Below are 72,089 nucleotides of genomic sequence, written 5' to 3' on the forward strand. Positions count from 1 at the left end.
CGACGGGGCGCCCGGCTTGGGAAGGCGGCGAGGTATCCCTTGGTTAAACTCCTAGGTGGGGCTTTAAGACTCCTAGGAAGGCAGGACAGGGTGTGTGTGTGCGTGTGTAAGTGTGTGTTCACTCTGATTTCACGCAGGATCTTGGGGGAACGGGCGAGCCACCGGTCCTTGGGGGTGAGCTCCCCGGACGCATTCCGACACCCCGGTCCCTGGCTAGCAGGAATTCCACCCGGGGCGCAGTGGCAGCTCTGAACCCCAAGCCGCCCAGCCTGGTTCCTTCCGGGACCCTAAACTTGGGCTTTGATGCCCCACTCGTCCCGCGATCGGAGCCACCCTGCGCGCCGGCCAAGTGCGTGCCAAGGCGCGGTGGTCGCTTTCCCAGCGGGGCAGGGTCGGGCGCAGCCGCCGCGGGCAGGCACGAGGCCGCCCGGCCTGGCGCAGGGATCCCGGGCCGGGCGCCCGGGTCTCGCGGAGTCGGGAGCAGGGCCGTGGGTCTGACAGCTGCTCCCGCTCGCGCGGACGCGCGCCTCCCTTTCGCCCGCCCTCCCCACGCCTGACTTATTACCCTCTGCTCCTCCTCCCCCTGCTGTTCCAAAACACCCGTCGACGCGAGCAAAATACAATGCCGCCTCGCCCGCCGTCAGCAGCCCGGCGAGGGAGCTCCCACTCGCCGCGGCGCGATCGCCGACTCGGCGCCCAGCCCCTCCGCGTTCCTAGAAAAATGCCATAAAAGCGGGCAGGGCTCGGCGGGAGGCTGCGCGCCGGGCCCCGCGCCTCCCTTCCCGCGCCGCTTCCCCGCGCCTCCCCGCCTGCCCCGCGCGCCCGCTCTCCCCCCCCCCCTCGCAAACTTGCCCCGCCGCCCCGGCCCGGGGTCGGGGACTCACCTCGCCAGAGAACTTTGCGTCCTTCTGCACCTCCACTTCCCCGCGTCTTCCCAGCCCGCAGACCCCTCCCGGCAGCCGGCGCGGTGGGCGGTTCGGGGGTCACCGAAAGCTCGCGGAGAAGACGCGCATCACATGGCAGCTAGTTCCCAGCCCCCCGAGTGTGCCGGGAAGGGGGAGGGGACGGGTCGAGGGGAGGCCGGGGAGAAAGCCCGAGCCCGGCCGCAGCGGGACTGGGCAGGCGGGGTGGCGAGGGCGGCGGCGGGCGCTCGCGTTAGCGCTACTGAGCCCGCAGCCCGGGCGTGCACGGGCCGTGCTGCTGCTGCTGCTGCTGCTGCTCCTGCTGCTGCTGCTGCTGCGGCTCCTGCGGCTCCTGCTGCTGCTGCTGCTGCTGCTAAGGCGGCGGCGGCTCGGCGCTGTTTGCTCCGCGCCGCGCGGCTTGCGCTCTCCCCGGAACGCCCACACTCTCAATCGCTACATTGTTGACATTCGGCGCTGACGTCACCCGCTCCCCATTCACAATAACTTTACGGGAGCCGGGCAGCGCACCTCCCCGGCCGCTGGGCGCCGTACGCCCGGCGACTAGCGTAAGCCGCTCCGCGAATGGCGCTCCGGGGGCTGGGGCGCGGGCGGGGGCGAGCGCGCGCGCTCCGCCGGCTCGCGGGAGGGGGCGCGCCTCTCGCCGCCGCCGCCGCTGCTCTGCCCGCTTTGTGCGGCCTCGCGGCCCGGAGAGCCCCCGCTCCGCGCCCCGCCGACCGCCTGGCTCGGTCCGGCCGTGCCTGGGATTCGAGGGATCTGGAAGGACAAGGACGGGGGGCTAGTGGGGTACGGGGAGTGGTGGGAGCTGGGGTGGCACGTGGGGGAGGAGGCTGAGCCCAGGGCACTGCACCCGGGAAGGGGAGCCAGACCTCAGACCTGCGGATTCCTCGTTGTGTTTGTTTCCCAGGAGCGGCTGGAAAAGGCTCTCGACGGGCCTCCACAAAGCAGACCCGGCCCCCTCTTGGGTAGGGAAAGAGTAGTAGCTCCTGACCTAACAGCGAGGTTGAGGTTTGAATCCTTCCCTGGAGGCGCTGGCCCGTCCCACTGCGCGAGCCCTTAGCCCCCACGCCGGGGTTTTAGAAGGGGCGAGAGAAATTGCCAAGCATAACTGAAAAGCCAAGCTTCCCAGCCTCAGCCCCAACACCTCCTGGGTTCCAGCCTGGAGGCTGCCAGTGGTGCTGCTGCGCGTTGAGGCCACTGCTCCCTGTCCGAAGAAAACTTGATAGTGTTTAGAATTTTAAAGAAAGTAATTAGGACTTAGACTGAAGGAACATTTGCAATAAAAGGAGATTGTGTTGGTGTACTGCTGGTGCCTGCAACTTTACCCCTGCCAAGGCCAGGAAATTCTGCCACGTTTCCCTAAACACCTATAACTCGGACCCCTTGTGTACAGGCAGTATTCCATATTATTACATGTGGTGCTGATTTTTAATGAATATTATAAAACTTTGGCTCGCTCTACTGAGGGAAGGATCATAAATCCCCCCTGTAAAATGGGCACTGGCATATGCTGAGGAAGCAGTGAAGCGTTGCCCTGGGAGTCTTGTGATATCAGCCAAAGTGTTGGCAGATATCACCTTCATTTGAGGGCAGAGTTTTAAAAGGCCCCATTTTGAATGTCTGTACAGAAAGCTGAAATGGCTAAAGGGACCAAGCTAATTTTTCTAACAACATTGCAGAACCTTCTTGTGTGGGTCCAGATTTTCTCTGTGAACCTTTTTGGGTTTTAGATGAGAACTCTCATCGGAAAGCAAGGAGCAGTCGTTTGTCTCCTGACTTTCCGATGTGGCACCCCTTTTGACATAACACTCTGCTTTTGAAGTTCCTGCCTACCCACCGCCTCCACCTCCAGGACAGAATATGATCCCTGATCTGCCCTGCCAGAGCCATTTCTTACAGCGCTGTGTGGTGATACTCTACATTCCTCTTTCTTGTAAGAGTGTTGAGTTAGCTTTATGCATTTTAATAGCACTGATAGTTTTCTCACAAGAACCAGGCTTGAGAAAATCCCTATGAGGGTCATGTAAATTCATTTCTATTCAAGCAGACCATGGCCTCCTAGCTGTGAATGGAGTTAGGCACTTCTTGGGGTTGGGGGGAGGCAGGGGGTTGCTGCTGCAAGCTGACCTTGCTACCTTGCTTCCGGTCCTGTTTGGCTACAACAAAAGCTATTCCATCATTTCAGTTAAACCTACTTGCCAAAGATTCAGGCTGGAGTTTAAGTTTGAAATTCTCAAGTGTGAGATGGGATTGTAATTACAAATGAAAAACCCTAATGCAACTGTGATAGGTTGTATTATCTAGTTATTTAAGGTGGCTAAATTAGAAGTAGTTGACCTCTAAGGTCACAGCCAGTATTGCAATTTTATGTTTCTGTGGCTGTGAATAAGACAAACTCTTTGCCTCTAAGGAGCTTGAAGTCTAATAGGAAATTAGTTATTTCATTTTATTTTCAATAGCTAGAAGTGGGTTATTTGAATTAAACTGCAAAACATATTCAGAATTATGTGAAATATGAATGGTAAGTTAAACACCAAGCACTAATCACTCTTTTAACAGTACTATTGCACAAGTGACCATGGACTGCCTCAGCACCCTCAACTCAATGCTTACTGGCCATTCCCTGGCTTTGCCGTGCTCCTCTGGGCACCTCAAGCATTTACAATGTGAAACAGATGCAGGTCCTTCTCTCTGTGTAGCCATGGCAGTAATTTGAGTAGAGGTCAATTTATTTCCCATGCCTGCAACATTCAATCTTTTCTGATACACTCTTTGCCCCTACATAATTACATGTGAGGACTGGTCCTGAGTATAGGCTTCATTGTGGTACATGTGGTACATTGTGGTACAAGCAGGATATGATTTTCAGAGACAATAACTTTGTACAATAGTATTGAAGTTAGTAAACTTTATTTCTATAAATCTTCTTGATTTTATAAAATAGGAAACATTTAAATATCGGGGGGGAGGGGAATATGAGCAAAGAAAGAAGCAAACCATTCTTGAGTCTTTGATTTTCTTGCTCCCAGCAACCTGTTATAGGATATGATGCCGTTGTTCAGAAGATATAATAATGGCTTTTCTTAGGCAGACCAGTGAACAGAATTTCAAGTGTGATGATGCCCTGACTAAGACATAGCAGGGCAAAGTTAACATCCAGTGAGAGAGAGCAGAGTGGGGTGTTAAGAGGGAGACTGTCAAAGCCAAAGCTGTGAGACCCAGTAGACTGAAGGAAGTTCTGTTAAGAAGCAACTGACTTTTACTCACTGGGGCAAATTCCTCTGAGTTATGACTAAGGTTTATTATTTCAAAGCCAGATGTTTTGAAGTATATCTAACGCATAAACCTCGGTTCCATATTGCTCAGGTAACCCTTGGGAGAATCGATGAAACTAGAAGAGCTTTGGGTGGTGATCTGCCCAATAATTGTTTAAATACCTATTATGTGAATGGTGTGTGACAGTGAACAAAACAAAGCTGCTCTCATAGAATTCTCATTTTAGTCAGGATATTGGGATGGGAGGGAGACAATGAGCCCAAAATTATTTTTCAAATATTTCATATATGCATATATATAAATTTAAGTTGTATGTTATAACATCTGAAGGCACAGAGTACTGCCAAAAAAGTAGGTAAAAGCCCAGGAGGGATGGGGTGGGGCTATTCTTAGAGAGGGTAGTGATTGGTTGGATCAGGGAAGACTTCTCCAATGAGGAGACATTTGGACAGAAGTATAAATAACACGAAGGGGCAAATTCTGCAGTTATCTTGGGGAAACATTCTTCCAATATAAAGAAGAGCAAGTGCAAAGGCCCTGGGGTAGAGTGGGCTTGGAATGCAGAAAGAACAACAAGGAGGTCACTGTGACAGATGCAGAAGAGTAGGAAGGAGAGTAGCAAGTGATAATACCAGAAGGATAGCCAGAAAGTTTTTAGTTCAGATGATATGGAAGGACATTTATAGGGTTTGTTCGGAGAAAGAACATGACCTGACCTTGACTCTTAAAAGATCACTCTGCTTGCTGGAGGGGAGCAAACACAGAGACCATGTAGAAGGCTATTGAGATAGGCTAAGAGAGAGGTAAAGACAACTTGGACTACAATGATAGGTGTATATGGAATCTAGATTCACAGTCAAGGCAAACCAGACAAAACATTGATGATTTAATTATGGGATGTGAGAGAGGCATCAAAGGAAATTCTGGATTTAGGCCTGAATAGCTGAACAGAGATTCTATTTAGTGAGATGGGGAAGGTTACAGGAGGAACAGGTATGGGGTAAGGACAGCTCAAGTGTTTGGGTTTGGATATCAGATATCTGAATGGAAAAATTAAGTAGGCAATTAGACATGGGAATCTAGAGTTCAGGAGAGAGGTCCAGACTAGTGTTAGAAATTTGTGTGTCATTGCATAAAGTATTTGAGAATATGGGTAGAGGAGAGAAAATAATAGAAGAGGTCTAAGGATTGCAATCTGGCAATAGGAAGATAAGGAAAACGAAGACAATCTGGTCAAAGTGGTGAAGCAGCAGAGCCAGTGGGGAAAGAGGAGTATCCTGGAAACCAAATGACATATTTGAGAAGTAGGGAGTAATCAGCTGCTGGGTCAGATAAAATGAGAGTACATTATTGATTTTAAATTTGATGACCTGGAGGGCCAGGTGTCCTTTTAGACACAGCATAGTCCAGGGGCAGTCCAGGCTGGAGTGGATTGGAGAAGGAAAGGAAGTAAAGGAGGTCCATGTAGACCACTCTTCCCAGGAGTTTTGCTGTGAAAGCAAAAATGGGAAAATGAGTAAAGAGATAGAACCTATTCGTGGAAATAAACCTGTCAAGAAAGGAAAGTGTCAATGCAAAGAGAAAGGAGATAACTTCTGGAATGATGTTCTTTAGTTAGACAGTGGACTTTATGAAAGAGGTAGGGCCAGTTCATTCCTGGCAACAGGTAGGAAAGCAGTCTAGCTGGGGCCACACTGGAAGGCTGGATTGTGGTGGTAAGAAATGCAGAGACCTTGTCTGAGTGATTCTATTTGTGAACTAAGAAGCAAGGTCATCAGCTGATCATGGAGGAGGCAAGAATGTGGGAGCTGGAGGAGAGAGAAGAGGTGAAGACTAAGTGCAGGGACACGTAGTAGGACTGTAGGGCAGCACAGAGAACATTTGAAGGTTGCTACTGGAGTAGTGGACTCGCCACTGCCAAGAAGCGTTATTTCTCACTGGTAGAAAATCTCACACAAGTTTTGAAAAACAACCAGTGGTTTTCAAACTATAGAGCACTGTCATTTTTAAGAGTAACTAGAACCTTGCAGAATTTTTATTTCTGGCTATTAATAAACTTGGGTGGAATACTTTTTCTTTTAGCTATCATCTCCTATTTGCTTCATCCTTATGTTCCCCAAAGATCACTTCAGTTCCTAAGAAGGACTTTGGAAATAGTCCTGAAGAGAAAAGGATACTCTACTATCATTACCTATAGTGGCATAGCCCAAGACTTGCTTCTATAATAAAGATCTGATGCAACTATTACTTAAAATTTTAAGTGAAAAAAATGCATGAATTTTTCAATATGCACAACTGAATATCTGTTGTTCTGATGATGACAAAAGAAACTAGAAAACAAGTATCATTAAGAACTTAAAAAAATCTAGATGGTAGTTAATATAAGTAGCACAATTGACAGATGCAAAGATTTTATATTTAACTACTTATATTAATTATTTAATGTATTACAGGTCATTTAAAATATGTAGAAATTTTATTTCTTTGAATTAAACTAATGAAAAATTTAAGAAAATACAGAAAGATAATGTATAATAGCAAAAAGAAAAGAGAGCAATCTAAATGCCTTGTTATAGTAGAGGATAAGCTAAATAGGTAGTGATACATGTATAAAATTAGATAGTATGGACTCATCAAAAGTGATGTTGAGGAAGTATATTGGCTTGTTAATGTTTTACCAATGCATTTTAAAAAAACAATTTGCAAAACAGTATGATCTCATTAGTGAAAAAATTGTTTAAACATGCATTTAAAAAGTCTGGAAGTATAAATACATACAGTGTTAAAAGTGATTCTCTCTAGATGAAGCACTTATAAATGGTTTTCTTTTTGCTAACTGGTTTTTAAATTTTTTTTCTCTAATATAAATGTATTACTTCTATAGTAAAGAAAGCCAATAAAAATTATAAAATTCAAGATGTGTGTAATTAAATCCCAATAAGAACTAAAGTACTGTAGGTGTTAAGAGGGGGGAAAAATTTATGAGGACTGAACAGTCAGCTAAGGTTCACTAAAATCTGACTTGAACATCAAGGCTGGGAAGGATTCAGAGGGTAAGAAAGGGGGCTGGATTTTGAATGCAAAAGGATCCCTGCAGGCTGGACTTTGGTCTGATCAAAGCAGCCAAATATTGGAGTATTGAGAAAGATGTTATGAGGTCAAGAAAAATGGCAGAAGTGGAAGGTAAGGGAGCCCCTGTGGTTATGAGGGCACAAGGAACCCTGAAATACCGCAATGAGGAGGGATGTCATCACGGTGACTCATTTTTTCAAAATAATAGATTTTTCCTTCCATTTTCCTCTCACTTTTTTTTAGGAATTCCTGAAAAGACTATGCACAAGCACTCTTTTAGCCTCTGCAGATAGAAAGATGCATAATTAGGACCTCTGCACTCCAGGAGCTTGTGCCTAATGGGGAAGATGACCAGATAAACTAGCCATCACAGCATACCATGCTAGAGCCCAATTAGGACAACAAAGGGCATCTAGGAACTAGACAGTTTAGGAGAGTTTCGGATGACTTCCTGGAGAAGGTGACAGCTAAACTGGATTCTGCAGAATGAGGAGATTTTGTCATAAGTAGAGACTAGAAGGTCATTCCACGCAGGAAAATTGGAGTAGAGAAAATGCAGGAATTGTAGATGGTTAGGAGCAACAGCCAGTAGCAAAATATGGGACTAGGAATATAGGACAAGAAATAGCAGAATATGGAACTTCTAGAATCAGAAGCATGAAGTTTAATGTTGTCCACAGGGTATAATGCCCTTGAACTTTTTCATGGAGGTATTTGTAATGGCACAAGAGGTGGTAACAGACTAGGGGTCCTGGAACATGGCCTCAAATGACTTTCTATAAGCAAAATGTCTTTGAAGTCTCCTGTTCTATGTTAAAAGTTAAACAGAACTACTGTTGTCCTCTATCATGTTATGTAGGTTAATTTTACTATGAAAAGTTTTAAACAATTTAAATGGCCATCAGATCTAAAAATTACACTCCCACAAAGTTTTTATTAGAATTGACATACTATAGGAGAGTGGCCTGAGTTCATATATATCGTGTATCTTCAAAGTTCCCCAGGAAAGCCTAGCTGGATGGCTTTCAATGGCAATTTCCAGTTGTCAAAGATACATAATCAGATTGGGCTTTGGAAAGATGCAATATGATGGCATGAAGGGCTTAAAGAGTGAGAGACAATATCAGAAATCTTAGGACAAAATGACAGGAGTCTGCACCAAGGCAGTGAGTGGGGCTGAGGACTGAGAGGAGGAGGGTGAATAGAGAGAGTTTCCAGATTTAGGAGTCATTTGCTTGTGTGAGGTGAGGGGGAGGGAGGAACACCCAAATAAGAAGTCCATCCTGGAACAAAGGAGGAAGGTAAAATGGCTCTGGTAAGGGGTGGAGTGAAAAGGTAGGAGGGCCAAGACTGGAACTCTGAGGACAGCTGTGTGGGGCATGGGTGTGGGCAAAGGGAGACGGGAATGAAGCAATCAGGAAGGGAGAAGGTGGGAGACTAGCAAGTCAAGAAAAGCAAGGGAGAGAACTTTGCATGGAGTAGCCTGAGCACAGTGTCCCACAACAAGGAAAGATCTGGAGCCAAGAGGCCGGAGGAAGGGGGTTGGCAGAGAGGTTTTAAACCCATGGAGAGAGAGGAAATGAGTGGGAGAAGTGGAACACTAGAGGGGTGGAGAGAGGTAGGGCGGTAGGAACCTGAGTGAGGAAAAGATTGGAGAGGAGGGAATGGAGGAGATAGGATGGATGAAGAAACAGGGTGAGAATACAGGGGTTAGCCACTGATGGGTGGGAGAAAAACAGATGTTTCTTGTGCTCGTTTTGAGCATTAAACATAATTTGGGGAAGAGGGGAGGGTCATACAGGTCTCTACTCTGAAAGGTGAAACTTGAAGACTGTTGACTACAGGAAAATCAAAGGATGATACCAAGGTTTTAAAGCTTGCGGATGAGTGCGAGGGATGAGAGGCAAGGAATTGGGGGTGATATGTTTTTTTTTTTCCCTCCCCTGGGAAATAGGGCAAGACTCAAGTAGGCAAGTTATAATAATAACAATATTAATTTTCTTTTCCTTTTTAAAAATAGTTCTAAAAATATCCCTCTTTCCGGCTCAGAACTTGTGATTGCCAAACTTTTCTAAAATAAATACAAAGTGAATAGATAAGTAGAATTCAAATATCTGTCTCTTCATCTGCCCACCTCAAAAAAGTTATTTTTGGTCAATAGACTGATCATTTTCAGCCACTAACACAGCTGGAAAAGTTTAGCTGTAGACAGAACTTATCTGACATTTTTCAAATTACTATGAAAACCTTGATGATTTTATTCTAATAAAAATGTATTTGAAAATAAATTATTTTCCTCAACTCAGCATATGATCTTTTTGAGGAGCTTGGAGTTGAGTTTACTAACCCTATCACAATTTACCCAAAGGATAAAAAAGAGTATACCTACAGTTTCTGATCTATTAAAATCTAGGCTGTTTGTGTGATATAATTACATGAGGGCATCCAAGCTGAACGCTGCTAACAGCTAAGTGTTGGTCATGCAGCTGTCCTGTCCCCACGTGTGCCCCAGAGGTAGCGCCTGTGTGGATGAGAGTGATTTGGGCTAGTCTGTCTCTCCATTTTCCCAAGATGCGTCCCACCTCTATTTTCCACAGCACCACCCACTGAGGAGCTCACTGCGCTGCGCTTCAGGTGGTTGGTGCCTGTGGTAACCCAGGGACACATGCCTGGACTTGAATTGGGCCTCTGGTGATTTTGCAGAGGGAAGAAACATCGAGGTGCACTGGGTTTGTTCCAGTTTCACTTCAGCAGCCTCTGGATTTACAGCTCTGCCCAGGTCTGTCGTCATTGCAGGCAAGATCCTGCTGGGAGGTTTCCTCCAACCTTCATTTTCTGAAGCTGGAAAGGCTGGGTGTCGTTAGTATTCGATGTGTCCCAGGATTGGTGCTGGGCCATAATCCCAGAAAAGGGACCTGTATTCCCAGATTCATAGACCAATGCATGTTAACCAAAGCAGATGCACAATCAGAATACTTATTTTTTAATTTATTATAACCATAAGCGCGTTATTTTCAGGATAGGCTACTTTACTCTGGAGAGAACTAAATGAATAGTAAAAATTATTTTCTACCTAACTTTCCTTTTTCAAATTAAGTGATAGAGAAAATGTTTATCTTCATTTCTGGTCCACATCTCTTATCTACTGCCTCACCTGTGGATTAATTTTAATCACTGACAATGTTTTTGAAAAATAGCTTATCTTTGAAATAATTCCAAACTTTTGGGCAAGTTGCAATAACAACAGCAGAGATTCCATATCACCTTCACCCAGATAGCTCGATTATTTGTTAATACCTAAAAATATTTGTGATTTCTTTCTCCTCCTTCCCTCCATCCTTCCATCCACTCTAAATATACATATATACACATATCTGTATATATATATATATGTGTATCCACATATACACTCATTATTATGTTTTCTGAATATTTGAAAGCAAGTTGACAACATGATGCATATTAACCCCTAAATGCAACAGAGCATATTTTCAAAAGGCACCGAGGCTGTGCTATACAACCACAATACAACATCCAAATCAGGAAGTTAGCTTTGATATGAAGCTGCCATCCTATCCAGAGACCCTATTTTAATTTAACCAACTGTCCTAACAATTTCTCTTTTTCCTATCTGATCTAAGATGGAATTCAGGATGACAGGTTACATTAAGTGGTCCTATCTCCTTAGTCCCCTTCAATCTGGGTCAGCTCCCTGCTTACATCTCGTTAGCCCCCATCCCCACATCTGCCTCCAAGGAAAAGGAAAGAAAGGGAAAAAGGAAGCATGACAATACTGCTTTAACTATTCCTTGAGTCAAAGTGTTGCTATTAATTTTTATCAAGCTATTCATTTAAGATTTGTGCAACCTTTAAAGGAAAAAAAAAAGATAGATGTGAACAGGAGAAAATAAGTGTTGGTACTTTGTTGATACCTAATAAAGCATCCAAGTATATGAGAAATCCCTCACCTCCCAAGGTCTCTGCATATTTTTTACTCCTTGTCCTTTTCACCTCCCAGCAAACTCCTGCTCATCCTGTGCTCCAAGTAGAGTTTCCCTCACCACGCCCAGGTCAGATCCCCTTTATATGTGGGCCATCATCCTTTGCAGCATTCATTACAATTTTCTTTTAAAAGTTTTAAAAATGGTAATAAAATACACATAGCATAAAATGGTCATCTTAACCATTTTTAAATGTACAGTTCAGTAGCTCTAAGTGCATTGGTATTGTTGTGCAATCAGAACTCTCCAGAACTCTTTTCATCTTGCAAAATAGAAACTCTACACTCATAAAACAACAACTCCCCATTCTCCTCTCCTCTTAGCCCCTGGCAACCACTCTTCTACTTGCTGTCTCTAAGAATTTGACTACTCTAGGTACCAGTTTTTCCACATCCTTGCCAACACTTGTTATTTTTGTTTTTGTTTTTTTGATAGTAGCCTTCCTAATGAGTATGAGGTGGTATCTCATTATGGCTTTGATTTGCATGTCCCTAATGATTAGTGATGTTAAGCTTTTTTTCCCTGTGCTTGTTGGCCATTTGCATATCTTTAGAGAAGTGTTTTGTCCATTTTGTTTTTTGATTGAGTCTTTGGGTTTTTTGGTTGGGTTGTAGTAGTTCTTTATATATTTTGGATATTAATCACTTATCAGATAGGTGATTAGCAAATAGTTGCTCCCATTTTGTACATTGCCTTTTCACTCTCTTAATCTTGTCCTTCCATGCACAGAAATTTTTAATTCTGATGAAATCCCATTTATCTTTTTTTGTTTGGGCCCGTGCTTCTGGTGTCATATCCAAGAAATCATCACCAAGTCTAATGTCAGTGAGCTTCCTCCCTTGTTTTCTTCTAAATTTTTCATAGTTTTAGTGCTCATGTGTATGTCTTTGATCCATTTTGCTTTTTGTGTATGAGATAAGGTAAGGACTCAACCTACTTCTTTTGCATGAACTGTGGATATCTAGTTTTCCCAATATATTTATTGGAAAGTGTGTTCTTGGCGCACTTGCCAAAAATCATTCCACCATATATGCAGGGGTGTATGTCTGGGCTCTCTACTTAATTAATTCCATTGGTCTATGTATCTGTTTTTTTTTTATGACAGTACAACTCTGTTTCAATCACTGTAGCTTTGGAATAAGTTTTGAAATCAGGAAATGTGGTAATTCCAATTTTGTTCATCATTTCCAAAATTATTCTGGGGGCTCTTTAGATTTCCTTGAGATTCCATATAAACTTTAGGATGGATTTTTCTATTTCTGCAAAAAACACTATGCAGATTTTGATAGAAATTACATTGTCTGATTTCTTTGGGTAGTATTAACTATTTAACAACATCTAGTCTTCCAATTCATTAACATGCAATGTTTTTCTATTTATTTGAGTTTTCTTTAATGTCTGCCAGCAGTGTTCTGTACTTTTCCATTGCACATGACTTTGTGTCCTCAGTCAAGTTTATTCCTTAATTATTTTATTCCTTTGATGCCATTGTAAATAGAATTATTTTATATTTCCTTTTGGGATTACATTCCATTTATTTCCCTTTTTTAAGTGGAATGGTACATTCAGTTTTTATCTCTTACCCTGGACTGTAAGATTCAGGAATATAGAAAGTGTCTACTCTTGTTCATGTTCTACACCAAGTTCTTTGTATAGCTATAATCATTGAGTATGTACTCAATAAATACCTGTTAAGTTTTTCTAACAGTATTAAGCTGATTTAGTCATCTGTTTTTTATATGAGAATAAAGAGTATAGTGATAAACCATTTACCTTGACTAATTTTCAGCCCTCCTCCCTTTAAAAAAGCTAATTTTCCAGGCCTCCCTGGTGGCGCATCGGTTGAGCGCTGGGTTGCAAAGCCTCTGCAGCGCCGGTTCGATCCCTGGCCACCGCGAGGGTCCCACATGGCGTGCAGACCTCTCCTGCTGCCCGCTGCTCCCCTCAGCAGTGTCTGCCTGTTCTGTTCTCCGCTCTGGCACTGGTGAATTCTCTCACTCTCCCGTGCTTTTGACTGAACCCAGTAAATCTTTAAAAAAATAAATAAAAAACCTAATTTTTCTTTAATATCTACTATATGCTAAGTGCCTTTGTATGTGTTACTTTATTTCTCAACCCCTTGGTTGGGCATAATCAGAACATACCTCATTGAAAATTTGAGTTCTGGAACTAGCCTTCCTAAGTTGAATCTGGTTCTGCTGTTTGTAAGCTGTGTGACCTTGGACCAATTATTTCATTTCTCTGTTTAATATGGGATTCCTAAAATACATACCCCTTTGGTTTATCCTGATGATTAATTAAGATAGTGTATGTCAATGCTTAGCACATAGTGAGTGCTTAGTAAATCACAGCAATTATTTCCTCAAATTTACAAATGTGGGAGCTGAGGCTTAAGGAGGATAAGTTGCCTATGATCAAATTAAGCAGTCTAGAATAGAATTCTTCAATATGTAAGTCCTGTACTTAAGTGTCTCTTATGTATACCAGTCTCCCTTGTATCTGAGACCTGGGAGTGAGGAAACTCACCAGGCCTTCAGGAATAAAAATTTTTTGAAGAATTTGTTAAGGGAGGGACCATCCAAGGGCACCAGATCAGAAGATGAAGGGATGACCCTTCACTCTTCAGAATTCAATTGAAATTCCCGGAGCAGTCAGGCCGTCCAGAGTAGAAATCTGACTCCAAAACCAGAAATCTTCACTCAAATCAAGCTGTCTATAGATCTCTCTGCAGACTGGTTAGATGGTCTGCATGGCTCACATGAACTCATTCTAGCATGGGGGGTGAGGGGAGGCATTAGGGAAGAGAGAGTAGACACCTGGTGCTATTCTAAGCCTTAAGAGAAGACTGGAGTCTGGCTCACCTTCCCTTTACTTACAGATTTCACTGTCAGAACAGGCACACAGTGCTCATCTTTGTGCTGTTCCTAGTGGTGTGGAGAAATGAAATTGGGCTTGTCCTTTACAAAAGACCATCATGCGAGTCCCAGGAAAACACTATTATAATGGTCAAGTTAGCAAATTAGCAACAGGTTCACATACTACCAATAATTAACATTTGCTGAGCACTCACTGTTCTCAGTGCTTTAGCTGCAATATTTTATTTCATCCTTGGGTGACCAACTCATCCTATATTGCCTGGGACTTACTCAGTTTTAGCACTGGAAGTCCAGCATCCTGCAAGTTCTTTAGTCCCAGAGAGACCAAGAGGGTTGGTCACCCTGTTTTACCTTCACAATGACCCTGGGAAACAGGAAACTTTGCAGAGAAGAGTGGAGTGCTTTCCTAAAGACATATCCTAACTAAGTATTAGAGGCAGGATTTGAACTTAGCAAGTGTGACTCCAGGGCCTGTTCTCCTAACCAACATGCAATGCTGCCCAAACCAGTAAAAGCAGCATCTGCCAGTAAATGCTTGGGTTTGGTCCAGATACCAAACGGATGGCAAATAGCATTGGCGGCTGTGGGAGAAATAGTAAATTGTGCAATATGAAATTTCCCAAAATTAAAAACGGAAACTTATACTTTACCGCTGACAAAATGCCAAAGATTGCTTTCGAGACTCAACTGGTTCTTAGATGCGATGCTTCATTTTTTCCTAATTTTGGTTGTGCACTTCATTTTGTTGAAAGTGAGAAATAGGGACCAGATTGGCATTGTTGGTGGGTAGCTTTAAGTGGGGAGGTGATGGAAGATTTTTATTCTCTTTGAAGTGTTTTCATCTCCTCCACTCTGTCATTTCTATGTATCATTGCCTACTTAGTTACCACCTTGTCTGCTCATCTTCTTTTGCTTCGTTGCTTCTCTTTTTTTTTTCTTCATCCTGTGTGGTTCTCGTCAACTGCATTCCCACCACCTTTTCTCCTGCTCTCTCCCATACTCTGCCCCATCCCAGGGGCACTATTTTATCAGTGAAATTTACAATCCACAGCAGGTAGGAATAAGTGCTTCATGATCAACCTCTATCCCTTAACTCACAAAGGTGTGGGCAGCCAGGTCCACACTTAGCATAAGACCTGTGTTCTCATCTTTGCTCTCCAGCTTTTCATATACATCATTTAACTTGGATGGACCTCAGTTTCCTCACTGACAAAACTATTATTATCACTCTATAAGGGGAGTCATGAAAGATATAGTGAGACAAGTGTGACAGCAACTAGCAAAGCATCTTGAGTGTGGTAGGTGCTTGAGTAAATATCCTTTATTAATAAAGTACAGTTGAACAACTATGAGAATAAGGGGTGACCTGACCTCTGCCCAGTTGAAAATTCCACATATAATTTTTGGCTCCCTAAAACTTAGCTACGGTAATCCTTGGTATCCTTGGGGGACAAGTTTCAGGACTTCCACCCAGAGGACATGAAAATCTGTGGATACTCAAGTCCTCTTATAGTTCACCTTCTGTACTGTGACATCCATGGCTGGTTGAATCTTTGAATGTAGAACCCACAGATATAGAAAGTCAACTGTATTTATTGGAAAAAATCCATGGATAATTGCACCCTAGCAGTTCAAATCCATGTTGTTCAAAGGTCAACCTTGTATTATTAAGTGGCTCCAGGACACATCTGAAACTTGACTCAGAGGCTGCTCAAGAGAAGAGCAGCCTTCTCCATGCAGTTGGAGATGAGCACGAGCCAGTTATTAGGAGAGTCTCAAGGACGGGAAAGGAGGGAGAAATGTAGTTATTTCTATCTTGGATCTTTTGATTTTTTTAATTAGTTTTTTTTAAGATTTATTTTATTTATACAAGAGTCGGGGTACAGGCCAGATGCGCGGGAGGGTGAGAGAATTCACCAGAGACAGAGTGGGGAACAGAACAGGCAGACTGACGAAATACACTGCTGAGGGGAGCAGCGGGTGAGACAGGAGAGGTTTGCTCACCATGTGGGTTGCTCCGAAGCCGGCGGGGATCGAACTGGCACTCAGAGGCTGCAGACAGCTTCACAGAGCTGCGCTCAACCACCTGCGCCACCAGGGAGGCCCTAATTGGATTTTTTTTAAAGATGTAAGAAGTAGAGACCTATTCAAAACGCTGCAAGAAAGGGGTGACGAGGGGTTTATTGTAAGAAACATGTGGCCCCAATTTGAAATTGGAATTTCAAAGCTGTCAATAGTCGTAGGGCCAGCATCTCAAGAACAGGTTTCTCTTGAGTGTCTCCTCACTACTCATTTGCTCTCCTTGTAACCCAGGGAGTCCTGAAGTCCCTCCCCTCAACCTCACCAGCAGGAGTACCTTGATAAGTGTCCTTGAGTAATTTGTTCCTGTATCTATTGTTTTAATAGTCACCACTTGCTAAGCAGACAAACCTCAACTCCACCCTTTCATTTGGTCAGGAAGCCTCTAGACTAGTCACGGTTTTCATAAGACCTAGGAAAGCTGTTGATATCATTCAGTTGGGGTCTGAAAGCCTAAGAACCAGGAGGTTGCTGGTATAGTTCTGGAGTTTAAAGACTCAAGAACAAGGAATGCTGATCTCCCAGAGCAGGAGAATTTAGGAACTCCAGCTCAAGTGAAGAGTGAATTCACACTTCCTCTGCTTTTTGTTCTATTCTGACCCTCCTAGCACTGGAAGGATGGCACCTACCTACTTTGGTGAAGGGGGAGCTTCTTCACAACATCTACTGATTCAGATGCTAATCTCTTCTTAAAGCACTCTCACAGACACATTCAGAAATAAAGTTTTACCAGTTATAGGGCAACTCATAGCCCAGTCAAGTTGCCACAAAATTAACTATCATAGTTTCTGTAGCTCTGTCATCTTCTGCTCTGCCTGCCACTCTCACCCTCACTGAGGTTTCCTGGTAGCACAGCCCAAGCTGCTCCACAGCCCCGACCTCTGACACACCTGCTCGCTCATCAGTCTGCGACTCTCTCCCAGGGAACACCTTCTCCTTCTGGTTTCCTCTGGTCTAGGAGACTTGGGGGTGGACGCTTCCCATGGCAAATGATCCATTCTTTCAGTAGTCTTATGCACACCTTGGGGAGAGGAGAGTTGGAGGTAGTGAGATTGTGAAGGAGAATCTGTGGCTTTTAGGTAGAGTCTCAGACTCCAATCCAAACTACTGCTGCCTCCCAATATCCAAGATCATGGGACTTCTTCCTTCCCACCCTACTGGATTTCTTGGTGGTTTGTTTCCACTTAGGGGTTGCTCCCTGCAATACAGCCTCTGTTCCTCTCCTGGCTTGTCAGAGATGTTTGAGCATATGCTGCACAGGAAAACTAGGATGTAGCTGGATGCTCATTGAAGGACACTGGTATACCCCATGAACATGCAGAGGCTCTCCAGGGCTCCTCCTACCTCATGTACAAGCCTATTGGAGTCTCAGCTTGGGGCCCAACCAAGGCATTACCTATGCCATTAACTTCTGTTTCCTAATAATTTCAAGAATAAATGAATAAATGTCATTCTTTTTAAGGCTCTGATTCTTCTTCATGACACCTTTACACACACACACACACACACACACATACACACACACACCCCTGAAGCTCCTACTGTCTGTTTTCTTGTTTACTAGTTTTCAAATCAGTGAGAGAAGAAATCTGATGGACCCAGTTTATCTTTTAGTGCAGGTTGATGATCAGACAATTGCTGTCTTGGGTGGGTCTAACCCCTAATCCAATCAATTGTTATCAAGGGGGGTTGGGAAAGGGGACGGATGTCATAAGGAACAATTCATCAATTCATGGTCACCCAGGTCTTTCCCTTCAGCTGCTGTTGTGGGAGGCTGTAAGGGGCAGGAAGACCACAGTGCAGGTTTTCTGATCCAGCAGACCGGGTCAAGGAGGAGTCAGAGTCCTCAGTGGTTATTTGCAGGTCTTTTATTGGGATTTAGCAGGTACATGGCAGGCAGGGGTCCTGGGGAGCCGGGAGGCTGGCAGTCCTCCCAGCCCCCAGCAAATCTTCACTCTATCTGGGCTCTCTGGCGTGCTCTCTGCTTCTCTTCTTCTTTCGGCTTCCGTTCGTTCTCGGCTTCTATTGGTGTCCCCGTGACGCCGCCCTTAAAAAAAAGCACAGTCTTAGCCCAGGTGAATTCCATCTACCTCTGCCCACACCCTACTCCAGGTGCCCTCCATCAGGCGTGCACTCAGGACCTCAAGGATCCATCATCTATCTTGATGGCGGGAGGGCAGAAAAGCCTGACATTTTTCCTTACCCTACAGAGGCATTCTTTCTTTTGAGGGCACTATAGGTGAATAAGCAGTTTCCAGTATCTCAAATACATTCAGACATCAAATGTGAGCTGTTCTCTGAAATTTTGACAAAAAGCCTCCTCACCCCACATTAAAACTTCAAATCCTGGTTTATTTTTTCTTTCTAGGGTATGACAAGTATTGTAGAGTAGAAAAGTATTTGGGGACATCTTCTACTGTCATCTAAGTCTATGTTTTTGTTGCTTAGATTACTTGCATATAGATTTAAGTGCCATCAGATTTCACACAGCTATATAATGATTCATAGCTTTAGAAGAATATTGCTATGTCCTTTTATGCTGCCTTTCATAATAAGACTTCAATTGCTCTTAAAGCACTAACTAAATCTCATTAACATTATCTCCAACACATTAATAAGAAAAAACAGGTCTGTAGAACAGTGACATTTTATGATTAAGAATACATTTATTTAAATGGTTGAGTTGCTTCCATTTGAATATTGCCCACTGCTTCCATAATAATAGCAGAAGTTTTCACAGATGCTTTTTAATGGGTTAACCCAGCTATATCTCTACTAACAGGATAAAACCTTGACTAACATGCCTTGATTTGATATGTGCTAATTGCTTATCAGAAGTGACTCAGTTGTAGCCTATCACTGCTGAAATTACTTCCAAGTAGAAAATGGGCTCTTTGGAGAGGTGCATTAATGCCACTAGGCGATATGTCACATTTAGTATTATAAAACATTGACTGTCAGGACCTGAAAGACTCAGTGCTGATCCAAAAGAATCCTATGTTCACCCAAAGAGGAAGGTGTAGACAGGACCTTGCCCCAAATATAGACTCTAATGCAACAAAATCACTTCAATCTACTATAGTTTATTCAAAATCATGAGTAACTCAAAACAACTGCTATTCTTTAGCTGCAGAGACACGTATTGTTATTCTATTGTAAAAATAACAGCTAGCCCAAACTCGGCTAATTCAAAGTTTTATGGAATGTTGTGTGCATGTGTGTGTGTTTGTGTGTGTGATAACCCTGCCAGTTTTGATCTTGAATAAATGAGGTTCTATTTTGTATCCAACCCTGTGGTGTTATGGTACCATATTTTTGCTTGAACAAGGCTCAATTTTTTTTTTCGATAATTAGTTCTATTTAGGGCTGAAATAACCCACCAGGCAACTCTGACTGGGTGACAGTTCGATGACAGAGAAGGTAGAACCAGCAAAATAGCCTCATGTGCTTCCCAAAGTGTGGTGGGGCAGGGATGCTGGGCTGGGCATCAGGGAGCCAGGACTTCTGCCTTCACTGATGGCCCCCACGGGCTGATCTTGTAAGGAAACTGCTGTGGCTTGAATAGAGACACAGGGCTGGGTGATGGTGTTAGATAGAGAGCCTTCCAACAGCAAAGGACAGGTTGAAATGAAATGAAACCAGGATTGTTATGGTAAGGACAGTGGAATGTTTTACATTTCCCTCCCTACCTATACTATCCATTCAGTGTAAGTAACTGAAAAGCCCAGGGACATTGCTAGGCCCAGTCAGATGATATGGTCTCTGGCTCTCTCAGCTCCATTTTCCTCTCTGTTAGTCTCAATTTCAAGCAAGTGTTCTCCATGTGAAGGCAAAGGGGCTCACCAGCAGCTCACGTGGTCTTCACTGCTGAACATCTCTGGGGAGGGAGAGCTGCATTTTCTCTCCTAGGATCCATATATGGGAACTTTGGTTGGTCCTACTGAGTTATGTGCCCATACCATGGCCCCTTCTTTAGGAAAGGGAGATTAAAAACCATGATTAGCACATTTCCATCTTGAAAGAAAGAGGGGTGCTGGGCACACAAAAACAGCCAAGGTCCATCTCAGTTTCCCTGAGGCCCTTTCCTAGAGCTGGGATGGATCTCATTCTGCTATGAACTCAGTTTTGTGAAAAGCCTTTTTGGAGAGGAACAGTTCTTTATTTACACAGATCTTCCAAGCACAGCCTCATATTCACTCTGCTCACTTCCAGCCTATACCCCAGCCCTTCTGCCTGTTCTTTCCTGATGTTCATAACGTCATGCCCTCTGCATGGACAGTTCTCCTAAATCTGCTGGTGTTTGTGTGTGCAGAGGGCCTTGAACAGCAGGAATAGATGGTTGCATTCAGTGCCTTCATCAATAGGGAAACACTGATCATTTTCCAACATGGGGATAAAAATGACTAGATTTTAACTTTTGGACATCAATCTAGAAGCAGTTGGGCAGCTTAGTTTCAGGGAGCAGGGACTGGTGCTGAGGGAAGGAGGTAATTGGCTTTAACTATGGAGTAGGTGGGAGGGGAAAGGGAATGGAAGAACAACTGAAAAGGGAAAAGGAGAGAACAGATGACTGGCCTGGTCTTTCAGTTCTTGGAAAATGATTTGATGTTGCGGAGCAAGAGAGAATGAAATCAATTTAAAATTTAAAAAACAATCTCATGCCTCAAGTCTTTGAATTGAGAAAAAAGGAGATTTGCATTCGATGTACAGTAGATGGTTGGAACTATGGACAATAAAATGATCTTAAAATGTGAACTGTGTCATGTCACCCTTCTGTTAAGAACCCCTTAGGAGCCCCTTCGGCATCCCACTGAGGTTAGAATAAACTCAAGCATCATGTCATTGTCTATGAGGCCTTGCATAACTGGGTCCTTCCTTTCTCTCCAACTTTATGTCATTCTCCTTTTAAACACCACCTTTCAATTTTAGTTTCTCACATGTCAAATTTCTACGCCAATTCTGCTCTAAACACCTTCGAAAACTCTAGTCCTACCTCTTCCCTTCCCTCCCACCTCTCCAGCTCTCATTTCTGTTTCCATCCTCTTAATCCTCTTAAGAACACAGAAAGAATCATCTCGCAAATGCAGGCCCTTCCATGGCCGTTATACTTCTCCACCCGGAACCGTAACAAGTTGCTGAGCAGGAAACATGCTGGTATGCAGGCACCTCCTTAGAGGCTAAGGGGCAGAGGGCTCTGGGGCCCAACCCATTACATAATAGCCTCTAGTTCTTTCTCTTTTCAGATGTGTTAAAGAATATTACACTAAAAATTGAATTTTGAAAAAAAAAAACAAAAAACAGAGTATAAAAGAATGTATCACTTGACCAAAGGATTCATCATGAGGTTTCTTAAAATAATGATTTTTTTCTAATATAGTCAAAGCTCATAATTTTGTTTTTGACAATTCAGTTCACATGTGCTCTCAAGAGTACAGCACTTGTAGAAGAGAAAGCATATATGTATTATTCCTGCATCATAGATGGTGAAATTGAGTCACAAAAGCTTGCTGAGAGTGACAAAAGACTCAAGATCAGAGTCAACTAGCGAACTGTTAGCACTAAATTTTGCTCAAATTTGAGGATTAATTCCACTTCCCCAATTTCCTCTTAAAATATAGACTAAAGACCTGCCATTGTTTTCTAATACCTACAATAGCTTTGAGCATAAGAACATTGGTGATTTTTGATTTGCCCTGGGTCGGTGCTTCCAAATACTGGCTATGTTGTTCCTTAAAGCCCTCTTCAGGCAACACTGATTGTGTGGGGCTGCTTGCCTGAGGTTATTTTTAATAGTTTGCTTGTATTTTATCCAGTGAGCAACCAGGTGGAGAGGCAGCTCTGGGACAGTTAACTTATATTTTTAGCATCATTTAAAAATGTGAACAACAAGTTTCTTTTTTTAAATAAAAAAGGAAATGAAATTAAAAACAAGACTTCAAATTAATCTGGGAGACTTGAAATGGCAAGCTTGCCCCTTGTCAATGGCGTTCCAGTTCACTAAGTCTCAACTATCACAGCAACAAGGAGGGCAAAGGAAGGAGAGAGCTTCCTCAGACCCTGAATCTCCTTGCATTTGTGGGTTTAATCTGGGCTTCATTGTTATTTTAAAGGACTTTTTACATTCACAGAATTCTGCTTTTATTCGTAGAGTTTTTCATAGATATAGATCTATTTGATGTTAAGCAAACAGCATATGATTACAATAGAGGTAATTTATAGGGAGGGAAAAACCAATCCTGAATCCTAGGTATTTAGGTAAGTATACACAGGTAAAATTGAGACCTAGAACCAAGCCCTGTCTAAATATAACTTCATCATATTTTGATTTGGTGGAAAAATTAAAGCTACTTCTCGTCCCCAAACATTTTCACACTAAGATACCCTAACCAGCCTGATTGTTCTTTTCACCTTGTCTGTCCCCCTGAGTGCACTGGGACAAGGGTGATAAATCCTACTCAGACAACTGTTGTAAAGGAAATTAAAGGCCATGTAAATCCAGGGTTTATATTAACTGCTAAGAGCTTAAGCACCAACAATCAGTAGCTACTTAGAGCTTACATGTTCCACATCACTCTCAAAACTAGAAAGGAGAAACACAAATACATACTCTTTGAACATGTAGAAATCATATACTGCTCTTGGAAATGTTTTCAGTCTACCATGGAAAAATAAAAGGACCAAAATTTTATCTTTAAACAAATTTAAGCAATTTTAAATGGATACATATTTTTTCATTAAGATGTTTTCATTTGGGGGCGGGAGGAACAATAATAATTACTGTTACTTAAGGTAGACACTGGATCAGTATTTTTTGATACATTATTTGTTTAATCTTCACAACCCTATAGAGTAGGTTTTATTCTTTCTCTTTTATAAATGAATAAATCCAGACTCAGAGCAGTTAAATATATCTAGATTTGTACAGCTACTAAATGGCCTGTTCTGTATTCAAATCCTTGCTTCTATGATTTCACATTAGTTCTCTTGGAAATGGAGTTTCAGTCTTGTGGCAAGAAAAATCACATTATTTTAATTTTAACCTTCATGGCCCAAATCTGTATCTTTATTAGTCTTCTTTTTTTAAAGGAGACTAATAAAGTTGGTCCCTAAAAAGTGCCATATTAGATGGCCATGCCACTTGTTGACCTTGAATTACACTTGACTTCAGTGTTGGTACCCCTTCTACCCCATGTGGGGAAACTGGTTCCATCCAGCTCCTTTTTCCTTTCGCATTTTCTGAAATGTCATCTCCAAAAGGTCTAGCAGATTTACATCTGTGAAAAACTGCATGCACTTTGGATTATGTAGCTAATGAATTTTTGGTAAATTTTTACTAAAATATAATATACTGTAAACGGCACAACTTGAGAGTTTACACCGCATTGAATTTTCACAAAGTGAACACACCCACATAATCACACCCAGGTAGAATAGGATATTATCAGTCAAATTAATACTTTAATTGCTAAAGGAAATAATCCTATCTCAAAGTTCATGTAAATAATCTTTTTTATAAAGGTAAAAATGCATTTAAATGTGTTTCAATATGTCCTGCTTTATGTTTTATGTATTTTGGTTTTCATTCCTGTGTTTTCTTAAACTCATGATGCATTTAAAGAGAACCTCTGATGAATAATATAGGATAAGAATGCTTCCTCTCTCATTGTAAACCCACATCAAAACGCAACACCGGGCCTCCCCGGTGGCACAGCGGTTGAGCGCTGGGTTGCGAAGCTGCCCGCAGCCTCTGCAGCGCCGGTTCGATCCCCGGCTGCTCCCCGGCCACCAGAGGAGGGTTCCACATGGCGCGCAGACCTCTCCTGCCGCCCGCTGCTCCCCTCAGCAGTGTACTTGGGTCCTTCTGCCTGCTCTGCTCCCCACTCTGGCTCTGGTGAATTCTCTCACCCTCTGGCGCTTCTGACTGTATCCAGTGCTTGTATATATAAATAAACAAATAAATCTTTAAAAAAAAAAAAAGGCTGCAAGGATGACAACACACATAATAGCAAAGTATTTGATAAATCTGTTGGCTGCAGTAATTAAAACAAAACAAAACAAAACACAAAACTCAACACCAAACAACTCTTGGACTACTTTCTCCCAGTTATTAAATGAACAGCTGTTTACGATAACTAGTAGTCACATTTTATAAATTTTAAAATTTGTTTACCTTCAATGAGCAAAAATCCTGTATGAAGACTTTTCCCTTTTTGCTCACTAGTGGGTTCTAGTTCCGTATTGAGGGGAAGAAAGTTCCTAGTGTAAGCCTATTGCTTCTATATGCTCTGAATATGGAGTAGTAGAGGTAACCCTCAATCTGTTTCACTTTTGTCTCCATCCTTTATTGTTAGCTTATCGGTCATGGCAGATCGATATTGCATACTACATACAATATTACATACATACAATGCAATACATACGATATTGCATACTACAGAATGTGAGGCAGGAGCACTTATGTGTGCAGACCACACACACGTAAAGTGCGTCTCTTGTGTTTCTGTGATGAGTCACACAAGATGTTACAGATGGTGCAGAGCGATGCTTCAAGATGTGAAAAAATACTGATGGGACTGAGGTAGATTAATCTATTCAGGGTATTGGGGAGAATGGATGAGTTCATTCAGGTAGTGTTTTTGGACAAAACTGTCCCAAGTTCTAATGGTAGCACTTTGTGTTGGATGGTCTTAAAGGAGATTCATTGTTTCTTGCCAAATAGTTTCTTTTAACAGACAATTTTTAATTTTTTAGGACTTAGACATAGAGTGTAATATTATAAAGTCCCCTGAATGTGCTCTCCTGGAAGTCATAATAAAAATGCAGATGCCTGGGCCCTAGTCAAAATAACAGATGAAGAATCTTTGAAGTTGCAACCTAGCTATTTGTTTTGAGAAGTTCCCCTTGATCATTTTCCTCTTTTAATTTAAATTTAATTTTTAATTTAATTTTTCCAGTTTCATTGAGATATAACTGATGCATAACATTGTATTAGTTTAAGGTGTTCAGTATGACTTGACATATTTATATATTGAGAAATGATTATCACTCTCAGTTAATATCCATCACTTCACATACTTACATTTTTTAATGATGAAAACTTTTTAAGACCCGCTTGTGTTTTGTACATGTTGTTTTATATATACTGGGCACAACTTATTCTAATTTCTATGTAACTTTGTATACTGCTTAGAATGTTTCTTTTTTTTGTTATACTATACAATAAGCTTGGTTTTTCAGTAGCAATAAACTCTTAGTGAAAGTAGTTTTGTGTTGAAACCAAGTTTATCGATGTTATAAAAGCTGCAGTGGTTGCTAAGAGAAACTGATGCTTTGTTCCCATAGGAACTGTTGTTTCAAAATGAGAGATATAGAATCTCTAGATTTAGAGGATAAAACTTAGGATAGGAAGGATTTCATCCTTCCTGGAAAAATGTGAAAATTACTGTCCTCTAATGAAAAGTATGGCTATGTGTTTGCAATCTTCCAAATATTCTAGATGGCCATTGGATTTTCTTTTTGCTTCCTTTGTACTGATGGGGATGCATGGTGATCATGACAGGAGAGAAATGGAAATGGAACTAGCTGCTGCTGGTCACTCCTGGAGCAGAGAAGCTGGCAGGAAAGGCAAATGGTGGTCCGGCTCCCTTATAAGAAAAGTGAGTAAAGGAAAGGGACTTTTACACAAAGCGCTCTGCAGTATTTAGCTACCAACATAACTTTTCCATCCTGGACACTAGCCCTTATCTTGAAAGGAATTGATTTTGAGCAAACAAAGCAAAAAATCCGACCTGCTGCTGCTGAAAAACCAAGGCTCAGAATGAGGTAGAATTGGTCACAACTGTAGCTGGTGAAGGCAGTGACTAAGGCAGTGACTATCAACTGGTGGCTGGCACCATTCCCCGAGCCGCACTCGTCTGTCTTGCCCTGGGCATCGGAGTAACTGCAGCACGTTCCCTGCCTGACTTCTCCATTCCTCTAATGGTGTTCCCGTGTCTCATAAAAACCTAGTTGAACTCTGGTAATAGTCCGAGTCTGCTTCTGAAAGTGCACAGACTAAAACACATCCTGAAAATCTCAAAGAAAGATGAGAATAAATATACTGAATGGTGAATTATCACTGAAGCAGATGTGTACAAACACTCTCACGCAATCATGTGTCTATTCGGACGCGATGTGCTCCTTCCCCAGTAATTAGAGATATGTTAACCATGTTTTTTTGGGAGTGCTGCCCACTGACAGCTCTCACTGGTGGCACTGCTGCAGGAATAAATAGCATTCCCTGAAGAAAGCTCCTTCCCTCAACTCATATCTCCTTTGTGGGGTAGGGGGCCTCCATCTGATGAAGGATGGAAGTGGGGTCCTAAAGACCTAGTTTGATCAACACATCCCCACAGCTCTAAAGAATTGTCCCATCTTCAGAGCTGCCCCTAGGTCAGGTGAGGCTTTCCATTGTGACTCCACCAAGACTTGACTTCTTCCTCTGCCCAACCCTGCTCCAACACTTTTCCTGATCAAGTGATCCCAGGACCAGCCCCAGAGACCTCTGGCAAGCTAATCTCTATCTGAGGATTTGTTTCTCTGGGAACTCAACCTGTGATCCTATTGATGAGCACCACCTGTGTGTGCAGCTAGACACTACTCTAGGTGGTGAGGGAATCAGTGGAGCTCAAGTCAGTGTTGTGCTCTTCTATTTTATTTGGAAAGAATTACCATTCCAGAGAAGGGCTGTGATTAGGGAGATTGACAAATTCTAAGACCTGCAAGTTGGAGACTGGGAAGAACACAGGTTTTATTTAGTTCAAAGGCAAAATAAAGCTGGCTCCCTTACTGGTGCTGATGGCAGAAGAAAGGAGGAGAAGCTCAGTCCATGAATTCAACTAACTAGATGAGGCTACCCATATTAGGGAGGGCATCAGCTTTACTCAGTCTACTGATTTAAATGTTAATCTCATCCAAAAACATCTTCACAGGAACATTCAGAATAGTGTTTGATCAGTTATCTGGACCCCACTATGTCCCAGTTAAGTTGACATAGAAAATCAAGACTTTTGGATAGCTTGGATAGTTTCCAAATTTTTGCTATCACAAATAGTACTATAATAAGTAAACTTATATAAAATATATAATCTCATAAATTTGTAGTTGTGCCTATCTAGAATATAAATTCCCCAAAGTGCCATTAATGAGCCAAAACAAATTGTTTTGCTTGGGATTGCCATCTTGCCATCCATGAGATTTATGTAATCTGCAGTCCCACTAGCATATATAAGTGGTTGTGTCCTCACAGCCCTGTCAACAATTATAATATCAAACTTTGGGAATTTTTTTTTACAAGTTTAGAGTAGCTTTAATTTGAACAACTCTATACAAGTGAGGTTGCATGTCTTTTCATGTTTTAGGGACCATTTATACCTATTACGCTGCAAATTTTCTGTTGACATCTTTAGTTTCTACTGGGATCATTTTCAATTTCTAAGGCACATTAAACATTAAAGGACTTGGCCCATTTTGATTTTGGTTGCAAATATTTTGTTAGTTTGTCATTTGTGTTTTGTGCTTATGTTATTTTTATGTCAATTTTTTCTTCTATAACTTCTATATTTTGAACCATGACTAGAAAAGCCTTTGAGGGGCTCTTAAGATGGAGAATTCAGGGCCCATAGTCACACCCTGAATCTTTTTTTAAATTCTTTTTCAGAAAGTGTATTTTTGTCAATTTATTTTTTTACATTATTGTTAATTTTTAGACAGTATTTGATTTCTCTCCTCAGGTGTAGTCCCATAATTCTCCCATCACCCTAGGCCCTGTGATCCATCTCCATTGTCCCTTGTGCTCTTCCCTCCCCTGTTTTTATCCTTCTTCTTCTCTACTCCCTGCTGTATGCCTCAACTCTTTGGTAAGCTTGCAAGTTTTGTCTTTTTCCTATCCCTTTGTTTAGTTTCTCTGTATTCCACCTATAGGTGTAACCATTCGATATTTATCTTTTTCCTTCTGATTTATGTTGCTTAACATTATCCCTTCCAGCTCCATCTATGTTGTTGGAAATGGCACAAGTTTATCTTTTTTGATCACTGAGTAGTATTCTCCTGTGTATGTATACCACATATTTTGATCCATTCCTCTGTTTGGGGGCATTTAGCTTGTTTCCATAACTTGGATGTTGTAAATAGATGTGTACTAACCATAGGCATGCAGGATTCCTTTCCAATTAGTGTTTTTGTGTTTTTTGAGTAGGGTCCCAGCAGTGGAATTACTGGATCACATGGATCACATATTTTGCCTCCACACAGCTTTCCATTGTGGCTGGACCAGTTTGCATTCCTACCAGCAGAATAAGAACCTTCCTTTTTCTCCAAATCCTCACCAGCATTTGTTGTTTCTAGATTTTTAAATATGGGTCATTCTTACAGGTATGAGGTAGCATCTTATTGTGGTTTTGATTTGCATTTTCCTGATAATAAGTGATACTGAACATTTTTTCATATGCCTGTTGGCCATTTGCATTTCTTTTTTGGAGAAGTATCTTTTTAGGTCTTCTGCCCATTTTTTGATTGTGCTGTTTGCTTTATTTTTATTGAGTTGTGTAAGCTTTTTGTAGATCTTTGATATCAGTCCCTTATCAGTTGTATGGTATGCAAATATTTTCTGCCATTAATAGGTGTCTTTTCATTTTGGTTGTACATACACTTTTTTCTTTAGTTTTATATTTTTTTACATCATTTTTCATTTTTGTACAATGTATGCATTTTCGTTTTGGTTATAGTTCCCATACAATTCCCACCTCCCCTTATTTTGACTGTAATCCCTCCTATTCCCTTCCCTCCCGCAGTGTGTCTCTGGTTTATAGTTGCTTGTTGCTTGTTGGTTTTGATTTTTACTTTATTATAATTAGTCTTTTTCCTGGTCCCTTATTTAGGTTTTCTAGATTCCTGCTATGAGTGAGACCATCCGGTATTTTTCTTTTTCTTTCTGCCTTATTTCGCTGAGCATGATCCCTTCCAGCTCCATCCATGTTGCTGCAAATTGCATGAGTTTATCTTTTTTGATTGCTGAGTAATATTTCATTGTGTATATGTACATAAGCTTCTTATTTTGATATAGCCCCAGCTGTTTATCTTCTCCTTTATTTTCCTTGCTTCTGGGGATGAATCCTCAAAGATATTTCTGAGGTTTATGTCTTTCAGTGTTTTGCCTCTGTTTTCGTCTATTCATTTTATGGTTTCAGGTCTTACATTCAAGTCTTTTATCATTTTGAGTTGATTTTTATGTATACACCCCAACTCTTTGCTTAGTGCCACAGAAAATGTGCTAACTATTTGAGGTAGCTCCCATGAAAAATGAAAATGTACATAAACTAGACCAAAATGAGAAAGAAAACTTAAAATAGATTCTGTCCCAATGGAAACATTAAACATGAGGTAAAACAAACACATTCAGAGACTTATATACAATCAAAATAACTGTAGCTTCTGGACTTGAGAAATATAATCTCATTGGGAGCAAAAGTTAATGGTTTGTTACACTATCTTCATCTGAACTAGGACATCCTGGACATAAGTTTTGATAAATGCAATCTGACTAATTTAAAATTGATTTTAAAATCTTGCTATTTCATCTTCACAAATTGAAAAGCAGGTTTGCTTATACTGGTAGCCTTTTATGGTACTTGAGTAGTGGTCTGACTACTTTTGGAAATGAATAATGGATTAAAAGTACACTTTGCAGTTTACATTAGTTACTTTTATAATGCAAAATAGAAGCATGATAATGTACTATTCAGCATGCTTTAATATGATTTATACATAGCTACACAGCATAAGTAATTCATTATGCCCTTCACAGTACATTTCCTGAGTACAGAAGCTCATGTTTACCAGTATTTCATCTTATAATCAGTTTGCCTAATAGAGGGAGTCTGGGACCATGAGTAAGGAGTCTGCACTCTGCTTGGCACCTGACTCATCTAATGACCACAGGCAATACACTTCTGGGTCTGAGGTCGGGTGTTTAAGGGGGTGAGTGCATAGTACCTTATGGATTCAGCTCAGAGGAAGGGTCTGTGGACTAATTACTTTAAGACTGTAAATAAATGGCTTTAAATTCTAGAATAAAATAGACTTCACAGTAGAATTATTATTATTCCAGGAATTATCCTACTTTTGGAAATAACACACTGCAATGGTCATTTAATCAGACAACAGTTCTTTGGTGTGCATTTGGAAATAAATCCTCTACTGTTTCATAAACAGCACATTGTCACATATTGTATTTTTCTATTTGCAAAGTATGGATTTACTGGTCAGAATAAATGACAGCTCTCCAAGTCTGCTGTCTTTAAAGCCACTGCATTCCATTTTTGGAACGTATACAGATTTGACTGAAGGTTGGGCACTGGAAGTGGGGGAGAGACTCTAAGAAGTGGACCTACCCCTAACATTTGTGGGGCCTGGAATAAGAGTATAAATGAAAGTCCACATACCGTATGTTTAAATATTTAAATGGCATAGATCAAGCTAACAGACTGTTAAATAAAATATGTTCTATTCTTTTACCTTGACCAATTTTTCTTTATAATGATCTGGATGGTCAGGTTGGAATTTGAGATTTCTCTGAAGGTCCCAGAAAATTTATAAATCACATTTCTTTCTCTTTTCCCCTATTGACTGATATCAGTATGATATAACCTACAGTCTCTAGAGCAGAATTTGAAAATACACATCCTTAAGGTATGTTTCAAGCACTGTACCTATTTATGATATGCAAATGATGCTTCATTTTTTGAGAATGCTGATGACTGTCTCTATGAAGTGGGAATCTATTAGAATAACTGAAACTTCAAAATAGTGAGATCTGTGGCAGTGATAAATACTTTGACACAATTTGATTTCTTTGACAATCTACATTTTGACCTGGTCTATTTAAATTCTGCTGGGAACATAATTTTCACATCAAACTTCTATTGTGAATTGTAGAATGAATAAAATATGCAGGTTTTGCACACAAACTTTATTTTTTGCCTGACACATAAACCATTATTTTAGATTCAAAGAAATCTATTGGTCAAATAGGTCTAATAATGGGAATGATATAATAGAAACATTTATATCCTTAAAGAATGCACCTTAAGCAGTTTTATTTTATAGCCTATATTTTTATTTTTGCTTGGGTATACAATTCTTGTTTGTCAAGACTCCACTTTCTTTGTTAAAATGTAAAATGCATATTGGGCAAATGCTCCAGGGCAATTTGCATAAAAAGTGATGACAAAGAGCAATTAGTACTTCATTATTATGCAGTGAAATGCTACTTTGCTCAAAAGTGACTGTAGTTTCTCCCCCCCAACCCCCTTATAAATCTGGTACAGCATTGTTCTAAAAATAGTACTTAAGAAACCTCTGTTTGTAAATCAGTGTCTTTGACTTCCCACTAGAAATTCAAGGAGGGAAAATGCAAGCACTAAATAAAGTTATTACCCCAGATCTTTGTAATGAATAACAAGCTCCAGAATTCTGTTAGATAAGACAGGTCAGAAGATTTTAATGTCTCATCAAATTAGATCCATATCTTATTTTACCCCTTGGGATCAGCTTTCAAAGCACAGTCAAATCATTCGCTTATAGAAGCATCCCCTTCCCACCAACACACTCTCTCAAACATACCCAGAAATAGGGTCATGCCACACACAGCTACACTACAGAGAACAAACAGTCCCAAGGTATCTCTAGTTAGGAAGGCTTGATTTTTGAGTACAGTTTTCATTACCATGAAATTCCTTTAGGGTAAAAAAAGGATTGCATCAAAGAAGCAGTGTGGGGAGGCAGAGTCTGTAAAAGTCCACCCCATCACCTGTGCTACCAGACTCTGCCTGTCTTTAATTTGCCAGGAAGTGCATATTTTTATCTTCTTTGGGTTTTTGTTTCTCTTGTTGAGCCAACATATTATCTAAAGCTCTGTAAGCCAAAATGTTCCAACACTGTGTGTGTTTGTATATAAATATGTGTGTGTGTGGGGGGGGGTGTGTGTGTGAGAGAGAGATAGACAGAGAGACAGAAACAGAGAGAGACAGACAGAGAGAGAGAGACAAAGAGACAGAGAATGAGCGACAGAGAGAGAGCGAGCACTTAGTATTTGGATATTGGGGGGATGAGAAGGAAACATGGGATACTAGCAAAACTTTGGAAATGACCCTGTGAGGCTGGAAATGGACATGGATTGCAGTATTTTTCTTTGGAAGTATCAAAGAGGGCTTAGGGAGAGGGGAGAAAGAGAAGGGAGTGAGGGTGGGAGCTTAGTAAACACCTTATTAATTTGGGAGGCAGATGCCTTATCCATTAGGCCCACTGGGGCTTTTCATACCTTATTAATTTGGGTCTTGCCCTGCATTACCCTCTGTGGGCCAGGCCAGATCTATGCAATTCCTGCAACCACATCCCCAGCTGCCAGTTCCAAGATGGCTGACATACCTCCTTTGCTTGTATCATGAGGGGGTCTCTCAATCCTTATCAAGCTGGGTGAGTTTAAAGTATTTGCATCATCTGCAATTTAGGTTCAGGGTCTCAAAATCGTGTGGGTGTGGTATGTCTCCAAGAAAGAAAGGATGAGTGTAGGTTCTCTGGTACCTTGCTTTATAAGCGTAAGTAACTTGTGTACCTGAAAGTCCTCATCCAGAGCACATTTCATTTACTGTTCCTATTCTCAGGTCAGTGAAAAGATGGTGAAGTCATGTACCTTATACCATTTCAGGGATGCATTGTCTAACTTGGAGGTAATGTATGATCATTTTAGGTACCACCACAGATTCATTAGTCATATAATTTTCTATGAATTTTTAATGCATCCAAGTTCCTATGTATTTAACATACAATGCAATTGATCAGAAGGCTTCATAAAACTATGAAGAGTGACTCTGAAGTATTCTTCTGTGGCATTCTATTTTATTAACCAGCTCATGAGACTGTACTGCTCCGTCCAGTTGGAATTTCTGCTTTGACTTTCCATATCTCAGATGTTCCCACAATTAGGATGGCTTTTCTTGAAGGAAGTTCCTAACCTGAAGTCCCTAACTTGAAGTGTCCAAGCCAGCTCCCATTTTTTCTCTTCATGGTACTATCTTACTTCCTAGTTAGCCTGTTAAGTTTGATCAGTTATTCAGAAGAGTCCCAGCACTCACTTCTAGGGGATCCTCCTAGACCCAAGGTGGGGGCTAGTTGAGAAGAGTGGCCTGGTCAGCACATGTAGCCACCAACACTGACAAGGTACCAGTCATTTCTTTTGTGAGATTGCATGGCTTTGTGCCTCTACAATAGTGCTGCCATACTGATGTGGGGGATCTCGCATTCACAAGGGATAAAGACCCAAGAATTTTCACACTGGGCAATAAACAAACACCCATGATTCTAAACCTTCATCAGTAAATCACTATGCCTCACATGGCCCAATTTTTTAATAAAATCATTTATGTAAATAAGGCCCCTCAAAATATATTTGTCTAGGGCTCACACTTTCCAGGGATATTCCTGCCCTGGGGAATCATAGTAGGTTCTTGAACAGAGGCTGATATAGAACAGGGACTTGGAGCAGGGAGAAATCTGCAGCATTAACAAGGCTAAAAGGAGCCCATGTAGTGAACTGAAGGTACTTGAGGCTGAGATCATGGAATCTGGGTTCTCATCCTGGCTCTGCCACTTTCCTGCTGTGTTCTTGATCTGATCTCTTAATCTCTTTCTGTTCCAATCTCCTCCTCTGTAGAGTGATCTGGAAAATCAATAGGACTGTCTTAGACAGTGATTCCTAAACTGTCAGAAGACACAGAAAAGCCACTGGGGAAAAAATACTACTTCTAGGCACATTCCCCCATTTTTCAGATTTAGTAAGTCTGGGGTGGGCTTTGGAAATCTGTATTTTTTAAAAGCTACCAGCAGATTTTGCTATGCAGCAAGGACTGCTCCTCATTTCTCTTGGGAATATCCTGTTTCTAACTTTTGAGACTCTAATACAGGGCTGAGGCGATGGCGGTCTCTATGTAGTACAGATGGAGTCTATGGAGAAGTTAAGAAATATTTTGATGTAATGCCAGGGCTGATAAAAATGATGACTCATTTGTGTCACTAGGAGCCAGATACCCATTCTAAATGCTTAACACATATAGTTTCATCCTCACATCCACCCACTATGATTTTACAATCCCCAGATGAAGAAATGGAATTAAAGAAGGGTTGACTAACTGGTCATGGTTAAATGCTAATTGTGGCAACTTGGGTAGAGGAACTGAAGAAGTGGAAGGAGTCACAGCTGTCTCCATGTTTTTAAGACTGGAGGACAGGGAACACAGTTTGGATGGTTTTGTGGTTTATTTATTTGTATTGGTTTGTTTTCTTACTGGTTTTGGTGGTGGAAATGATGAGTATCTAATGAACTGCAACTAGTGATAGAAATGTGCTGGAGAGACTTGAAAATAACTCCTTGGAGAACAGATGCGCAGTTGGGCTAGAAGATTATGGATCTGGGAATCATCAGAGATGAGAGGTGTACAGTGATGTGGGTGGGAGAGACTGCTAACCTCCTGAATGGAGTGAGCAGTATGTCCTAAGAGTACCAGCCTGGGAGGGAGAACTGGGTGGGCAAACCTCCAGCATCAATTCAGCATCTAAAATCCCCAGCCACTTTTGAAGAGCTGTTCTATTATATAGTTTGGTCAGCAAGTCAGCTCCATATTTTCATCTACCAGAATGTTCAGATCAATACTCCCAGTCCTCATGATTTACTGAACCTGAATTTCTCTAACTGCTCCATTAACTCTTTGGAAAGGTTTCTCCCTCTGTTAGCACTGGATCATGATTTTCCATAAAATTTGCCCTTGAGCAAGCAATTCTCTCATCATTCTCACTAGGGAAATTGTCTTACATTTTTGCTCTCCCTCTCCATCCTTCCTCACTTTCTTAAGAGCACTGTTTCATGAACCTGCATTTTGCCTGCTAATTAGTGTTTTTGAATAAACACTTGCTATTGAGCTTGGAATCTGTGGGTTTTTTTTTGCTCATTCCAGTTAGTGAGTTCCTAATCCTTTATGTCAGTTAACATTTCCCCAACTTGGTTATTAAATTTAGGGTCCTATTGTCCCTCTGTTTGTGCAGTAGAGGCATTTTGGCATTAACGAGCTTGGTGCTGTGGCCCCCGTCTCTGCGTGCCCAGTCCTGTATTCATGTTCATGCTGTTGTTTCCCTACATGCTGGGCACAGATGGGTCTGGTGGCCAGAAAGATTATTTTAAAAGGTGAATTCACTCACAATGTGCCTCTTTGTTCCAGAGAATATTTTGTTCCTCTGATCCTCAGCTTCAGCACCATGAAAAAGCATTTGTCAAGCCCCTAATTGCCCAGAGTGCTACACTAAGCCCTCTATAAAGAGAGTTTCACTGCCACGGCAGGGCCAAGTGTGACAGAGCCAGTTCTGGGTGCAGAGGAAATTGCTGTGGCTTTAGCCCTCATCCACAGGCCTGCAATTTGACAAAAAAGTGATGTGATTTCCTCAGTGACGCCGAGTCCCTGATGGGAGCTGCAGGACATGCAGCAGAGGTGATGGTATAGTTAGATACCCCCAGAAATGAGGAAAGGGGAGCAAGCTATTTTATCCTCAGGAAGCCTGAAGGATGTGCTCCTGAGAGGAAACAACATCAGCAAGTGGCATCCTCTTCAATGGTTTGCCAGAAAGGGGACAATTGTCCCTGGTAGGCTTAGCATTTAGATATGAGCGAGCCAGCTAGGAGCCAATAATTGAGCTTGGGACAACACAAACACATGAATAAGCTTATAATGCATGATCACATAAAAGACTTATACAAAGAAGTACTCCAGCTGAGGTGCAAGGGACGCAGTGTGTGTGTGTGTGTGTGTGTGTGTGTGTGTGTGAGAGAGAGAGAGAGAGAGAGAGAGAGAGAGAGAGAATGTGAGTGTGTGTAGTGCAGAACACACACAATTGGTAATATATTGAGGGGCTTAGTCCATAATGTATTCAGGACAGTGTCTAACCTATAGGGAACTCTATATATGAGCCTGTTTGGTAAGAAAGTAAATTAATTAATTAATTAATTGTTCCACAATTATTTGTGGACAAGTTCAAGTAGGAAAGTTGGGGAAATACCAAAGTCAGTGGATTTTCTCTCCTATACCAGATCCACTGGGGCCAACCAGGAGGTTGCAGTTCAAGATTAGAAAAGGTTCAGTTACACAGAATGTCCCTGAAAGGCTGGCCCAGATCAACCTCATATAAGGACATGAATCATCTCCAGGTGTGTGACCCTGTGCAGTGTGGCACACCAAAACACTGATGATCCTCCTAGGTCAGTCCCTGAGGATGGAGGCAGTAGGGAAATGCTCATTTTGTAAGCTTTGTTGCAGGCCCTGGAATCTTAACTCTAAAGTCAGTGACCTCTGGGTCCAGGTATGTGTAGATGACTGTACTTTTAAAGGGTTCTTTAACCTAGGAATCTTATGAAGATCAAAGAATTTTTTAAAAAGGTTTGAACTTGTTCTTTGTCCTAAAATTGTACAAACACATGGATTTTGGCATCAGGGTGCCTTCTCTCCTTGGGTAGGAACTTCTGGAAACTTCACCAGTCCTGTCCAATGCTCCATTGTATGTGTGTTGTTTGTGTCTCAGGCTTATTTGCCTGATTTTGTGGACTTTGTTTCTTGGTCCTCCCTCAACTGCCAAAGTTCTGGGTCCTTGCTCACTAATGGTGGGCACTGGAGCAGAATGATTTGTCTCTCTAAATACCTAACCTGAGCCCTCATGGTGTGAGTTTGCTCTGGCATCTGTATTCTTTCCAATACTGTGGCCACAGGCCATTTTTAATGCCCCTTAGGAGCTAGTTGGAGTCAGATTTCTGGATTGGGCAGCCCTGACATCCTTTCTTTATTGTGTTGGGAAACATTCCCCAGGCAGCAGGAGTTTGGGGAATTACCACTTACAATTCAGTGGCCAATGACAGATGACTTCCAGGACCTGACACTCCTAGGATGGACAAGAGTCTTTGGTGTCCAAGCGTCCTTGATGTCCTGCTTCAATTACCTACGAATTTAGAAAAGATCATCATCATCTGAGAGCACAGAATTGGTGATTCCTGTTCAGCCCTGTAGCAGACACTCCATAAACATCTATCAAGTTCATCAACTGGTTTGTCTTGTCCTCATACAAACATGAGCTTTGGAATGATGGGGGGTGGTGTGTATGTGTGTGTGTGTGTGTGTGTGTGTTTAGCTAATACAGGAAGCTTCTCTGTGTGAATTCTCTGCTATCACCAATCCTTGCATCTATTTTTTTTCTGGTTTAAAATTCACCTCCCTATAGATTTCTTGGATGCATTCTGACACGTTTTAATGACTTTTGTATTTTTTTAATTAAAAAAATTTAGTTAAATGTTTTTTTGATATTTTTAATTTCCTATGTATTGAATAGTATGATGTTTATCACTTAATAAGGTTGCGATGAGTGCATGTGACTTAGTGATAAACCCAATAAACGCTATTGATGACACTAGTGAGCCATCAAACTAACAAGTAATTTTGTGAAGTAAAGCCAGTTATCCTATAAATGACAGTGAAAGCGGAAGACTAGCTCTATCAATTCTCCTTAATTGCAGAAACATAGGAAGTGGCATATTAATGTAACAATTCCTAGAAATGATATTGGTAGAGATAACTCAGTAATTTTGTAGAGAAATACCCTGTATCTGCTAAATCCTTTCTTTGGAATTCCCCCTTGTTCTCTAATAGGCAATATGTATTTCTTTTAATCTTTCAATTACCTGAAAGGAAGTATCACAACCAGGGTATGAAGGCATTTGCTAACAATTGCTTGAGAATAAATATGAGGTGAGAAAATGTGCTGCAAAATTCACCACCACGCAGGGCTAGAGTCTGTGAACCTTCGGGAGAAGTAGTATTCTGAGGAAAGGCACAACCTGTGTTTTCCTGACACCTGGAGAACCAGCACCCAAAAAGGGCGCTCAGATGTTTATGGAGTAAGTAGATGGATATTTTAATTAGCTTGGATACCATCTTTCTGGTGCCTTTGAATATGATATGGAATGTGATCTCACTTAGGACAGAAGAGAATGATAAAGCCACAGTAAGTTTTGTGCTGCTATTTTTAAAATATCATAATTTAGCTCTGTATGTGGCACAATTAAAAATTTTAAAATTTGTACTGTTAGTAGAAACCACATATCGCTGCTTTGAACCCAATTAATTCTAATAGTAATCCTGTGAGTAGATATTCCCATTTTATAAGTGGAGAAGCTGAGGCACAGTGAAGCTGTGATTTTTCCAGGGCTAAGTGGCACAGATGAAATTTGCATCCAGGCAATCTTGCTCAGGAATCCTTGCTATTGGCCATGCTAATAGCTGGTAAGAATCTTTTTATACCAACGAATGAAGATAGGGATTGGTTTCATACTTGGGCATAAAATAAATGACTATTTGTCTCTTTAGGTATATCAATAATACAACAGAGATAAATTGGAAAGGACCAGGGATACCCAAAGTACTTGTTAAAAGTGATTTTTAAAAATCCGGAAAACATCAAAAACAGAAAGGAACAATGGTTGTTTATAATCTTCCAACCCTTAATGTAGGAATTTGCACATATTTTTAGGTTGAAGATAAAATATGCTAGCAAATGGACAAAGAAGAATTGAGCATCCAGGAAAGGCTTAAATTGGTGATCCTCTTAGGAGATAATAACCTAGACACATTGTTCATTATAGGTGAGGTAAAATTGCAGAATACGATCTTTGAATTAACCAGGAAGTTAATACATCTTTTAGAACTGATAAATTTCTGAACACAGTAATCAGCAATAAGGGACAAAGAGACCATTAGAGCTGCCACTTTAGAATTTCATTAAGCCCCTTCCTGGAGGCAGTCTGTAGCCAATGAGTGACAAGTGGGGATGCAAAGACCTTGCCTCAGTAACTTCTCTTGGGCCAACACTGTAGGGTCATCCCAGCTTAACAGTGTCATTGCGGGTCAGTGAAGTGTTTCGTTATAACTTCCTTAGAAAATACAAGAAAAAGATAGTTTTGATAAACATGAAGTTTTTTTGCAATACTTTTTAGTACGTTTTACAAGAAAGCTACAAGGAATGAATATTTATAAAAGTTTAATAAAAATCTGGGAGGATTCAACCTGGAAAATTATGCATAGATAAGCTTTAGTACATCCTATTATTTAATGGGGGAAATTGCAAGTATTCTACATATTATTTTTGATCTTTTAAATCTCTAAGTTGTTTCTGATAATACCTTTGATTTCAGTTTAATAACCAAAGACCTTTTCAAAATAATGCTGCCAAATCTCAGGTGTATATGCTAAAGGAGATGGCAAGCTTGAAAAACAAAAATTATCCTCTCAGTGGAACTAAGGCCAATTTAGAATGAAGCAGGGCCTGTTGGAATTAAACATGTAGCTGTGACAAAGAATGCAAGTTGTCGGTTTGATGAGTCAATGGTGTAGTGTGTTTCTGTTCTTGGGGTATAGGTGCAAGGTAGTGCCTGCAGCTTCCTGTTCTGCCCACAGATTTTCCTGAAATTCAGAAACTGGTTGCCTTGGGGTATGTTCCCATCCCGAGAGTGTGCTGTTGAAGCAACTGGAATACTCTCCCGAAGAACATATTTTCTTCCTGGAGTTCCTTACTGGTCACTGATTTCATTGACACATGAGAAACACAATGGCAGCTCTGGGTGTGGTAGATAGTGCAGTGTGCCCAGTTCCTAAGCACTCCTGCTTCATTCTAACATGTTCATTCCCCTTGCTGCTGGGAGTGATGGCTAACAGCTTTGGGCTGAAATTGCCATCAAGTGAAGAGGGCCATTTACCCCTTCCTGGAGGCAGTCTACACCCAATGACAAGTGGAGAGGCAAAGACCTTGCCTCAGAGCTTCTCTTGGGACATCACTCCAGGGTCATCCGAGCTTAACAGTGTCATTGTGGGTCAGTGAAGTGTTTTGTTATAACTGAATGCTGTCTAGCTTCTCCTGCCCAACCACTTCTTTCATGCTTCCCCAACTGTGGTTTCTAAAAGTTCCCAATAAACTTCCTATAATTCAGTCTGCTTTAGGGGGACTTGATCTGTAACTGCTGGCAATATATTCTGGATGCTGCAGGATAGAGATCCACTTTGGAGCAAAATTTGTACCAACTTTCATAAATTCTTTGGACAAGGTGACATTTTTCTTATTTGTTTAACTCATTCCCTAATCCCTTCCTCTCTCAACTCCTCTATCCTTGATTAATTCCTAATTCACATATAGGGTTAAAAAACCAGTTTTTATTTTCTAATGGAAGATATTTAAAATATCATTTTTTGATGGAAGACATAATTTGTTTAATGTAAAAAATACAAATATTAGAGAAATCTGTATCCATGAATGAGTTGCCACTAGGTATGACTAGGTGGCTAGCCATCACTTACCAGAGTACCCAAATCTCTGCACCCTGGTACAACTTTAAGCACTGGATAATTCTTATTTATAGATAACATTTACATCTTGAATAATATATCTGAAGTTAAATGGGAATTGGCCATAGGAATAATAATTCTATTTGGAATTTATTGCAGAAGTACTTTCCATCCATTATACTGATTTATCTCCCAACATCTGGAGCTATCTTGGCCATGTTAGCCCCATTTTATAGATGGAGAATAATTTGCTGATGACTCTGGGGTTTGGGGAAATTTCTGTCTGATGAACTCTAATTTTTATGAGCAATCAATGGTCTCAAGCCCATCATTCAAAGAAAATACCCAGAAGAGACTTGACATTTTATAAAACTGCACATTCTGAAGGCCCTGTCACTGAAAGAAGGATGTAAGCTCAGGATCAAAGCATCATCTTCAAAGACGGGTGAGGCACTTGTTAAATAACTCCTGGCAACTGCTTAAGCACTAAGCATTGTAATTGCAGAGAGCAGGAGCAGAACTAAAAATAGAAACGTGGATAGGGACAGGACCAAAGACATCATTGTCACTCAAACTTGAATGTCACTTTTTGACAGCATTTGAGCAATTGATTCTTGGTTTTCCATGCTAGGAATTCAGCAGTCACGCTCTGCTGTGACAGCCCTAGGAGATGGGAAGGGGCAGGACCCTGTAGGAGCCCTGACTGGGAGGAGTATAAAGAGTGGAGGGTAAGAATTATTATCAGCCTTTGCTGCCTCTTTTCTAGTCAGGGTTCCTTTGAAGGCAAAAATCAGAAAGCCCCTCAAGCTAGCTCCAATCTATTGAAATGTTAAAGGGGAATTTTGGGGGCAGGAAGTATTAACTAGAATCTGCATAGTGAAATATTTACCTCAGAACCAGAAAGTCACCAATGAGCTAAGACATTCTCTCCATTTCCAGGGGCTGTATGATCTCTATCTCTGGACATCTCCTCCACTGTCCTTTCTCCTAAGCCAACTTCCTCTGCATGCTTGTCCTGCTTACTTCATTCAATGCAGAGGCCATCCAGCTCTACACCATGATCCCAAGCTCTAGTAGTCACCACCCATTAGCCACAGTCTCTAAGGCTCTTCAGGCAAATTCTCACATGGGAGAGACTTACCAAGCCATATATGTTTTTCTGATAATGGAGCGGCTGCTTTGGGTGGGGTGAGAGTCATAGCATTAGAGGGATGAAGAATAAATTCTCTAGAAGGGGCTATGGGTGGGGTAGATGACAAGCCCTGTTTATTGTATCATTGGTTATCCATTTCCATCGTGTTCTGCATCTTACTCCATGATGTAGTCTAGGATAGATAAAAGGTTGGGTAATCATAACAGTGAATCACTGGGTAGAGTGTGGTATCAGCTGTAAATGGGTTTAGAATCCGTTTGATGCGATACAACACAACCCCAAGCAAAGAAAGCAAGTCTTTCCAGGCAGTGCCTATGGACATTAGATGACTGGCACAGACATTGGGTATTTTAAAGATTTAGAGGAAAGAGAGATGATTGGGGGTAAGAAGTTCAAGAAGGATTTCCCAAGAGAAGTGGGGATGAAAGTGAATCTTGAGGGAGGGAAGGATTTGGAGAGAAAGCAGAGAGGAGAGACATTCTGGATGGGGTGAATGAGCAGAGAGTGGAAATTTGTGACTCATGCTACAATGAACAGGCCAACATATCTTGAGTATAAGGCATGTGTTGAAAAGTACTAAAAAGTAAGTTAGGAAGAATAGGTAAAAACAAATTTGCATAACAAGATTTTGACTCTCAAAATAGAGAACCTGTATTTTCTTCTGAACCTTATATTAAGGATACTTGGGCAGGCATGTTCTGGACAATGCTTTAGGACAACCAACTACAGTGGAGGAGGCGAGAGAGGACAGAGGGGCATGCCATGTCACCAGTACCATGGGACAGTAGGCCCGAGGATGAAGAGATGGAGCCAAAGATATTAGAAAAATAATGGAATCTCTGTTATGTTTAAGACTCACTGCCTTATTGTTGTGCACTTACATGAAAAGACACAAGTCCAGGGAAGCAACTGACTGTAGTTATTGCCTTCAGCAACCTGCAACCCAGATGTCTCCGACAGCTGCAGACCGTGAGTAGAAATGCCAGCACATTAAAGTTAGTACTCAGGTTTTTAAGATCTCCTCTGGTCCCCCATGTGCATAGAGGAAGTCCTTTCTCTACAGAATTCCTCCTTTGACCAGCCAGAGAGCTTGACTGAAAACTCTAGTTAAACTAGGCAGAAAAGGAATTTATTAGTGGTGTATCTTACTGCTTATAAATGGGTGAGAAGGGTGGGAAAACTAGCTGGGAAAATAATTCAGCCAAGATCATGTAGTGAAGTGGGATGTTGCCACTGACAGTAAGTGCACCGTCCTTTCTGATGAAACTTTGACTCCACTGCCACAGCCACAAATAAATTCCTACCAGAGCCCTGTCCCTGTCAGGTATCTGATAGTCTGAGCCTAGGTCATGCCCCTAAGCCCTGGGTTACAATGAGTTATAGGAAGAGAGCCAGTCCTTCAACTTTTATAAAAGGACATGGTGCTTCCTCTCCCCTTGCACCCGTGACTAGGTGATACTTGCTTTTTAATCTGTAGGAATCCAAGCTTTTATTTAATGCCTGTTTTGTTTTCAATTCTGTATAAAGATTTAAAATAAATTGAAATAAGAATATGTTATTGGAATAGCAGGGTTTCAAATACATAAAAAGTAAGAAACTTAGGAGATCCTGAAAAAAACTGGTTGTAAATGGCCTTTATATTGATCAGATGAAAATCTGACATTTGTTTCTTTGTCAAATCATATAGTTAGGCAATAGGAAACGCTGCCTCTCCAAGATGGTGATTTGCAGATCTCAGAGTTGCATTCAGTAACATTCTTGGTCAAGATCAAAATGAGGAATCTTTTTTTCTATTCAGAAAAACAGAGTCATTCTGCCTGGGTCATGACCGACCACTGTTTTCCATAGTGGTGAGCACTACTTATTGATTGAGGTTGACAATTTTCTAAAGATTGTGGTTGATGAGTTCTATTTATGGTGGCAATTTAGAAAGGTAAAGTTAGGTAATATTAGGGGAAAAAATGCTTGATGTTGAAAAATAGAAATGGATTACTGAAGGAACTATTTTGTCGGGGAAAAATATGATGAAATCCTGGCCCTGCCATTGCCTGTCTTCCCATACAATAATCACAAATTCCCTTTGTCTGGTTCTTACTGTTACCACATCCTCACTCTTTTGAAGGTTCACACCCTAGTCCAGTTGGCCATTGGCCCCAGCTTCTTTGCCCCCTGGGTACTGACCAGGCTTCTCAGAACATTATGTTCGTCCTCCCTTCTGATCAAGATTTGTGTCTGGGCATAACAGATAAACCCTCCCATGCCTTGTCTATTGTCAATAGCCCTACATCACATGTGGCTTTTCAAAAATTGTTTCAAAACATCCATACAAAATTTGCCATTTTAACAATTTTAAGTGCATAATTTAGTGGCATTAAATATATTCACATTGTTGTACAATCATACCACTACCCATTTCTATAACTTGTTTTATCATCCCAAGCAGAAATTCTGTACCCATCAAACTCTTCACTCTCCCCCACCCCCGGGGTAATATCTATTATCATACTGTCTCTATGAATTTGCCTACATTAGGCATCTCATCTAGGTAGAATTATACATCATTTGTTCTTTCATGTCTAGTTCATTTCACATAGCATAATGCTTTTAAGGTTCATCCATATTGGAACATATCTCAGAATTTCACCTCTTGATGTGACTGAATAATAGTCCCCTGTGCGCATAGATCACACTTTGCTTATCCATTCATCTGTGGGTGGACATTTGTGTTGTTTCTGCTTTTGCCATTAGCAAATAACGCTGCTGTGAGCATTACTGTGCAAGTATGTGTTTGCCCAGAAATAGAGTTGCTGGATCACCTGACAGTACTTTGCTTGACTTTGATCAACAAACATGTTAACTTGTGCTAACCATCACATGATTTTAACATACCTGTACTTTTTTGTTCTCTCTTCTTTTTTGGTGCCTTTCTCAAGGTAGGCTGGCTCCTGCACATTCTCTGGGCAGACCCATCCCGTGTCTTCCCTTAGGCTGAACACAAAATGCTTCTCCCGCCTCCCCCCCACCCCCCACCAGCCAATCATTCTCTTCCATAACTATCAAAACAAGCTCTTCTTCCTAATCATAATAATTCCCAGCATCTGCATCTGGGAGTGAAAAAGTAATTACAAGAACGTGCTTCAAGTCTTTGCTTTTTTCCTTTCAAGAAAGCACACAGCATTACATCCTAAAGACCTCTTTCCCTGTCACCCAGTTTCCTCCACAAGAATGACAACGACTCTCAAAGATTCCCTCTTTCTTTTTCAAATTCCAACCCCTTTGTAGGGTAAGTGATTATCAGCTTTTCTGCCCTCCCGCCATTAGCATTAATGATGGATCCCTGCGCTCCTGAATGCATGCCTGATGGTGGGCACCTGGAGTGGGGTGTGAACATTTGTAGGTGGGTACACCTGGGCTGAGACTGGCTTATAAAGGTGGTGTCATGGTGATGCCAGCAGAACAAAAAGCAGCAGAAGGGAGTAGAACCAGCAGAGCAGAGACCACAAGAGAACACCAGAAAGCCCAGAAAGAGTGAGGATACACCGGAGGCCTGCCAGCCTCCTGGCCCCTCAGTACCCCTGCCTGCCATGTACCTGGTAAAAGGTCAATAAAAGCCTGAAAAGGCCACCAAGGGCTCCAGGACTCTCCTTACCCATCTGCGCATGTCATAGAGATCCTGCACTGTGTTTTCCTACCTCTACACCCTTAAACTCAACACTCAGGCTCTCTTGCCCATCACCTAAACCCAGACCAACTGACTCTCTTAGGTTTGTAAAGCTTTTGCTCTTGGTCCCCTTACCTCGATGCTGCACAATAGACAGCACATGGCTGCTGACCCAAAAGGCAGAGTCACTCTCTAGAAAAGTCAGAGGCAGGGGCAAAACTTGTGATTACTTATACATTAATTATTTTCCCCCTCTTCCATACTCACCTTGGAAACGATTCTCATTTTCCCACATTATAAGAATTTCTTTTTTAAAAAATTATTATTTTATTGTGGTAACATTAGTTTATATAAGAATATCTTCCCAGAGAAAACCTTAAGCTATCTGAGAGTAGATTTTGGGTCTCTTCTTTACTGAAACAACCTCATTATTAGTAGCACAAATTCCGTGTCTCTGGCCATACCACCCTGAATGCACCCAGTCACATCTGATCTCAGAAGTAACGCAAATTCCTTATCTTAGCATTTCAAATTCCCAGGGAGTGGATCTCAATCTGCCTTCCCAGTGTGCTCCCCACCACTAGCCTCTGTGCCCCCAGGTCTCAAAGAATAAGACCATTAACTTTCCTCCAAACTGTCCCTGCATAGGTTTTCCTATTTCCATTTTTTCCCCCTTCTTTCAATTACCCCCTTTATCTTTTTCTCACACCTGTCCAATTTCTACCCATCTCTCAAGCTCAGAGTCTAATGCTGCTGTCCATATATTTTATTTCCATAAAAACAGTTGTTAGGAGGACTAAATAAAACAATGTGTGCAAAGAGCTTTTAGCACACCCCTGGTATGTAAACCCTAGATAAATCATATGTAACAGATCCCTTGCCCTGTATGGTTATTATTTTTGTAAATGTATTTATAATTCATAAACTTTTTAGTCTTGCTAATTTTTTGAATGTCCTATACTGAATACCAGTTTGGATTCTTTTGGCAATATAAAACCCAACTCAACTAGCTTTAAAAAAAAGGTGGAATTATTGGATCACATAATTTTTCCATGCAAAGTTTAGAGATTGAGCTGGTTTTTCACTATTTCTAAACTCAGGTCTGAGTATTTTAATTCTCAGGCTCTTGAGGCTGGTTGTACTAGGTTTAACTTCCCAGGCTCTTGGGAGGGGGGAGGGCTTGCTCTCCAGCCAGCTCAAACAAACCCCCTTGAGTTTCACTGATTCTGACTGTGTCACATCCCCATTCCTGAATTAATAATAACTCTAGACAAAGCACTCAGATGCTTTGATTGGCAATGCTTGGGTCATGTTACTCAGTAAACTCCAGCAAAACCACACTGACTGGGAAGGTGGGTAGGGGTTGACCCACAAGTAAAAATTGGAGATAGGGAAAGTAGAGTAAATGGCAACCTAGCACCTTACATAGAGTAGGTGCTCAGTAAATTTTTTTGTCAGTGGAATTGAATTTGTATTCTCTTTACTGGTCAAAGAAGGTTCAAGATTAACTTTATCTAATGGCTGCTTAAAGGAAGGAAGACACTAACATTTCTTAGCTTCTATATTTTAGCTATTGGACTAGAAATCGATATAGATTGGCATTTGATTTAATTCAACAAATCTGTGATAGAGTTGTTGTTGTGCTGTTTTACAGACGAGTTTATAGACTAAAGAGGTAAAGTAATCTGTCAGGGGTTGTGCAGAGCTGGAAGCCCGGCCCACATCTGCCCAACCCAGGCGTGCGCCCTTGTCCAGTAGTTCAAGGCTCCTGGATGGCTACTTATCAGTCTTCAAAGATCACTGGGGATGGAAATTCTATAATCTTTCCCTGCAGACTGTTCCAGGCTGCATTAATCTGAAGGTTAAGAAAGCCCTTGATCTTTCTATTGTTTTAAGTGAATGGCATGTTACCCTTTCTGTCTTCTATAGAAAGTGGAAAATCACTGAACATTCCCTTTAAGAAAACCTTCATGCATGTGATGGTAGTAATTAAGTAGCCACTTAATCTTTTCTTTTTATGTTAGAAGTTAAGTCCTTTTAACCTTTCCTTGGAGACTCCCTTTTCAGATCCCTTGACATAGGATACATTTTGCTTAAATTACTCAGGACTTTTTTTTTTAAATTTTTTTAAAGATTTATTTATTTATTTATTTATACAAGCACTGGGTACAGTCAGAAACGCGGGAGGGTGAGAGAATTCACCAGAGCCAGAGCGGGGAGCAGAGCCGGCAGAAGGACTGAAGTTCACTGCTGAGGGGAGCAGTGGGCGGCAGGAGAGGTCTGCGCGCCATGTGGGACCCTCCTCTGGTGGCCGGGGAGCAGCTGGGGATCTAACCGACTCTGCGGGGAGGCTGGGGGCAGCTTCGCGACCCAGCGCTCAACCACTGTGCTACCAGGGAGGCCCAAATTACTCAGGACTTTAATTTTCAGCTAGAACAAGACTTGAGGCAGCTCTCAGTCCCAGTTTTTCCCGCCTCCAGAAGAAAAAGTGACTGGGCTGTGTTGACACTCTGCTTATCCTCAGGGAGACTCTGGGTTGCTTCTCAATGCTTTCTCTACTATGTGACCTCTTGGCTGGCCCCCTTGCATACATTGCCCCCTCCTCACACAACAACAACAACACAAACCCCACAACACCACACATAAACAAGAACACACACAAATACATATAAACAATGACCTTCCAACAGCTACACACAATGACAATGACAACAACAAACCACATACACACCCTGACACATATCCCAGGCCTGCGCTGAGGCCAACATTTTAATTCTCTGAGGCAGTCACTGAGTCTGCTGACACAAGTTCCTTCCTGGGCTTTCTCCTCTCTACTACAGCAGACTCACATCATTCTTGCCCTGAATCCATGGCCATCCCATTGCTTTATTTCTTTGCTCCCGCAGTAGACAAGCAAGGGAATGTAACTTGCTGTCTTTTGAATTTCAGAAAACAAAAAAAGTAATGAGAGTTGATTTCTTGGCAACTTTGTCACCCCATGCTCTGGACTGTGAAGTGATACAGTTTCTGCTTTAATTGGTTAGTGACCCATAGGTCCTGATGGAGGCTCTTCTGATTTCTTCGAACATATTAAAAAAAAATCTAGAAGAGGAAAAAAAAAAAAGAGAAAACTTTGGATAGTGGGTAAAGGGTGCTTTTGTTTATATGTTTTTCTATAGTTGACAAAATTTCTGCAATAAATATGAATTTACTTGGAAATCAGGAAAATATCAATAAGTATTACAATAAATATTATAGTAAATATTACAATTAGGTACTAAGAAAGGAAAAGATACATAGCAGTGATATTTAGATGAATTAGAATTCATCATAAAGCAATCCTTGGGATAAAAGAAATGTTTTGGCATTTTAGGTTAAGTGGTACAATGCTGGGGCCTCCCTAGTGGCGCAGCAGTTGAGCGCTGGGTTGCGAAGCTGCCCGCAGCCTCTGCGGCGCCTGTTCGATCCCCGGCTGCAACCCGGCCACCAGAGGAGGGTCCCACATGGCGTGCAGACCTCTCCTGCCGCCAACTGCTCCCCTCAGCAGTGTACTTCGGTCCTTCTGCCTGCTCTGCTCCCTGCTCTGGCTCTGGTGAATTCTCTCACCCTCCCACGCTACTGACTGTACCCAGTGCTTGTATGAATAAATAAATAAATAAATCTTAAAAAAAAAAAGTTAAAAAAAAAAAGTGGTACAATGCTGAATGACAATGTTATAGTGGTAAAAGTCACGCGATAAAACACAGCATAAAATGTAAAAAACAAAATTAATAAAATATAAGGAGATATCTACAGAAAAGCAGTTGTTCTTAGGAGACCTAAACATCAGACTTCAACAATTGGGAAGAAAAAAAAGGACACTGAAGAAATATAATAATTATTACAACTGAAAAAAATTATTAAAGCAGATTTGTAGGCAAATATTATTATGTTTCTTAGCAACAAAGAATATGCCTTTTTAAAATATTACTTGAAAACTTAAACAAAAAAAAAAATATAGTCACAAAACTTTTGTCCAAAATGCAACAAAACTAGAAAAAGGTCAAAAGTTTAAAGGATAAAAAAAATCTAAACTCTAAAATACTTAATTAAAAAATTTAGAGTGCTTGCAGAAAAGGAGAAATCAAAACCATAATTGCAACCTGTTTACAAAATAATGAAAATCAGAATATTATACATTAGCTTTCATGGAATGTGGCCAGATTGCTACAAAGCAGTCAGTATGTCGAGAACCTCAAATGTTCTCATTACTAAATCAGAAATAATGAAAATAAACTAAGCACATGATTAAAAATTGGAAATACAAGGACAAAACAAATTCAAATAAGCAGAAATTGGTAAAAAAGATAAATACAGAAATATGTAAATTAGGAAATAAAGTATAATTGATGAGTCCAAGTGTTTTAAATTTTTAAGACTAACAAATACATTTTACCATTTGAATCAGGAAAGAGGAAATATGAGCAAATGATTCTTTGAAATGAGAAAAATGATATGAACAAATTGCAGAGATTTAAAAGGGATAAGAAAATATTCTGTTAGTGCACTGGAAAATATTAATGAAGTGGTTGATTTTCTGGAGGAAATTGCTAAAATTGATTAAATAAGTTACACAGATGAAAAGGATTTGACAAAGTCTTCAAAAACTTTTTTCAAAAATTCTTCAGGTCCAGATGTCATACCAAAAAATTCTTTTGAAGTTTCAGAAAACATGATTTCTATGATATATAAACTATTCAGGAGCACAACTAAAGTTTGAAATCTACTCAATTGTGCTTATTCATTCACCAGTTGATGGACATTTAAAAGAGTAGTGCACCTAGAAATTCCACTCCTGAAATCTACCAAGAGAAATGAAAACATATCTCCACTCACAGATTTTAAGGTAAGTACGCATATTAATATTATTGATAATAAATCCAAAAAACTGGAAAGAATCAAAATGCCTATCAACTGTTGAAGATATAAGCAAAAGACAATTATCTCCTCACTAAAAATGTGACCAATAAAAATGAATTCAATATATGTTATCGCATAAACCTCAAAGATATTATGCTAAGTGAAAAAGTAAGAAACAAAATGCTATATATAATTCCATTTCTGTGAATGTCCAGAAAAGATAAGTTTATAGAGACAAAAAGCACATCAGTGGCTACTTGGGGATAAAGGTAAAAAGGAACTGATTAAAAATGGGTTTGAGAGATTTTGGGGAGATAGAGACTGTTCAAAAATTGGAATGTCTTAAAATTGTTTTAAAATGGTGATAATTACACATGTCTAGGAATTTACCAAAAATCTTTGAGCTGTCCACCAACAATGAGATTGTATGGTATGTAAATTATGCCTCATAGCACTATTAAAATAGTAAGTTATAAAGAAATACAAATTAATATCAGTAAGATGTCATTAACAGATGTAAGCTCATATCTAATTGGTAAGATTTCAAAAAGATTTGGTGTGGCAAAGATTTAGTTTGAAGGATACCATCATACATATGAATTGGAATATAAATTGGCATAATGCTTTTGAAAAACAAATTGAAAACAGATACTGAGAATTTTCAAAATGTTAATAGGCTTTGACTCAGTTCCATCTGAGGAATCTATCACTTCAAAACCAAAGATGTAGGCAAAGATTGCTGTAAAAGGGATATACATTACAGAATTCCTTACAATAACTACAAATTAAAACAACCTAAATGTCCAACTTTAGGGAGATGGGCACATAAAATCATAGTATACCATACAACGTAATTCATATGTTTGACAAAAATCATGATTTCAAGACTACTTAAGGATACAGAAAAATACTCAAGAAAAAATGTTAAATAGAAAAGTCTCAACCATATATATATACTAAATCTAAATAAAAAAAGAAGTGCTTATTTATTATTAGTAAGTCCTAAGCCAAATATTAACATTTATTATCTGGATAATATGACTATGGATAGTATAATTTTTCCCCAATACTTTTTATTTATTTTATCTAAATTCTGGACAATGAGTATGCTTTGCTTTATTATTTTATTGGAAATTTTATTGGAAATTTTATTGGAAAACTCTAAATGTCACTGAAAAGAACAAAATGAATAGAATGGAAATTAATTTCATCATCTGAGCCAAATGCAGTTTTTAAATAGACAGTAGAAAGTCCTTCTAAAGATCCTGACTAGTTGAGCTCCCATTAGTTGAGGCATTTAGTTAATGGTGAATCCTACCCTGCCTTGCCTTCTTCCCGTTCCAATAGACCTAGGTCAAAAGAGGTCTGGGTGTGTTCAGGGTGGAATGACCTTGGACTGAACAGGCCTTAGGGGCAACTGAGTCAACTCGGTGTGCATGTGTGTGGCAGCGGTGGGGTTATTTCAGGCAACGGTGGATCTTTAGAATTGAAAAACACTTCCCTACCTTTGAATGGCAGAACCCTTTGAAGACCTAGCTCTTCAGTGGTCAGAAGTCTGGCCTCATGTCTTCAGTAGCACCATCCTGTTGTACATAACCACAGAACCTATGTTTCAGAGCATCATATATTCAAAAAATTAACCCTACCAACCAATGGCATCGTTGGTGGCTCCCAGGCTGGGCATCCAGAAGTACTGGGCTCTGAAACATAAAAATCCTACTTCCAGATTCCTTTCTACTTTGAACATTTAGTCTTTGGTATAAGCAAGCTCAGTGTGAGGTGGGGAGACAGATAGGAATCAGAAGGGGAAATAGCACAGCCACAAGGAAGGGAAATGAAGAGACAGCAACGGAGGGAATTTCACCGGGAAGCTGCGGGGGCTAATGAGTGGGAAGAGTCAAGCCATCCCTCTCTGAAGTCCCACTATTAGCTGCTCCACAAATATTTTCCAAGCTAACTTTTTAAATAATTAAACAAATGAAAAAGAACCTAGATTCGAGTACAAAAGCTTCTGAGGCTTTGGTCTTTATTACTAATAAACTTCCACCAGCCCCCACTGCCCGCCTTGACAAAGTGTGGGAGAAGCCGCTGGTAACGAGATGTTGCCGCCCTGATGAGTGTGCTCATTAGGAGAGCGACTGGGTTTGAAGACCCACCCCAGCCAATCTGATTGTGGATTTTATTGAAATAATTTTATAAACAAGTCTTCAGACAAGGTTTAGTCCTGATGAATCCTCCAAGCTCATTACCACCCTAGGGAAGAAATTTGAAGAGATAAAAATAAAAGTCTAGGATTAAAACAACACTTTCACCTTAGGCAAAACAGTCTTCCTGTGCTTTATATTTCTCCATCTGTAAAACAAGGATAATGATATTTCCCTCCCCAGCTCATCAGAAGAGCTAATGCTAAGTTCTGGAGAGCATTCTTGGCAGTTGGGAAAGAAGGTAACCCATAAAACTGATTATTTTTAATAGCATGAAGAACATAACGGTGATAAATAGATGTCTGATCTCTGCTAAGACAGGGTAAAAACAATGTGAAGGAGAGGCATACATATGGTGTGATAAATCAGCCAAATATCTGGGAAATTCACCTGGTTTGAATTAGAAAGCTATTCTCCCTCCAATAGTTTCTTTGATATCCAGGAGTTTTTAGTCCAATGACACTGTACCATAAAATCGTTAAGTATATTTGTTGCAGCCGCTATTACAGGTTCACAGTGACCTTAGCAAGATGTTTGTGGCAGAAAGCATTCGGGTGGCCATCGTATATTCCCATGTGATGGCACCGAGTTCAAAGCCCCTTGGCTCTGCCACCCCTCACCCAATCAAAGGACTTTCAAATCCCCATGGACCATGAGCTGCATCAGCTCAACAGAAAAGGATGTGCTTGAATTTTAAGATAATTCCATGGAGCCAAACTCAAGAGTCTGCACAGAAGCATCACGTTTAAAAAGTGTGAAAGAGCTGGATAGGGCTCAAGAATGATCGACATATTCCTTTCAGACGCAAGTGACAGCATCTTCTGCTTCTACCCAGTTTCTTATTTTTGCATCAAACATAAATAGTAAGTGAAGAAATGTAATTCAATAGCAGGGTTTCAGGTTCCTGAGATTAGATGAAAGAGATCCTTAGTACTGAGGCACAAAGACTTGAAAAAAAGGCAGAGACTAAAGGCGCGCTATAAAGCAAACTTCAGTCAAAATATTCTGTGCATCTGAGTGCCTTATTTAAACTTCACAGAATCGCCCTGAGCATATATTACACTGGGTTCAGCTACTCCATGTTCTATCAGATATTTCACATAAATAATTAAAATGTCACTGGCTGTCAAGGCCAAGTTCAAACGGATTGAAGGGGAGTGTGGGTCACCTCTTTTCAGGATGGGCAATTTAATGAGAAGGTGACTACTGATGTATTGTGAGACGAGGGTGCTCTTGAGAAGGATTTCAGGACGGTCTCCGTCTCCAAGGCCCTGTGTCCACCCCCACCCTCCTCCAGGTCCATCTTGCTGGCTCAGGGTCTTTCATGTGCTCATTTTGTTCTCCTTTTTCAATTCATTACTGCACATGCACATATTAAGGGGCTCAAACCTGCCTTTTAGAAAGAAGAATGCCTTACTCAACCCTGCACTGTGGCCTGTCCTTGGACACCAGCAGGCCAGGGTGTTTGAGATAACAGCATTGTAGAGTGCAAACGGCCCCCACAGTGGAGCCAGAGGAACCTATGAGATCATTTGGAAAAGCTTGTGAATTCACTGCCATTTGCCTACTTGGCTTTGGATGAAAAGCAAATCTTAAAGCTGCTCAAAATGTGTCTGATTCATCTGTAACTGAGAATGAGACCAATCAGGGATAAGAAGTGAGTAAAATCCTTGTGATCACAGAGCCAAGAGAGCCTATTTTAAAGCACTTAATGTATTTTTTTTCTTAAAGATATATACACCAACTGTAATTAAGCTCTCCCTTTCCTTATGATCTTGGCAAGATGTTAAAAAAGAGATAGAGGGAGGGAGTCGACTTGCCAAGTGGATTTTTCTAAGCGTTCTCAGCCCTAATTAAAAGTCCTTTGTGCAAGGCCAACCAGCAATCAGATTCCTAATTAGAGTTGAGCAAACTGCTTGGTGAACTGTGGGTTTCTCTGAACCCAGGAATCTGGGGAGAAAGTCTGTCCATCTCCATGGGGCCATGGAGCACATTTTTGTGAAGCACATACACACCCGAGTCCTGGAAGGGTGTATGCATAAAGGTGATGTCACACCCCTACTTCTGTTGGCAGTTTCCTTTTTTGCCTTCAGATGGTTTGGTGGAATCTCCTAAGCTGTGTTGTTAGCTCTTTTGTTTGTTTGCTTGTAATATTCCTATGAATGGTGCCTTTTAAAAACCCGGTCTTCACAAAACTAAACTACAACAAACCCTAGAAATCTGACTGCAGAATTGAGGCTACCAGATAGGGATGGAGGGGATGGACAGCAGAAAAGGGAGGGTCTCGATGCTCTAAGGTGGAAGATTACGGGTGCTTTGGTGGTGGGTGTGGTACAGTGATCTATATCTAAGAGCCCACATGGGGTCTTACACACCTAAATCATATACATTGTTGTAAACCAACATTACTTCAATTAGAAAATGATACAATTAAAAATAAAAAGATCTGTCATCAGGATCTAGAATTTAAATATATTGAAAATGGGTATTTAATGGTTTATGTGCATTCTTCTATTAACTGAATTTCCCCTGGAGTCTTGGGAATCATTACAATAGATATGCACATAGGACTAACTGCATGCCCAACACAGCTGTAGGAACCCTATAAATGCTAACTCAAACACCACGAGGACCCCATGAGGCAGGATCTATTTTTTCCCCAGTTCATAGGGAGGTAACTGAGACACAGAGAAAGTAAATGGCCAAGTCACTTTAGCATGGGATGGAACTGGACTTCATCCCAAATGAATCAGGTTCCAGAGTCAGTGCCCTCCCTGCAGCAGCCTAGGCCCACAGTCGGCCTCCTAGTTGACCTCCCATAGAGGACCCAACTGCCTGGCACCCCCACCGCAACACAGCTGGGTGCACAGTGCAATGTCCCCTGCACCCTGGGTTTCTTCCTGATTGCTAGGCGGGGGTTTTCCAAGATCCACATTTTAAAATGAAACCTTCTGAAATGTAGGCCTTGAATAAAGAGATTATGCTGGGATGTAAAAATAAAGAACGTAGTTATTCTTCATTCTGAGAACTGTGGTGAAAGCAACAACAATGCCATTATTGTCTCACCAGTTAGAGACAAAGCACCCAAAGCCACAGCACCCAAGGCGGGGGGGGGGGTGCCACAAAAAGTAATGCACACCCTTGGCTTAGCTCATCTCCTACATAACTCTTGGTTTCTGGATTTCTCCAGATATGTATATATCCTGGAACAGGTAGAAAGGCCTCATAATTACACAATTTCCTTTTCTCCATGCTTTCATTTGGGTCAGATTCTTGAATATAAAAGTGTGAAAGCTCTTTATGGGTTTTCTTCAAATTACTGCCTAATCGTCTTAATAGGACATATATTTTACCTATAGAATTATGTTTTCAATTAAGCAATCAAAATGTAAATACTATAACATCAAACTCTTTAAATACTGTAAGAACAACACTTACCCACACTGCAAAAGAAATACTTTGTGTATCCAGGCGATTGACTGTTTATCAGTAGTCCTTTGGGGGAGGTCCACCATGATGAGGGGGTGATGGACATCAGAGACTAGCAGATCTGGGATGGGAGTGAGGAGACAAAAGAAAATGAACCTAGAGAGAGAGCTGAAGGAAGAATGAGAGGCTTAAGTGAAAAGTTTTTTTCCCCCCAGAATCACAGGAAAAATTTGCAGGTATGAGAAAGAAATGAAACGGACTCTGGGAGAATATGGAAAGATCAGCCTCTTGCTCTCGCGTTTTATTTCCATTCATCACTTCGGGTGAAGCTAACCTGTTTTGAAGCCCCTGAGTCCAGATTCTCCAGGAAGTACTCAGACAGAGCCACAGAAAACTCACAGATCTACTGCTTACTTTGAGTTTTGTCACATTGTGTAGTAATTACTTATTTTTTTTTGCCGACGCCACTCATTTATCTATAAATCAGAGGATAAGAGCTGGATATTTATTCAAAGTTGCATCTTCACTGCTTGTTATGTAGTTGGCCCTCAAACTTGCTTGCAGTTAAATGAATGGGAGTTTACAGTATTGACCACAACAATGCCCTGTATAATGCCTTTTAGGTAGTAGGCACTTTCATTGATTAAATAAAGTGTCCATGGAATAGTGAGTGATGTGGTCAGATTTCTAAGATCTAAGAAAACAACGTACACAGGAAGTCCAAGATCTGAATCACAGACGCTATAAGACCTCCCAGAAGAAAGACTTAGAAAAATAGAGTATTTGAAAATGATTAACAAATTATCTTCTGAAATGTTAAGGAACAAAATAATACCAACATTTTAAGATGCATCCATCTATATTCATCTCCCCAAATTGAAATTTCTCTCCTCTCTAAAAGTCATTGAGATGCCTCAGGGTTTCAACATTTTCTGAACTGGTCCAGATGCCACCACCATACCCGAAAACAGGTAAACAGCTTCCATTCATGTGAGTATTAATATGTATAATTTATATGACCCTCAGGTAATACAGGAAGCTAAGTATACATATGTATTTATATGATCTTATTTATAAAAAAATGTAGTTACCTGATTGAGAAGTACTGTTCATAGCCAAAGATTGCTGAGATTTAAAAATTAGCTTGTACTGGTGTTTATCCTCCTTTTCCTATTAAAACACTCTTCAAAGCTATGATCAGACACCAACCCAATCTGGAAGGTACCTTGTTACTTTTCTCTTCTAATCCAACTTGTCTTAAGTACCAATTATCTCTCAGGTTCTTTGCCAGTTGTTATACATTCCTTTACTCACTGATAATCAGAGTTGACTTTTCCTTGTTAGTACATAAATGGTTTGTCTTGTGTATGTTCACAAAACCCTCCCAGGGCTGTCAAATAGTTTTTTGAAGTAGCATTATGGCCTTGCCCCTCTTTGGGAGGAATACCGAGGTGTGGAGCATGTTGATTTCATTTTCTGGATTTCAGAATGGATATAAATATTCTCTAGGCAAATCCTGTTTGCTAGTATAGTAGGAACAAAAGGAGGGTGACCCAAGTACAAGGACTAAATGTTTGTCATGGGCCAGGAATATTAATTTTGTGAAACAAAGTGTAAGTGGGACTCTTCCAAAATTGAGTATAGAGTTGAAACTGCCACCAGAGCAAAAAGCCTGGACAGGCAGGATTGTGAGTGGAGTCCCTGGCTCCTGGCTTTGCTCATGTGCTTTTTACCTGTGCTAGTAAAGGACGGAGGTCAAATGTGAATGACTTTAGTAGCGACGGTTGAGGACTAGTTCTGTCCTTGCACTGACCAGTGTTATCTCCTTTACTTTTCAACAATAATCCTGAGGGCAAAATTCTAGCAGTGTTCTCATAGCAAATGTGTCCTTTTTCATGCTGTGATACAGAGTGCAATGTGGGGGAGGAGAAGAGAGGAAAGGGGCCCTCTCTCATCCTGTGACATAGCTTCTGAAGAAGGGATTTGAAGCCACATGTATATAACACGTTATGATTTATTAGCTTTCTTCACTGGCATCATTTAATTTTACTCTTACCTTATTCTGTGAGGATTAGTGACATGCCCTTATTTTGCAGATGAGAAAACAGAAGCTCACAAAGAACCTGACAGATAATTGTGGCTGGCTTTGCTGTCCTTGGGCGGAGAGGAGTCTGATGGCAAGTTAACTAGATCATTCTCCGGGCAAGTGGCTGATCTTCCTTGTCCCGGGCAGGTTGCTTTAGCAGGACTAAGAATGAAGAGCACTAAGCCAAGAGTCCCTGGCTCCACTACCTTCCACATAATCTGTGAACTTTGGTTTCTTCAATGGTAACGTTTCTGCTTCTCAGGCTGTTTTGAGGATAAGGTGAGTTTTGTAAGAGTTGTGCACTGGAAGTATGCAAATGTAAGTTATGAATAATACTATTAAACAGCCACTCTTCAGCTTGTTCTGAAAGCTTCCCATTTAGGGCATAAACTTAAGATGTCTTTCTCCCTTTCTGTATTTGGTAAGGTTAAGGAATAGGGCACCATAGTTAAAATAAATTGAAAGAATTTTTTTCTGTTTCTCCAATTTCCGTAATAGTGGTAACTGCTCATGGAAGAATAAAATTAGATAAGTGATGGAAAATAGAAGAAAGAGAAAGGAACTCAGGACATGCTGGCCATGAATAAAATTTATCCTTTGAAGAAAATGTCACAAATACTCAAAATGTTTTAATCTACCAGCGCTGGAGAATAAAAATAATTCCTCATTCAGGAACAAGACATCTTGTGGTTATAATGAATTGATAGGGAAAACATCTTTTAGTCACACTTAGAAAAAAAAAATCATAAACTATTAGCCCATAGATTTAGTTGCCTTAATCTTTAATAATAGAAATAATTCTTGCCTTTTTAAATTTTTTTATTTTTGATTTATATATCTTTTTACATCATTGTTCATTCTCCTTTCAGGTATAATCCCCATAAAACTACCACCACCAAGACACCGGTGAACCATCACCATAGTCTTGTGTTCTTCCCTGCCCTATTTTGATGCCTAATAGAAATAAATCTTAACTGGTAGTTTTATTATATTTTTCCTAAAGCTATCCAAAATGTCTGGCGCTGTAAGCTGAGCTCTGTGGGAGGCTGGCTGGGGACATTGAGGGGGAGGGTCCCTGTAACATTGTCCTCCTTCCCAAAGTAACATTCTGTTTCTCTCCTTTTGTTTTCCTCCTGGATTGCTTAGCAAACCAAGTGCAGTTTGGCAAACAAACAAACAAAAAAATCCACAACGTTTTAGCTGACATTTACTTCTTTTTTCAGCAATAATGCCCTATTCAGCTTCACTTAAAGGATGAGAAAGTTTAACAAAAATTAATACTTTGGTTCTCGATGACCAGACATGCTGCTGAGTAAGCAAGATTCGTCATAGGGATTCATAGAGAATCCTGAACGCATCCCGTAGGAAAGTATTAAAGAAGTTCCAGAGAAAGGAGCGAAACAAAACACACAAAATACCGTGTGCTGCAAGCAGCAGGCACGTACTGGTCAAGGAATTAGATTACTCAAGGTGGTGACTCATTCAGCAACTATGTAGTGTTTGCGGTTGAAGAGAAACCTTTGCCAGAGAATGACTAAAATCTATTGGCAGCGTCTTTAAAGGAATCATGACTGGGCCTAAACCAGTGAATACGCAAGTGTGCTTTTTTCCTTCGTCTTGTACTGATTCAAGACCGAGAGTAAGAAAACACCATGCCCGTTGACGTCTACAGTTACAGCACCGTCTCCGGGGCATTCCCGGCTGCGCTCTCAATGGGCCGCGTTCAGGCTGATAGACTGTGTTTGGGCGTGGTCTTGTCATTGTGTGTGAGTGTGTGTGTGTGTGTGCTTGTATTCATAGAAGGAACAAGTTGGACTTATACAAATTGTTAGAGACATCTGATAATTGAGAGAAAAGCTTAGAGGAGGAACTTTCCAAATTTGGTTACTGTTATAAGTTTCTCAGGGCTGTCCTAACAAAGGACTACAAACAGAGTGACTTATACAGCAATATAATTTATTTTCTCACAGTTCTAGAGGCTAAAAGTTCAAGCTCAAGGTGTTGGCGTGGTTGATTCCTTCTGAGAGACATGAGAGAGACTGTTCATTCCTCTCTCCTAGCTTCTATGGGTTTGCTGGTAATCTGAGGAGTTCCTAGACATTATAGAAGCATCACCTCAACCTCAACCTCTGCCTTCGTCTTTGCCCCTGTTCTCTCTGCTTGTATCTATCTCCAAATTTTCCCTCTTTCTACGGACCCAGTCATATTGGATTAGGGGCCTGTCCAACTCCATATGACCGTATCTCAACTAATTATACCTGCAATGGTCTATCTCCAAATTAGGTTACATTCTCAAGTACCAAGACGTCAAGACTTCAGTTCAAAAATTTTGGGGAAAGAGAACAAAATTCAACCCAAGATGGTTGCCTATATATGAGCCAGAGATCATTTATTTTGTAGTAGTTTTAATTTCTGTATTAGTTAATGTTAGTTTGTTTAATAAGTTAAGAAGTTCGGTTTTCAGAAAGCCTGAATATATTTCACATATGTAAGGAGTAACTAAAAATGAGAGACTATGACCAAAAGTAGCAATTCAAATTAACAAATTTTTTTGAATTATCTAGTAAAATGCTGTGTAAATAAATTTGCATTTGCAAATTTCACGCAACCCCCCCCCCTATAAACAATAGTACAAAACATGAAATTTTAATTTAACAAGATATTTGTAGTAGGAGTCAGATTTGGCACCTAAAACCTCAAGACTCAGTTTAGTTTGAGATGCCCAAGGAGCTTTTTAATTTTTTTATGATAATCCTTGGAAGGGGAATGTGAGCCTATGTGAACACATTCGTGCACACCCACACCCCTGTGAGTGCAGCGTGCAAGTTTGTGTCAGTGCTGTTTCCAGTACTTAGAAGTCTGCCATGTATAGCAGTGTGAACACAGGCAGTCAAGGGAGAGCGGGGCACTTGGGTCATCATAGTCAAAGAGAAGATGAGAAAAAAAGCTGTAGACCCAAGAATAAATGAAGTTCAATGTGAGTTCTAGGTCCAAGAAAGATGTCAGACTTCCTGAGTGAGGCATTTTATCTCCAAGACCAAGGACAAAAGGAGAGCATATTGGCCTTGAAAGAACCTGACCAGCCAATGCAATGACCCATCCCTTCAGTAGGAACTCATTTCCATCCATCCATGAACCTGCATTTCCATAGGTGAAGACACAGCCTGTCTCCTAGTTGTGCTGGAGGCTTCATAAAGGACAGCTGACATTCTCAGGATAGCCAGTTGGTGAAATTACAGGAGAGCTGAGTTCAAACACTGAAGAAGTTAAGGCATGGAACTTTCTTTGTGGGAAGTTTTTTTTTTTTTTTATTTAATGACCTGGGCTCAGTCTACCATAGCCAAAGAGAGCTATTGTGTTTCCAATTCTTACAAGAATTATGAGCAAATTCATTCATTAAATCATGGCTACTCTCCTATTGTCAGTTATAATCACTTGTCACTTTTTAGATCATTATAGTGCTAAGTGTAGCAAATGCATACAAGCATAACCAGACATGATTTTTTTCCCCAAGAGGACTAGAGGCTTGGATTCATAAAAATTTATAGCAGAAAGTGACCTTGGAAGTCATCCAGTTCAACCTCTTATTTTACCGATAAGAAAATTAAGTTCTATAAAGTCACTTGTCAAGGGTCAACAACAAGAAAGTGGCAGGAACTAGAGCTTAAACCCACTTTCTGATCTTTTCTCTACTGAAACTGTCATCTATCATAGTCCCAGAGCTAGACTGAAAATAACAAAGATCTACCCTACAACAGATACTTCAAATAGAACTTTGTCCAGTAAAATAGCTATTTGTTATTCTTTCTCTGTGGGCATTAATCTGTGATAGATAGATGCAAAGTAGATGATAATAACCTCTTTTTTAATTCATGGCAATTCTAAATTTTCAAAGAATTAAAAGGGTTGCCTAAAGGACATAAAAGGGCCTCCCTGGTGGTGCAGCAGTTGAGCGCTGGGTTGCGAAGCTGCCCGCAGCCTCTGCAGTGCCGGTTCGATCCCCGGCTGCTCCCCGGCCACCGGAGGAGGGTCCCACATGGCGCACAGACCTCTCCTGCCACCTGCTGCTCCCCTCAGCAGTGTACTTGGGTCCTTCTGCCTGCTCTGCTCCCCACTCTGGCTCTGGTGAATTCTCTCACCCTCCTGCACTTCTGACTGTACCCAGTGCTTGTATAAATAAATCTAAAAAAAAAAAAAATTAAAAAAAAATTAAAAAAAATAAAGGACATAAAAGAAGCAGACGTGGCTTATATAGGATAAGAGGGAAAATGAAGGTAGATCCTCAGATCTCTCTCACCCTTCCTTTTCTCCAAGTAGTAGTCCTCAAACAAAGGACATTAACAGATATTTATGAGACACCAACAGTTCCCAGTATCAACACCCACATACCCCACACTCCGTTAAGCTTCAGTTTACCAAGAGAAGAAACATGGAAATTATATTAAGTTTCTACCACCCATCCAAAAGTACTTTCATTTTGGCAGTTGTCTTTGATTAATTCTGAGATCCCCAGAGCTTAGACCCCAAATATTTGGTGTCATCTAAGGAGAAACTCTATTTCCTACTGCAGAAATTTAGTGCTGCTTTTGCCAGTGAAATGTTCTGTTGGCAAGTAATGTCGGGCTGGGGTCTAAAAGAAATTTATTTGAGAGTATTTGGCTGATTTTAATAGTCTGACCTCTGAGTGTGCGAGCAGCAAGACCGGGAGGCAGCAGCAGGCCATACACAACTGAATTAAAATGAAGCCCTGGCATCGCTCAGGGAAGCCTTCCCACACCTGCTTCTCATTTCCGCTAGTTATTTCTGGTAATGAAAATTGGAACCGTTGCTATATATTTGGGGGTCTAGAAGGTCTATACATTTTTCTTTCATACAATGTGCTTGTGATTAAGTGTATGTCTCTGTCTACAAAAAGACAAGACCTAAGTGTTCCTGGAAGAATACAAAAAAAAAAAAAATCTTAAAGAACATTCCCTTAAAAACAGATCCATTTGGTTTTCTTCTCCAATTCCAGCTGGAAGGCTCGGCCATGCTGCAGACGTCTACCTGTACACGGATATATTCCTTTACTGTGCCCTTCACCTCTCTGTATGTTGGCTTTGCCCTTAATTAGGGACCTGAATGGCAAAGTAGAGTTAAAAAAAACTGGCTTATTTTAAAGAAGCTGAAGGATTTCTCAGGAAAGCTGAAAGCATTTGAATGGAAGAACAGCCCTTCCAGAATTTATTTCTTATTTGGGCTTTTTATTCTCCAGTTGTCTCCCAGGCAGACCTGATGGCTAGATCAAAAGAATGGGATATGTGGCTCAAAAATGCCAATTCCCTAGGGAGCTCTTAGCATAATTTGTGATGAGTTTAGAACTGGAATTTGGCCCAGCCCCTCATCAATCCTTAGGTGGTCTTGGCTCTTATTTTTGTGCTGCTAGGGACAGCCTGCTCATCTTATCATTGTCTGTGTTCAGTTGACATTCTGAGGTACAGCTGTATTGACTGTGACTTCCCCCTCCCCTCTCTGGTAGCTACTTGGAATCTCATTGCTGAGGAGTAATAACATGATATATATTCATATGCACATATGCACGAACTATCGTGTTCAGTATTTGCATTTGCCTACACGTCTGCTGCGCAAGGGTATGCCATGTTCGAGAGTCAGCCTCTTTCCCCTCCCTGTCATGTGATGTCTATGTATTTATGAGTAGGAGAGCAAGGAACACTTGGGTATATGAATCTGCTTGCAATTTCCTAATGGGATCTGGCAGGAGAGATTTGCAATATGACATGTTCCAGTAAAAAAATAAATGTGTTCATGGAAGTATTTTCCCCCATGCCTGCCACCTATTTGCCCCTCCAGAGCACTGAAAATAATTAATTATGGAATGAACCAGATTCTCTTTCTGGTCAGTAAAGAACACCACTCTGTTGAAGAAGGCAAGAATATTATAATCTTGGTCTTTTTTTTTTTTTAACAAGATGTACCATGAAAGAGACCAGGTGAATAGACCTTGAATGGGGAGAACATCTTGTTATCAATGGCCAAATCTTTTGCAGTCTTTTGGGCTTCAGTGCTGACCTTGGAGAGACAAAGAGCTAGGCATGTTCTTTAAGGAGAGAATACCGAAGTTTCCCATGGATTAGATGTGAGTGGACTTGAAAAGTGTCAGGTCTTCCCTCTGTGAGTTGCCCTTATGTTGGGAGGCTGATGCTGGAAGACCTCACTATTCAGAAATTATTTTTCTGCCTCTATTATGGCCATGATCTTTTGTTGTCCTGGCCTATGCCTGAATGAACCAATGAAAATCAGGATCTTAAAGAAAACCTTCCATCCAGTCCCACACCCATACTCTCTGGACTTTGTCATCCATCACAGTGTCAGCATGGGAGGGGCTATGGGGATGAATGGAATGCTGGGCAAGGATTTATATTGGTTAGAGATACCAGCATAGGGAATAATAAACCTTGGAAATGTCTAATTCTCTGTATGCAAACTTTTAAGCTGAAACTTCATCTACCCAAGGTCCATGTCCTTAAATGAACAAAAAAGGAGTTGCTTGTTTGGGGAAGCTTTTGTTCAATTCACCTGGGATAAGACTTTTGGCTCACACATATCTCATTCTTCAGACACTCCGTAGAATGGAATGCTGCAATGCAGCCGTGTTGCCTTGGGCAGGAGAGAGGCAGAAGAAAAGATTTCTAAGGCGCAATCTGATTTTTCACACTCTTCAAAGAACAGTTTTTTGTCATAAATTTTTGTCCCTTAGAACACAACCTTCAATTATATCTGAGTAACTGCTAATAGATATAAATGAGGTCTCTATGTATTAAGAGGGGAAGAATAAAAATATAAATTCTTTTACTATAGACACTTTCAAAAGGTTTTAATATTCCACATGACCTCCAGCATTTTTCCTCATGTGGAGGTCTTGCCTGAGGCAACTTGTATGAGATGTGATGGTTAAACATCTGCTGTGGCAACATTCCAGATATCTTAGTAAAGGACTCCGAGAGACCCAGCAATGGCCATCAAGTCTAGCAGATGGCAGGATGGCTGTGGGAACAGACTGGTGAGCCTAGAGTTGGCTCATACAAAGTGGGTTCAGGAATTAAAAAAAAAAAAGGTTGTAGCCCCTTTGCCATGTTCAGAAGTATCTCCATAGACTAAGTTGTTTTTTTTTTTTTTCTAAAGATTTATTTATTTATTTATTTATACAAGCACTGGGTACAGTCAGAAGCACGGGAGGGTGAGAGGATTCACCAGAGCCAGAGCGGGGAACAGAACAGGCAGAGTGACGAAGTACACTGCTGAGGGGAGCAGCGGGCACGGCAGGAGAGTTCTGCCTGCCATGTGGGACCCTCGCTGGCGGCCGGGGATCAAACTGTCACTGCAGAGGCCACAGGCAGCTTCACAGCCCAGCGCTCAACTGCTGCGCCACCAGGGAAGAGGCCCACCATAGACTAAATTTTGAAAGACTCCTCTGGCACGATGTCATCCATATGTCTGTGCTTCCTGAAGGGACAATAGCCTGATTGGTTTTCTGCTGGGGCTGGAGGTCCAAAACTGGAAGGTGAATCAAAGGAAGAGAAAATTATGGCTAATAGTTATTTATAGTATTGTTCAAATTCTCCACATTTTTATGGATATTTTTTGTCTTCTATCAATTGTTTTGGGGGGTGTAAAAATCTCCACCCATGATTATAGGATTGTCTCTTTCTCCTTTTTTGTCTATTTTATGTCATGTAATTTAAGCTCTGCTACTAGGTTCATATACATTTATGATTGCTATGTCTTTCTGCTGAATTATGAAAAGTTCTTCTTTTCCTCTGACAAAGTTTTTGTAGTGAAGTCTGCTTTATCTGTTATTATTATAGCTACTCCAACCTTCTTATGCTTACTGCTTGCATGCCATTCCTTTTTTCATCCAGTTCATTTCAACCTACCTTTTTTTTTTTTTTTTTTAAAGATTTATTTATTTATTTATATAAGCACTGGGTGCAGTCAGAATTGCGGGAGGGTGAGAGAATTCACCAGAGTCAGAGCAGGGAGCAGAACAGGCAGAAGGACCCAAGTACACTGCTGAGGGGAGCAGTGGGCGGCAGGAGAGGTCTGCATGCCATGTGGGACCCTCCTCCGGTGGCTGGGGAGCAGCCGGGGATCGAACCGGTGGTGCAGAGGCTGCAGGCAGCTCCGCAACCCAGAGCTCAACCGCTGCGCCACCGGGGAGGCCCTCAACCTACCTTTAATATATATCTCTTATAGGCAATATGTAGTTGGGTTTTACTTTTCACTGATTCTGACCATCTCTATCTTTCAATACAACTTTTTAGTCTGCTTACATTTAATGTTATTGATATGGTTGAATCTAGTTCTATCATGTTCCTAGTCACTTTCTATTTGTCCTAACTAACGTTTATTATGTACCATGAAAAAAAAAGTTACCTAAAGCTTGGAAATTAGAGAAAGTGGGTGAGTGCCCTTTCAAAGTCACTCTAGGTTGTTGTCTAACAGGCCCACCTAAAGCTCAGCTGCAACCTAAAGTAAGATAACTGTTCGACTTACTATTTACAATTAAGGAAATGAAGGGGCAGAAAGGTTAGCTAAGTTGCTCAAGATCATCCAGGTGTAGGTTTTGGAATTGGAATTCAGAGCCCAAACCCATATACCTTAATCACTTTACATACTGCCTCCCACTGGTAATTGTCTCATTATTGAGTTTATGGACAATTACCCAAGGAAGTAGTGAGGGCCATTGCTGCCTTTTGCTAACTGGTACCTGCAGATGGCATTTTTCCGTTAAAGGTAAGGGCAGCTGTGAGGCACCTCAAGGCACATGTGAAGTAAGCCCAGGGGTCCCAGGGCAGTGAAGCTTAGCCTGAATACATAGGGGATTTGTTCACTGTTGATCCGGGGCCCTTCATGTGTACCACTGCCTGCCACATGGTTAGATGCATAGAAAAGAAATGCTGTTTTCAGGAAATATTGCTGAGCATTCTGGGGACATGCATTTGATCTTCTATTTTGATAGGGGTGTGGGGATGAGGTAAAAGAAAGAATAGTATGACCAGCCAGGAAAACACACTGATGCAGCGTTAGTGATGTTTTAGCACTTCCTCATGAAGCAGCATGACCTCCTGCCACCCAGACAGGCTCTTTCTTTAGATTTTTTTTCTTGCTCGTTCGCCACAGCTGTTTGTTGTTTTCTTAAATGTTAAGCTTTTTATAGCTCTTCAGTTACTTATAAAAAGTATCAGTTATTCAGGTCATACGAGTACTGGCTTAGTGCTAGTCTAATGAGCAGTGAGAACAGTGAAGGCATATTTTTGTTGTTTCTATTTTCTTACTGCTCCCCCGTCCCCCACTCTCACAAGTTTCCCCTTTGGACTCAAATGACTCTAGAATTTTGGAATTCACTGAAAAGGCGAACCACTAGTTGGTCTTTGCTGCTTAAGAGTAATTCATCGCTGAGTCACCTCCTTGCCTGTGTTAATGTTTTTGGCTTTCTACCATTGCATGAGGAGTAGAGAAATGGGTGGGAACTCACCCCACACGTAATAGCTGTTCCTAAGGCTTCAGACGGGACTCAAATATGTAAGATGCACCTGTGATCTCTGTGGAAAAGAAGTTTCATCTTTCTCATGAAGAGGAAAAAAGCTCAGAATTTGTAATGTCATCACTGAATAAATAGGAAATTTCTCTTCAATCTACATCCACTTGGAGAACAGTTAGGACCAACTACAAAAGGATTCTGACAGAATCAGAAGGAAGTTGCCAGAAACACAGTCAAGAACACAGACAACATTTATGTATATGAAGAAATTGGACAGCCTTTCTTGGTTCTGGAGGCTCTCAGAATGGTGTTCGGGTTGTGCACACATTCTATACTATAAATGCCAAACTCTGGGAAACTGTTAAGATCTTGGTGCAAAAGGGTGTCATTGAACATAACATAGATAAAACCCTCTCAGGGGAGCAAAGGTTGAGAAAATCTGCATATATATTCTAGCATGGAAGTTACCCACCTATAAGCCTTAGACCCTGGGGTTGTGGAGTTATGCAAGGGTCTCTATGAAGTATTTTTGGTTGATTTAATAAATAACGGTCCAACATATATGCATATTTTTCACAAGTAGATACATCCTGATTATTGGTGCTTTTTAAATACATATTGGTTATTTTTATTTATGTGCTTATGTTTTTATTTATTTACTTTTACCTTAAGCTAGTCACAGGTTACAAGCTGTTTTAGCAAGTGGTATGTCTCATATCCAGAATGTCTTACAAAGAAACTCCTTAGGAGCTACTGGCCAATTATTTGGATTGGCAAGGATTAAATTACATGTTTGTTTTTAGGAAACCATTCCATTAGTCCTTTCTTATTCTTTTTTTTTTTTTTAAATGAAGACAATTCTCCCCAGCATTTTAGTTGGGACTCTTTTTCAGGAACAAGTTCTTGTCAAATATGTTTAAGGTAGAAAGTAGACCCCATTCCAACCAGTGGCAGTGACCTGGAGTGATTTTAAGTGTCAGTTTTGTGAAAGGTCTATTTTTATAGTAATTTGCATATGTATGTATATATGCATATTTCTAACTCAGAGTCTGATATGTGTACTTTTGTAATCTCCTGCTTTTAAGTGCTAATATTTATTGAGCATTTACTACATGCCATATACCATTATAAACATTTTATATTTATTATCTCAACAAATCTTTGTTGTAGCTCTCACTATCTTCTTTTTATAGATGAAGACATTAGACTCAGAGAATGCAATAACTTATTTACTGGCACATATATGGCTGGGCTAGGATTTGAATCCAAACTGACTTTTGAGCCAACGCTCTAAGCCACCATTTTATATTCACTTTATGTCAAAAGTATGATCCAGACTTGTTTTATTTTTATTAGAAATTAAAATTTTAAGAGATCATCCCCTCATTGAATTTAGGATTTAATTTTCTTTTCTCACTTGAAAATATTCAGTTTTGTTAGGAAAAATAATGTATCTCTCTGTCTAGTTAGAATATATAAAAATCTTGTGGAAATTCACACATACCCATTTTCCTAACTCTTCAATAAAATCTCTTATTTGCTACTTGAGGACTTTGTCTCATGGGTCCTGTAACATAAAGGTGGGGGTTTATATTTTCATTTCTTGACCTCACTTACCTCTCCTTAAAAAAAGGAGCCACCTTTACTCTAAAACCATTGTAAACAACCATAAATTAAAGAAGATGTAAAACAGCTGATAGGCACACAAAAGGTGTTCAGCATTATTAGTCATAAGGGAAATGCAAATTAAAATAATGAATACCACTTTACACCCACCGGAAGGGCAAAAATACCAAGTGTTGGTAAAAATGTAAAGCAAGTAGAACTCATAAACTGCGGGTGGAAATGCAAAACGACACAGTCACTTTTGGAAAAAACTGCTTGGCAATTTCTTATGAAGTTAAATATACACTTACTATATGACTCACGAATCCCATTTCTAGGTATTTACTCATGAGAATGAAAGCTATGTCCAGCACCAAGACCTGTATCTGTGTGTTCAGAGAAGCCTTGTTCACAATAGTCTCAAACTAAAGACAACCCAAATGTCCATCAGCTGCTAAATAAATACATTCCACCCAATGTTTAGGAAAAAATGTACGGTGGTTTAAAATGTGTTTTATCTACCGTCTTAAAACTGAGGGTATTTCTTCCATTGAAAAAGGTGGTGTTTTGAGCTAAATGTGTAACAAATATTTGGTGAAAAAAGAAAAATTGAGATAAATTTGTTCATAATCAAAATAAGTCCATGACACTTATTCAGTGATCGTGCTGTTGCTAAGGTTCAGGACATCTTTATATTTGCTTATCTGCACACTGGAACAGTTGTCCCATGAAGACCTCACCCAGAGTGTTGGAACTTTTGATTCTAGGAGACATATTGGCTATCAGATAAGTGCCCCTAACACCAGAAATTCCCCATGAAGAACAGTAGCTGAATCCAAAGACATACTGTGTACAATTTAAGACTGATTTTAATTACAGAAATCAATCAGTTATTTGAGGGCAAAACAATGAATCATCCAGTTTATGCCATAATTTTGCCTATGAGAACTAATAAAAAAATAGTGATCTTGTCAATCATTGTAATACCGGTGATATATATATATTTATTTTTATCTATTCATCCTCTCCTTAGACAAAATATAACTGATTTTCAGAGTGTGTCCTGAACCAGCATCAACATCATCTGGGAGCTTGTTAGAAATGCAAAACCTCAGCGTCCACCTGCAGACTGCTTGAATTAGAATCCACATTTCAAAAAGATCCCAGGCGTGTAGACCACATCTTCTGTTTCTTCCAACTCTGAAGCTTTTCTGCCTACTCTCTGCTCTCTGCCTACTAGTAGTGCAAACATTTAAGGGTTTAATTTCTCCTTCTGGAATATTTTGGGATGCACTGAAGGTCAGGTGTCTGACCCCCCTCTGCCAGGGAAAGCCTTGAACCTTTTAACAGTTTCCTCTGAGCTCTCTCCCAATGTTTACTTACCTCTTACAGTTCAATGAGGATCTTTGTAAGTAAGAGGAAGAAATTGCAGGGATCTGAAAAGCTTATGCACATAGCCAATAGGGGCTCAGATTATGCGAGCCTGCTCTGCAACACTCTTTATTTAATAAATGTTAAGTGATAATAATAAATGCCCTTCCTGTAGGCTTGGAAATGGTTTTTGCATGGCCTTGGTACAAATACATTTTGTAATCTTTCAAAGCACCTGTTGTTTTGTTCCTCCTAGTTCCTATATGGGTGACTGTATTTACTCACTGAGGTGTGTATGTGGATTACTTTAATGGTAGAGTCTATTTCTTCCAACTCTGGCTGACATCTGAGCATAGACTTTCCTTTATATAGACAAGGCACCTGAGGTGCAAACTGACTAATGTGTTGAGATGGTGACCACTCTCGCTCCATCACTTCAGAACTACCTGTTCACAGAGGTGACTGCATCCTCTCTAGGAAGCCACTTAGAAACCAGGGGAAGAACAGTGGGTATGAGAACAGGAGTCTGGAGACAAGGCCCTGGAAAAGTATCTGACCTCCCTGAGTTTCAGTTTTCTGACTTGTAAAATGGTTGGACCCAATGACGCTTGAGGTCTCTTTCAACTCTACCCTAAGACAAAGCAGAGTGGAAGTTAAATTTTTACAACCAAGATACCCCTTTTGTATCCATCCCCTGTGTCATCACCATAAATTTCAAAATGAGACTCCTGTTTTACAAATGGAGACAATGAGCCCCAGGATGGTTAGGGGATACCCTAGATAGATAATGGTAGTGTCTGAACCCAGCACTCAAACCCAAACACCCTGACTTCAGCCCTGAGTCCTTTCTACCACACCTCAGCTACCACAAATTCAGGCCCTTTGCTCTGCTTAGTAATGTCTTTTTTAAAGTTGTGTGAAGGTCAAATATTCTGACTCTCTCTGCTATTTTAAGTAAGCTAAAAGAAATAAACTTAAAGAGGCTTGTGTAGGTATTTAGCAGTGGAAAATATCTAACAAATTTGGATTCTATTTGAATTATACGTTCTGAAGAGGTCAAAGTTCTTTTCTAAATATTACCTCCTTGGTCTTGAAACTTCCCTCGTAAGGTGGGAAGAGACAGGTACTGTTACTGCCATTTCAAAAAGAGGAAAACATGACAATTACACGAGCGACCTAAGTTTTCTCAGTGAGAAGGGGACAATCATGCAGACATTTCTGTTACCTTTTTTCACATTCAGTTGCTTGTGCCTGCTGCTATCATGTGCCATGTCCTAGTGCCCAAGTGGGCTTGTCCCTGGTTGGTGGTCCCTGAAACTGGGGTAGGGGAGGGTTTGTAAGGAAACAACCAGGAAAGTACAGGATGGAAGGGTCTGAGGGATGGCCTGAGGATTTGACAACACAGGGGATGATGTTAACATTCCATTCAGGACATCATTAAATTTTAGCACCTTCCAC

General features: G+C 40.7%; 1 protein-coding gene and 1 long non-coding RNA gene across 4 annotated transcripts in view; both read right to left on the reverse strand.

The window, feature by feature from the left end:
• The window catches only part of BACH2 (BTB domain and CNC homolog 2), a 338,428-nt gene extending 337,301 nt beyond the window's left edge, over positions 1-1,127 (reverse strand). For both annotated transcript variants that reach the window (XM_054699033.1, XM_037520113.2), the window contains exon 1: positions 885-1,127. The gene's annotated coding sequence lies outside the window, so the exon portion shown is untranslated. The remainder of the gene's footprint in view (positions 1-884) is intronic.
• Positions 1,128-18,089: 16,962 nt separating this feature from the next.
• LOC119253385 (uncharacterized) lies at positions 18,090-52,347 on the reverse strand. 2 transcript variants are annotated; one of them, XR_005127063.2, is made up of 3 exons: positions 51,901-52,347; positions 37,194-37,293; positions 18,090-18,271 (listed from the first exon to the last, which is right to left on the reverse strand). It is a non-coding gene; the product is annotated as an uncharacterized LOC119253385 (long non-coding RNA). The 2 variants fall into 2 exon arrangements; XR_005127062.2 differs by lacking the exon at positions 18,090-18,271 and adding an exon at positions 33,067-33,979.
• Positions 52,348-72,089: the final 19,742 nt, after the last annotated feature.

Source organism: Talpa occidentalis, unplaced genomic scaffold, assembly GCF_014898055.3.
Source record: "Talpa occidentalis isolate TD23 unplaced genomic scaffold, MPIMG_talOcc4v2.1 talOcc4.2, whole genome shotgun sequence".
NCBI classification, from domain to species: Eukaryota; Metazoa; Chordata; class Mammalia; order Eulipotyphla; family Talpidae; genus Talpa; species Talpa occidentalis.